Here is a 61,692-nt window from a genome sequence, read left to right as displayed (position 1 = left end):
ATTGGGTGACTGTAGCTATCACAAAACTATTTTAAGTAGCCAGAAGAAAGAATTTTGACTGTTTCCATCATACATATAAAACTGGTACATAAGGTGACTGATACACTAATCATCCTGATTTGATCATTTCATTTTGTGTACTGGTATCCATATGTCACACTGTGCCCTAGAAACGTGTACAATTATTGCATGTGAAGGAAATGTAGTAAAAGATAATGATAGTTATCTTCTTTGGGTGTTGGTAGAATTGACCCACGAAGTTATCTGATCCTGAGCTGTTTTTCATGGGAAGTTTTGTAGCACGAATTAAGTCCCTTTATTTGTGGTTGGTCCATTCAGGCTTTTTTTTTTTTTTTCTCTTTTCTAGATTCAGTGCTGGCAGCTTGTATGTCAGTAAAAGAAGTATTTTTTCTAAGTTACCAAATTTGTTGTCACATACTTGTTTAAAATTGTCTACTATGGTTATTTGATCATTTTGAAGTCATATTGTTATGTCTCTTTTCAGTTTCTCATTTTATTTTCTCTCTCTTTTGCATAAGATCCTAAACGGTTTGCTGATTTTGTCTTTACTGATTGTTTAATTTTGGGGAGGGAGACATTTTTGTTGTTTTCTACTCTTTATTAATTTCTGTTTTAATCCTATTATTTTCTATCTTCTGCTATTTTTGTGCTCTGTTTTTTCTTCTTCTGCTTCCTGGAAGTGTACAGTGACATTGCTTATTTGAGATCCTTTTAAATATATAATATGGTTGTTCATAAACTTTCCTCATAATACTGCTTTGTTTGCATCATAAAGGCTTTAATATCTTGTGTTTTTATTTTCGTTGATCTGAAATATTTTTTAAATTACTTTTTAATTTTCTTTTTGGCCCAATGGTCATTCAAGTGTGTCTTGTTTAGTTTTTCTGTACTAGTAAATTTACCTCTTTTCTTAAAGTTATAGATTTGTAGTTTCATTCAATTTTATTCGGGAAAGGTACTTGGGATTATTTTGAACTTCTCAAGTTTTTTGAGACTTATTTTGTAAGCTGATATATATACTATTCTGTAAATTGTTTCCTATGCTCTTAGTAAGAAGGGGGATTTTGCTGTTGGGTGGAAATTTGTGGATATTTTTGTTAGGATACTTTGTTCTAGAGTGTTATTCAAGTGAGCAGATTCTTTCATAATTTTCTCTGTGGGTGTTTCTTTCATTATTAAAAGTGAACTATTTAAGTCTCCTACTGTTAATCTACTGCTGTCATATTTTTTTGGTGATATGTCGATATTCATAAATTATAAATGTGTATAATTATTATATACTATGGAAAAATATATGTGTGGATTTATTTATGGGCTCTCTGGTCGGTTGGTTTATGTGCCTCTTTGTATGTCAGTACCATATTCTTTTGATTACTATAGGTTTGTAATATATTTTGAAGTCAGGAAGTTTGATGCTTCTAGCCTTTCCTTCTTTGTTTAATATCCCTTTGGCTATTGAGAGTCTTTTCTGGCTTGACATACATTTTAGGGTTGTTTTTTCTATATTGGAAAAGAATGATAGTGATTTCTATGAATTTGTAGATACCTAGAGACAACTTAAATATTTTAACACTATTAGTTCCCTCATTCATGAACACTGTATGTGTTTCTATGTATCTACTTCTTTTTCATTTTCTATCATCAATATTTTATAATCTTCTGTGTACCAGTCTTTAGTTAGTTTAAATTTATTCATAAGTATTTCATACTTTTAAAAAATATGAGATTGATTTCTTCACTTTTAAAAAGTATATTTTCTGAACATATGTATATGTTTAGAAATACCATTTGTTTTTGTATCCTGCAACATTAGTGAATTTGTTATTTAAAGCAGTGATTTTGTGGAGTCACTAGTGTGTTTTAGATTTATAATCATCTCATCAACAAACCAGGACAGTATTACTTCTTCCTTTTTGCTTTGGATTCTCTTTGTTTATTTCATGTAATTGCTCTGCTAGGACTTTCAGGGTTATGTTGAATCAATGTGGTAAGAATGGTATTCTTGCCTTGTACTGGATCTTACCAGCAAAAATTTTAGTTTCACCCAAATGATTTTGATCTTAGCTCTACAACTTTTATATATACCCTTTATTGTAATAATGTAAGATTTTCTGTAGAGATTTGGATGAAGATTTTTGTGTCATGAATAGATGCTGAATATTTGAATGCTTTTTTATTGTATTATTGAAGTAATTATGTGTTCTATATCTTTCATTCTGTTAGTGCAGTGTATCACATTAAGCAATTTTAGCATGTTGAATGATGTTTGCATTCCAAAAGTAAATTGCACCTGGTTGTGTTATATAACGCTTTTAATTTGCTGTTGGATTAGGTTTGCTCATATTTGGGGGGAATTTATGTATCAATGTTGTATGTCAGGAACATTTTTTTGTAGTATTATTCAAGTGTGTGGTTTTTTTTTTTTTTGGTTTTAATATCATGCTGATACTAACCTCCTAAAATGAGTTTTGAAGCATTCTCCACATTTTTTCTTCTTTTTTGTTTTTTTGGAAGTATTGAAGAAGAATTGGCAGAGTGACTGTAGTTACCACAGAGGTATTGTCTTGTTTTCAGTAGCCAAAATATAGAGTTTTGAATGCTCTCATCACACGTACAATAATCATACATAATGTGATGGATACACTTTTCATTCCGTTTCATATGCAGGTATCCAAATATCACACTGTGCCCTAGAAATGTGTACAGTTATTATATGTGAATGAAAAGTAAGAAAAGATAATGATAGTTACCAATATTTCTTCAGTGTTGGTAGAATTGGCCACAAATTTATCCAGTCCTGAGCATTTTTTGATGTTAAGCTTTGTAGAACTAATTCAATCACTTTATTTGTTGTTGGTACATTCAGTCTTTGTTCTTTTGTTTGTTTGTTTGTTTTTGTTTTTACCTCAATCAAGTTCTGGTACGTTTTATGTCAGTAAAAAAAGTATTTCTTGTAAGTTATCAAATTTGTTCTCACATACTTGTTTAAAATTGTCCACTATTATTTTTGGAGCATTTTGAAGTCTCTGTTTATATCTCTCTTTTTTAAATTTTGTTTTCTCTCTTTTTTTGCCTTATAAACTGAATGGTTTTTTGATTATGTTTTTTTCTGTTTGTGTGTTTTGTTTTTGGGGGTGCAAAACATTTTTTCTTGTTTTTCTACTCATTATTAATTTCTGTTCTAATCTAATTCTTTTCTGTCATCCACTAATTTGTTGCTCTGTTTGTTCTTCTTCTGCTTCCTTGAAGTGTAAAGTGACATTGCTTATTTGAGACTTTTTAAAATATATAATGTGGTTGTTCATAAACTTCCCTCATAATACTGCTTTGACTGCATCTTAAAGGTTTTAACATCTCATGTTTTTATTTTCCTTGATTTGAGATATTTTTCAAATTACCTTTGTATTTTCTCTTTGGCCCAATAGTTGTTCAAGAATGTCTTGTTTAGTTTTTCTGTAGTTGTAAATTTTCCTATTTTCTTAAAGTTATACATTTGTAGTTTCATTCAGTTATTTTTGGAAAAGATACCTGGGATTATTTTGAACTTCTCAAATTTTTTGAGAGTTATTTTGTAAGCTGATATATAATCTGTCCTGTAAAATGTTTTTTATGCTCTTAGGAAGAAAGTGGATTTTGTGGTTGGTTGGAAATTTCTGGATAATAAGTTAGGACTGTTTCTTATAGAGTGTTATTCAAGTGAGCAGATTCTGTAATAATTTTTTTCTCTGCGTGTTTCATTCTTGAAAGGGAAATATTTAAATCTATCATTGATATACTGCTGTCAGGTTTTATTGTGATACGTCAATATGCATAAATTATAAATGTGTACAATAATTATATATTATTAAAAATATATGTACGGATTTATTAATGGGCTCTCTGTTCTGTTGGGGTATATGCCTTTTTGTATGTCTATACTATATGGCATGGAATACTACAACTTGGTAATATATTTTGAAGTCAGGAAGTTTGATGCCTCCAGCATTTCCTTCTTTGTATAGCATCCCTTTGGCTATTTAGGAACTTTTGTGGTTAAATATACATTTTAGTGTTATTTGTTCAATATTGGAAATGAATAATATTCATTTCTTTGAATTTGTAGATATCAAAAGATAATCTGAATATTTTAACACTATTAGTTCCCTTATGCATGAACACTGTATGTACTTGTACCTAACCATTTCTTTTTAAATTTCTATCATCAACATTTTATAATCTTCTGTGCAGTCTTTTACTACTTACTTTATGTTTATGCATAAATATTTCATACTTTTTAAAAATATGAGATTGTTTTCTTCATTTGTAGAAGCATATTTTCTGAATATATATTTCTGTTTAGAAAACCACTAATTTTTGTATCCTGTAACATTAGAAAATTTGTTAATATAACAGTGTTTTTGTGGAGACACTAGTATTTTCTGCATTTATAATCATCTTGTCAACAAAGAGGGACAGTATTACTTCCTTTTTGCTTTGGATTCTTTTTATTATTTATTTCTTATATAATTGCTCTGGCTAGGACTTTCAGGGCTATGTCAAATGGATGTGGTAAGAATGGGTATACTTGCCTCATACTGATCTTACAGGCCAAAATTTTAGTTTCTCTCCACTGATTTTGATGTTAGCTCAACAGCTCTTATATATACCCTCTATTGTAATAAAGTAAGTTTTTCTATACAGATTTGGCTGAAATTTTTTCTTACATGAATAGATCCTGAATTTTTAAATGCTTTTTTACTGGATTATCAAGGTAATCGTGTGGTCAATATCTTTCATTTTGTTAATGTGGTGTATCCCATTAAGTAATTTTATCATGTTGAATGATCCTTGCATTCCAGCATTAAATCCCACCTGACTGTAGTATATAACCCTTTTAATGTGCTGTTGAATTTGGTTTGCTTATAATTTGGGGGAATTTTACTACCATAAATGGTTGGATTTTATTATTTTTCATAGTTCAATAGTATTATCATTGTGTACATGTACCATGTTTTCTTTTTCATTCACTTGTTGCACACTTAGGCTGGCTCATCTCTTTGCTCCATTTCTTTCTGAGGTACATCTACTAATCCTTCTAATTGCATGTCACCTCTTCACTATAATCCCTTCCCTCAAGTCTTCATTCTTCCAGATGCCATCAGAATCAAGCCCTTCCTCCTCCTCTATGTTCTGGTAATTTCAGTCATGCTGCTTTTAAACACTTATCACACTATACTATGGTGAATTACTTACCTGGCTTTACTAATCAGTTTAAAATTCTTTGAGATGTTTCACAAATGTAAACAAGCTCTGAGTTAGGTACTGGCCAGGTTTTGGGTAAAACAAACCTATTTCCAGCACTCAAAGTATTCCTAGTCTTGTGAGGAGGGCAGATAATGATTCTGTAACAATAAGGTATGTTACAATGTGCTGTAAAAAAAACAGATATACAGTCATTCCTCAGTACTTGTGGGGGATTGGTTCCAAGACTTTTAGCAGTTATCAAAATCAGTGGATACTCAAGCCCCTGATAAAATATGCCATTGTATTTGCATATAATCTACACACATTCTTCTGTACTTTAAATCATCTTTAGGTTACTTACAATACCTAATACAATGTAAATCCTATGTAAATAGTTGTTATAGGGCATTGTTTTTATTTGCGTATTTTTATTCTTGTATTGTTATTATTGTTTAATAACTGATTAATTTCATAGTAGTTTTGTTCTTCGATGTACTGGTTTATTTACATTTTCATAGAAAGAGGTGTTCTGTCTGCTATTCAAGATTTACTGAATGTTGGGAGAGATTTAGCATTGCTCTGGCTTACCCGATTGATTTCCAATTACCATATTGATTTCCAGTTCTATAAAGCTATTGATTTAGTTGTTTATACAGCTAATCATTCTGTATGCATGCTCGCTATGCCTGTCTTACTCACTCATTTCCCTAGTAGGGCCACAAGGTAGTTTGTGAAATTGCAATCGATTTTATATCAGATTTTCAGGAATGACTCTAATGGCTTTTTAGTAAATGCCACATATAGAATACCAATTATTTACATCTCATTCTCTGTCTACCTTTGCCTTTCAGGGTTTTTTCCCCCTTATCCATGATAATTGGGCTTATTGAATAGTTTGAATGCCAAGTATTTAAAAATTGTTACTTCTTTTATAATAGAGGCAGCACTGTATAATAGAGGTTGCTGCCCTGTTGGGTAAGTCTCACCACTTAGAAGTATGTTTCTCAACTCCAGGTTTTTAGACTAAGCTGAAAGGAGGTAGTTGGACTCTCAAGGTAGTTTAAGTGGAGAGAAGACTCAGAAGTTCCTCTGCTTTTGACTGTTAGATTGGAATTGTCTTTGCCTGTTGGCTTTAAATCCCTCTAAGACTTTCTTCTGTGCTATGTGACAGTGAACCCAACCAGGGAAGGCAGACAACAAGTAGGTGAAAATAAATAAATAAGCAATCTGAAGAAAATAAGGCAGAATACAGAAGAGCAGGAGAGAGCATGAAAGGGGTGGGAAAGAGACATCTTTAGGGGCCTGTTCCAGGCAGAAGGAACAGCAACAACAAAAGCCTTGAAGCAGGACCCAGTGTGGCATGTGTGAGATCCCTGAAGCACACTGAGTGTGGCTTGAGATGGTGAGAAAGGGACAGACAGGTGGAAGAAGTTTGCAAGTGATAGTCAGAGGAGGATGCAAGTGCTACATAAAACATAAATGTCGTGGGACATTTTAAAGAATTTTGGATTTTATGATAGGCATATCATAGGTGCTTGAATTTTATCATTGTTGTAATAGGTATTACAGGTATTAAGCCACTGGAGATTTGAGGTGGCAGAAGTGTGAGATGATCTGTCAGTATCTGAGGGGGCAAATGTAAGGTCTGGGGGCCAGTGAAATGCTGCTGCATAGTCTTGTGTGTGAACTCAGTTGGAAAGGGTGGAGGAAATGAAATGGAATTAGATTCAGAATAAATCTGAAGTCAGAGTCTACAGTACCTGCTGATAAGTTGAATGTGGTGACCAAGAAAAGACAGGAAATGAAGATGATGTCTAGGTTTTCATCTGAGAAATTAGAAATAATGATGCTATTTTCCAAGATGGAGACCCCATGAGGAGGAGCAGGTTCTAGAAGAGAGGGATGGTGAAATTGACAAGTGAGTTTTGTTTCTATTATGCTTAAGGGCCCTGTTAGACATCCAAGTGAAGTTACATGGATGGTTAGACTGAGGGATCTGGACGTCAGGGGAGGGTTTGGGACTACAGGGATATATTGCAAAGCCATTGATGGATAAGTGGTTTACCTAGGTAAGAACACAATGAAGTGACCCAGGGAGTGAGCATAGAGAGCTCATCAGAAGAGGAGGAGGAGACAGCAAAGACAGACAGAGGGTGGAGAGTCAGGTTGAAGAAAAGCCTGGTGTGTGGTTTCCCAGAAGCCAAGTGAGGACAATGCTTCAAGATGAAGAATGTGTCCACTGTGGTAAACACAACCAAAGGGCTGAGAAAAGTGAGAGGAAATTTAATTACTGTTTTTGGCAAGATGGAGTTTATAGGTGATCTTGACAACAGCAATTTCAATAGCATACTGGGGAAATAAAAGCCTGATTGGAGTGGTGGAAATCAGTGGGCAGAAAGTAAAAAGTGCAAAATAGAGAGAATACATATCTTTAAAAAGAGTTTTGTAGTGAAAGGAAGCAGGGAAACAGGGCAGTTGCAAGAGGGGAGGGCATAGAGCCAGGAGAGGGTTTGGAGTGTTATGATCATGATTATGATAATAATCATTATCATCAGAATCACAATGACTGCCATTTATTGGGCACTTACCATGTGCCGGGCACTGTGCAAAGCATTCTCCATCCAGGGTCTCACTGCATTTTGCAAACCTACAAAGAAGGCTCTGCTATTACTGTCAGTTTAGAGGTGAGAGAGAAGAGGAACCAGAATTCTAAATCTGGTAAGTGATGAACCGGGAGGCCAAGCTAGACCTGTCTTACTGTGAGTGAAAGCCTTGTAACCACAGCAGATGAGTAAGTAACTTTTCAATGTCCAGCTGAAAATGAAGGATTCTTAACTGTTCTTAGTCGAGATCTGTTGGAAGAGATAGAATCCCAACTCAAACTGATGTAAAGGAAAAAACGTGAGAGAGATTTATGTGTCTCCCAAGTCTCACAGTATATCTAGCCTCGGTAGAACTGGATTCAGGGGCTCGTGCAGTGCAGTTAGGGTTTTGTCTCGCTGTCTCTGCTGCTTTCAGTCTGTCCCCAGCAGCTCGTGGCTTACTTCCAACAGTTTGGAGAATCCAAGGATGAGAGTCTCAAGTGCGTGAGTGGATCTTGTTGCATGATTGCCATCCCCAGGGACACGTGATGCTCTCAGTAGGCCCAGGACACAGGCCTGTCTCCTGAGCCAGGACGACTGGCATTGTTGTAGAGGCAGCTCTCCGAAGGAAATATCCAGGTGTTATTAAGAAAAGAAGGGACACTTAGGCAGGCAAAAAAGGTGAAGTCACATATCACTTGGATGTCACCTCTCTTGGGAATAGTGTCAAGGTGTGCTTCCTAGCATTCTGCCAAAATGTGAGTTCTTGTGAGAACAGAAGCTTTTCAGTCTTGCTCATCAAATACGGTCCTAGCACAGTGACTGGAACAGCATTGCCTCAGGTTGAAAAAATATATTTATTGAATCACTGAGTGACATCAAGTCATTTTCTATAATGCTGGCCTGTTCCACTTGATTTATTTACTTGCTATTTTAATTTTAGCTGGAGAGCTTTACATGTATCTGAAACTCAGTATTATTTTTTCTACCTAATTCTCCAGAACCCTTTATTTACTTGGAAATAGTGTATTTGATTAATATCCTGCTCATCAGAACAGTGCATTTGATGTTACTTTATTCAAAGAGGAAGAAGCTGCCTTGGTATACAAACCCCAGCTTGCTTTGTCATGTTCCCTGAGAGTACGAACCTGGCAGCTTAGCCAGAAGTGACATCCCACAAGTTGTAAGGAAGCATTGTTTTCATTTGCCCTGGGGATTATCTCCTCCCTACTAACTCTCTAAGGTGAAGTGGCACTCTGGGGAAAGACAGGTAAATGACAAAAAGCTGTTAGGGTGTGTTTGCTTCTGACACTGCAGTGCCTCAGGCAGAGCTACCCAGCTGGAAAGTTCAGGCACAGGAGGGTGGAGAGATGAACACCAGAGCTCCTTGCAGACGATCTGAAGCATTGCCTTGTGAGCAGTGCCAGCATGAGGATGCTGAAGGGCTTGGATCGCATAAAAGGAAATTGGAGTTTTGTGTAAGATTGTGGGGGGATGCCCATAATGAAAAACCCAGTTGGCTGCTCTTATCCTGTGTAAACTTGACGCCTTCTTCCCAAAGAGTCACTGAGATAGCTGTGTGCTTCTGAGGAGATGGGGAATGGAGTCTGAAGGGCCAGCAGGTGAAGAAGGTAGAGCGATTTTTTAAAACGTAGCAAAACCTTATGGGGAGGTACACAGAAGAGAAGGGTAGTGGAGTAAGTACCCTGCGTAGGGAGTGGCACTTCTGAAAAATTAAATGGATGGGCTCCAGGACTGGCTCAATCTCTAACTCCTCACTCCTTCCTTTTCTAGTTAGCAGACCTCAGGCAAGATGCTGATCATCTGGGTCTCAGTTCTTTTATTGGTAAAATACTGATAATAAAGTAGTTCTACTTCACAGATGCTAGACATCAGTTGATATATTTAGAGCATTTAAAACAGTGCTTGGGCCCACAGAAATCACTACATGTGAGTTATTAGTCTGAATGGGGAAAAGATGGGACTGTAAGTCTGAGCATGCGTGGGGAAAGTTCCAAGCTTTGCTTCCAATATTCAGAGGTCATAAGCTGTGGCTGTGTGTGTAGGGGGCACAGGAGGAGGGAGGCTAGTTCTGAGATGTATCTCTTTGGGCCGTATGAAAACTATTTTCACCTTCTGGGAACTGAGAGTTCTCGTTGGGTGTCTCACAAGTTTGAGAAGAGCGATTGCTCTGTAGTCGAATATGGAATTAATGTCATGGAAAGAACCAAAGGCTGATGTGAATTATTAAGCTCCTAATGAGAGCATTCGTATTTGTCCAGTAGATTGATTTAGTGTTTCTTTCCCTGGGTTTGTTGCACAAACTTACCTGAGCTGGCCATCTGTCTTGATGGTTTAGGACAAACTGCACTGAGGAAACACACACACACAGGCCAGTAGACCACCTAGTTCAACTGAAAGCCCTAAGAAGGGGGCATTGCACGTAGGAAATTATGAGCCCATGAGTGGTCCTGAGTGGTAGGGGATGGAGAGTAACACTCCAGAGCAGGTTGTCAGTGGGCTCCACCTTGTTATGTTTTATTGATCCTTACATCGAATATCAGCCTAGTTCCTCAGCTCATTCCTGTAGCACATAATGTGCCAGAGGCTTGTGTCTCCCAAATGTACTTAGAGGCTGAGGCCAACTTTTCTTTAAGCATAAGGACAGCCATGGTGGGAGTAATGTTACCTTTACAGGCAAAACGCCAGCGAGCAGGCAAGGATGTGCCTCTGTTTCCAACAAGAGTAGACCAAGTGCGAGGAGATAGAAACATATATAGATGGATTTATTGCAAGAAATAGTTTACCCAGTTGTGCATGATGGTTAAACAAGTCCGAAGTTGTTAGGGTTGGCGGCTAGGAAGGGATGATCACGAGTAACCAGAATTCTGTGCATGTGAGCTATAGCTGTTGTGTAAAGGGGGCTGTCAGGAAGCAGGTCTGGAGGAAGGGAGCAGATGCTGACCCAGGGCTGTCTGCAATCTCTCCCCCAGGGAGGGAATACGGTTGCTTTTAAAACCTTCCAATTGGTCAAATGAGGCCCACCAGAATAATCTCCCCTTTGAGTGACTCACAGTCAGCTGATCAGAGTTTTCCATCACATCTGCGAAATCCCTTCCCAGCGCCACCTACACCGTAGTTTGGATGAATAATTGGGAGAGGACATGTGAATGGTGCAGAGTGGCAGCCACTGCTCCCTGTCCTCCAGTTCTCCTAGATGCATCTCCCTCACCACCCACCTCCCCAGAAACACCCTAGAAAGGGGATTCTAGGAACTGTCCTCTGGCCTAGGCAAGCTGACACTCAAAAAGTCCTCCAGATGGAGAGCAAAGGACAGAGTGCAACCAGCTTCTGCGGTATCTGACTTGCCCAGTGATGAGGTAGCAGATCAGATTATAAGGCTGCCTGTATTTATCACAGTTCACATTCATATTAGGTTAGGGATATTAACACCACGCATTTATGTGCAATTTCATACATCTCAAGCGTTTTCTCAACTGTAATTCATTTCTATTTTGTTTTCTTTTGCTTTGGGCTTTATAGAACACTTTCACATGGGTGGAATGGCTGTTATTCTCCCTCATTTTACAAACAGAGACACTGAAGGCCACAGAAGTTAAGTCTCTTGCTGAAGGTCACAAGAATAGTGCTTGGGAGGCCAGACATGTCTAGATTTTCTGACTCCAAGTTCAGTGCTCACTCCACTACCGCAGACTGCCCAAGATGAGATGCAGATAGCCCAGTGTCCAAAGCATTATCTCCACGGATAATATTTTTAGTTACCACTGAGTCTTCTAAAGCAATAGAAGACCTGAAAAGTTTATGTCCAAATTCTGGCTGTAGGCTATGCTTGCGTATGCATAAGTTCCCCTTTATGTAATTGATAGTCTTGCAAATTTGAAAATCACATAAAATCCAGTGTTATGCTCACAGGAAGTTCCATATTCAAAGAAAAACCACTAGGTTGTAAGCCCCTGTAAGGCAGGAATTTCTGTCTGCGCTGTTCACTGTTGTATCTATAGTGCTCAGAGTAAAGTCTGTCACACAGCAGGTTTTCAATATGTTTTTTGTGTGTAAACATTAATGCTTAATGAAGCTATGAATCCTGAATCAATGGGAAACATTTGTGTGTTACTGAGTTTTTGTAAAGTCAGATCATCAAACCTACCGGGTTTATTAATGGTATTAGTTTCCTTGTCACTTTGTGGTAAAAATGCACATTATATACAAGCCATATCCTGGGAAACATGTCCTTAACATCTTCAAAGAGCTATGGCCTGGAGTCATCCTGGAGCAGACAGAGTTCTGCACCTTAATCTTGAAAGAGAGTGTTTCTCTGGGGCATAAGAGCAAAGCCTCTTTTGGTCTCAGCTCTATCTCCTTATGATGCTGGAGATAGGGCCTGGTGGGGGGTGGCTGATAGCTGGCCTCAACGCACACAGTCCTCTTAATGGGATCTTGACTCTGCCACAGGAAAGAATTCAAGGGCAGAGTCACAGTAGACAGTGAGAACAAGTTTAATAGGACAGATAAGAAATGCAGGTCCCACAGAGAGTGAGGCATAGCTCCAGAGACTGAGCAGGGCCCACACCAAGTCTAACACTAAAGGAAGTTCAGCACAGACATCAAGTCTATCAAAAGCAAGAAAAACATACTTGAAGTTCAGTACAAAGCGCAGGTCGGCTCAGGAGAGTGAGCAGCTGCTGCTGACTTTCAGATGCAAAGTAGAGTGTTGGCCCCTCAGCCCACCATGTGCAGGCCGCCTCCAGCAAAGCGAGCGACAACCCGCCTTCGGCTGCCGTTTGGTTTTTATAGTTTCTCCGTAGTTTTTGTTGCTGGTACATAGAAATGCAATTGAGTTTTTGCACAACTGGTGTTCTATCCAGTGGTCCTAGTAAACTCACATTGTTAAATTTAATAGTTACTCTGTACATTCTTTCCGGTTTTCTGAACACATGCTTATGTCATCCATAAGGAATTGCACTTTTGTTTCTTTCCATCCACCGGTAATGTTCCAGTTATTACACTTCGGTGGGTACATTGATTTTATTATATTGTTTAAGTCATTTTGAATGTTGAGATATTTCTAATAAAGTGAATATTTAATTGTTCAAGAAAGTTTTTAGTGGTGATATATTTTTCTTTAAGTAAAATTTCTTATAAAAATGTCAAAATCACTCTATTCATTTGGAACTGTCTTGAAATTTGCTCATAAAAATGCCTCTGAATCATGTTGCTGTGGACAATAGTAACATTTCTGTACTTCTCCCCCAAAACCGTTACTAGAGGTTAGAACTGGCCCAACATTTCTCCACTCTCTTCCTTTCTAACTTCTAAATACCTTGTAAAACTGTCCACAGTTTGAGGAGTGTCTATGAAGGACGTTTAATATTCTCGTACGGAATCTGTGAGGCCTGTGAGAACGGGTGGCCACGGATGCACTGCTTCTAGGACTGTATTGAAGTGGAACCTCCACAGAAAACAGGGAACGGGAAGATGATGAGCTGTCATTAACCAGGCAGTTTTGAACGAGTCTGGCTGCCCCGGCAAACCTGCAATCCCCTGGATACAGCAGGGAGTCTGGGAACCACACGCGATCACATGGCGGTGGTGAAGACCACTCGCCCCTGACTGGGCCAGTAACACAGTTTTCGAACCAACACAGAATGAAGACTTATTTTATTACCTTTGTCCTCACACATGCAGTGAACTGAGATTTATCGTACTTATTCTAAGTACTCTACAAACAGTATGCTGCATACATTGTTAATGTTAAACTCTCAGTAAAATCACTTGTTTCTGCAAAGTTGTTCTTAAAAAATTCAAGGATCCTCAATGAATAACTATGAGATCTGCAAATCCCGACAGTGCGTCTGCCTCACAGGACCTGAGTGTTTGTGCTGTCTGTAGAGAGACTGACAGCCAGACAGTAACCACAAAGTGTTTCCTCTCCACCACACTAAAACGTCCCCCAGACTGACATGCCACCCTCTCCATAACCCATGGCTCCTGCCTGTCTATTCTATTCTATTCTAAAACCAAGCATTCATGAATTTAGAAAATTGGCATTGTATTTTCTTCATTACCATGAAGAAATGGAAACTTTAACTAGGTAAAGCAATGGATTATTTTGGCTAAATTTGACAAGTGATTCAATTCCCTCAGTGTAGTCTTACTACTCAGCCTTTAATATTTATTCCTTTATATCTCACTATATGCCATAAATACAGCCAAAAAATTGTTAACAGAGGAAGAAACATTTAAATAACAATTTATTTTAGTTTGATCTAAAATAAAATGCTTAATTTTGTAAACTATGATGACACTTTTTCCTGATAAATAAGAGAAATTTTAATTGAAAAAAAAAAAAAAACCAGGAATGAACACATATTCAGTGACTCACCTCCTTTTTTCAAATCTGTACAGAGGCAGAATTGGCAGACATATAAAGGGTAGACCTGCATGTTCCTTAGATTCAAGGTATTGCTAGTTCAAATCAGACTCTTCTCTGTGTACAAATCAGAAATAAACATGAAACTGAAGTACCTCATAGAAACATGAAAGTGCAGCACAAATGGAGATGACCCTTATTTCAGAGATGAGGAAACTGGCCCAAGAGGAATTGGTGGCCCGCAAGGTGAGGCCGCCTGCCCCTACCCCAACCCTCTCTGCATTTTCCTAGATGTTATTTGTTTTCCACAAATGCTCACTTTTATAAAGCCACTCATGACAATAATGCAGGGTGCCTCAGGCTGTGTGAGTACAGGGCAGGGAGAAGCCCCCCACATGTCCCCCACAGGGAGCAGGGAGCAGCAGGTCTGTGTTGGGAGGAACAGGCAGGGACAGGTGTTACCAAGTGCTCTCCTCCCACTACCTCATTGGTTAAAATTCATAGGCTATTGCATTGCAATTGATTCCCAACTTGGTTTCAAGTCAGTTTTTTTATTATTATGAAATCAATTTTAAAAAGGACAAAGCAAAAAAAAAAAAAAGGTAGTTTTAAAAATAATAAGTCTGAGAAAAAAACCATATTTATATATAATACAGATTATTATATCTTAAAAATATTTAGCTATACCATCTAGTGATTTACCCATGAGATGCTTCACACTGCATGATGTGTGAGAACAGCATTTAAGCCCATGCCATACTATGCATCTAGAAAGCATTCTGCAGCCTAATTAGGCTGCCCCTCTGATCTCAGGCTGGCCCAGATAACCACACTCTGGACGCTGCCACCTGCCTTCTTTGTGTAACCAGACACCTACATTTGAGAGAAAGCCCCCTGCTCAGCTCACTTGGCAAGAAACACTCAAGAGAGGAAGATATTCTGCTGTGTCCTGACTTTCTGAGGTGCTTGCCTCAGAAAAGCCTGGAGTGAGAAAATTTTTCAATAATGCAGACATTGGCTCAGTCCTCACCCCCAACACCTTTGGTCATTTGGTAGAAGGCAGTAACAAGTAACACAGGGCAGCCCAGGGAAGGTCTATTTAGGCCAGTCCTCACCTGTGATCTTATCTGGGCAGTTTTTCACTTGTTCCTCATAACTCTGTGTGTGTGTGTGTGTGTGTGTGTGTGTGTGTGTCTGTGTCTGTGTAGCAGAGATGAAAGGGGCCCTTCCTGAACAGAATCAGGTTGGTAGGGGGTTGGAACCCTCATAGTCCTGTCATGTTTACAACCTGAGCCATGGCTGGCAGGATAGAAATGTGAATGTTTGTGACCAAGTTTATCTACTCAGATGGACTCAGAAACTAAAAGGGGAAGCCCTTAACCTGCCAAAATGTTTTTTAAAGCCCATAACTTGTAAAGACCGTAAGAGGTGTGTATCCCTTCAAATGCACAGACATTAATGCAAATGTAGCAGATAAAGAAGGATCAGTGAATCATGATGACAGTAAAAGAAAATTATAAACTCCAGTAACTTACTGCAAAGAAATGAGATCTATGAATTGGTAGAAAAATAATTCCAAATAACAGTCTTAATGAAACTCAGTGAGCTGCAAACTAACAAAGCAACCAAAAAAAAAAAAAAAAGGCCACTGATACAGAACTAAATACAATTTTAAAAATACATAAACAAAATTGTGTTTATAAAAGAAATAGAAACCATAAAAAGGGAACCCAACAGAAATGATGCAGTTGAAGAAAACAATGAGAGAAGTGAAAAAAATGAATGGAGACCTTCAGCAGCAGTTGTGATCATGCAGAAGAAATACCCAACAAACTCAAAGGCAGATTATTTGAAATAAGCCACTGAGAGGAACAACAGGAGCAGCAAAAACAGCAAAATGGAAAAAGGTGAAAAATACAAAAGGGACCCATGGAACACCATCAACTGTGAACACATAGAAGTTATGGGCATCTCAGCAGGAAAAGCAAGATAAAAAGGGGAGGAAGGTTTATTTTAAAAAAATACTGTCAGAAAACCTCCATATCTTGGGAGGAATGTGGACATCAAGAAGCTCAAAGAACCTGAGGCAAGATCAACATACATACACAATATAATCTGAAGTGAATTATCAAGATGTTAAAATTCAAAACAATGAGAGAGTCTTGAAAGCAGCTTGCAGACAAAAGACTCATCACATATAATGAAACCCCCATTAAGCTATCACCTGATTTATCAACAAAAGCCTTGCAATCCAAGGGATAGTGAAATGCTGAAAGATGGGGGGAAAGTCAAACAAGAACAGTTCACATTGGGAAACTGTCCTTTAGAAATGGAAAAATGGAGACATTCCTAGACAAGCAAAAGTTGAAGGAATTTATTACCACCACCTCCCTTACATGAAATGCTAACATGAGTTCTTCAAATTAAAGTGAAGAGACATTAACCTAAAACATGAAAACCTATAAAAGTAAAAATCATAATGCTAAAGATAAATATATATTCAAATTCAAAACACTATGATAATGTAACAGAGATGTGTAAATCACTTATATCTATAGAATAAAAGAGAAAAGAAAACTATTAAAAACTTCAATATCAATAAAAAATTGTTAAGAAATATACTATATAAAAATGTAAATTGTGACATCAAAAGCATGAAATGTTGGCTTAGAGCAAATGAATATAGATTTTGTTTGCAATCAAGGTTAAAATGTTATCAGCTTAAATTAAGATTTTATTACTCTCAGATATTTTATGAAAGGCTTGGTGATCACAAAGAAAAAAAAACATGTAGGAGATAGACAAAATATTAATAACTGGGGTTTGTCCTTCCAAGATGGTGCCTTAAGCTTTTCATCCTCATAGCAATGGCAGAAGATAAAAAAAAAGATCCAAATACTGTATAAAGAGTTCCTTTTACAGAAGTCTTAATACCATTCATAAGAAAGGAGCCCTCATAATCTAATCACCTCTGAAGGGCCTACCTCTTAATGGAATTCAATTGGAGATTAAGTTTGAACATAAAATTTAGGCGGACAAATTCAAATCATAGTGAAGAAGAAATTTGAAAAATTCACAAACATGTGAATTAAACAACATGCTCCAGAACAACTCATAGGTCAAAGTAGAAATCAAAATAAAAATTTTAAAAAATATTATAAGATAAACAGAAATGGAGACAAGAAATATCAAAACTTACAGGATGAGAAAAGAAGGTGTAACAGGAAAGTTTATAGTAGTAAATATCCACATTAAAAAAATGTCAGAGGAACAACCTAATATTACAATTCAAGGATCAGAAAACCAAGAACAACCACATCCAATGTTAGTAGAAGGAATGAAGGAACAAAAATGAGCAGAGACATAAATAAAATAGAAACTAAAAAACTAGAGAAGATCAACAGAACTAAGATTTTTTGGTTTTGTTTTTGTTTTCTTAAAAGACAAAGTTGATAAATCTTTACCTAGGTTAATAAGAAAAGTGAGAGGACACAAGTAAGTAAAATAAAAAATGAAAGAGAAGACATTTCAACTGATGTCGGAGAAAAACAAACATGAAAAAATTTAAACGACTCTCAGTGAGTTACAGCAACAAAATGGATACCTAGAATAAATGAATACATTTTTATACACATACAACCTACTAGGATAAAATTACACAGAAAGACAAAATCTGAACAGACAGATAACAAGTAAGGTGATTGAATAAATGATAATAATCTCCCTCCAAATTCTCATCAAATAAAAGGCAAGAACCCAAGGGCTTCATGTTTAAATTCTACCAGCCACTTAAAGAACTAATACCAGTGCTTCTCAAATCTTCTGAAATGTTCAGGATGGAAGACTTACAACTCATTTTAGAAGGCCAGCATTACCTTATATAAAAGTTAGACAAGAACACTGCAAGAGAAAAATTATAGGCCAGTCTCACTCATAAATTCAGATGCAGAAAATTGAATTCAATAGCATATTAAAAGGTTTATTCACCATGAACAAGTGAGATTTATTTCTGTGAGGTAAGGGAGTTTTAACATATGCAAACCAATAAAGGTGACATACCATATTAACAGGCTAAAACACAGAAACCATGTGATCATATCAATAGATACGAAAAAGAAAAACGCAACTGAGAATATTGAACATATTTTTAACAAATGACTAAAATTTCAGTAAATTAGGTATAGAAAAATGTGCTTCTACACAATAAAGTTAATGTATGACAAGTTCAATCGAATACAATACTCGACAGTGAAAGGTTGAAAGCTTTTTATCAAGTTCAGAAATAGAAAAGAATAGCCACCCTTTTCAATTTTATTTAACATAGTACTGGAAGTCTTTGCCAAAATGTTAAGCAAGAAAAATAAATAAAAAGCATCCAAATCAGAAAGAAAGAAAAAAATAAAATATTTAGAAATAAATTTAACGAAGGTGGTGAAATGTCTGTGCAGTGAAAGGATAAAGCATTGAAGGAAGAAATTGAAAAATACAAAAATAAATGGAAATATTTGGTGCTTATTATTTTGAAGAATTGATATGGTGAAAATACACATAATACCCAAAGTGATCTACAGATTCATTGCAATGTCTATCAAAATCCTATACCATTTTTTCACATAAATAGAAACAAATTCTAAAATTTGAATGGAACCACAAAAGACCCCAAACAGGCAAAATAAAATTGAGTGAAAAGAGCAAAGATGATAGCATCACACTACCTGATTTAAAAATATAATATAAAGCTCTAGTAATCAATAGAGCATGCCACTGGCGTAAAAACAGATACAAAGACCAATGGAATAGAATAGAGTGTCCTAAAGGAAACCCACACGTTTATGGTCAATTGATTTTTGACCAAAATATCATTAACAGACAATGGGAAATCAATAGGTTCTTTAAGAGAGTCAGAAACATTGAATATCTACATCCAGAAAAACAAAAATGGACCATATTTACCCATGTAAAAAAAACAACCTAAAATAATTAAAGAATTAAACCTCAGACCACAAACTGTAAAACTGCTAGAGGTAAAACCTTCATGACTTTGGCCTGAGTAAAGACGTTTCGGACATGAACTCTAGAGCACAGCTCACCGAGGTAGAAATGGACACATGGCAGCTCATAAAACTAAAAGCTCACGTGAAGCAAAGGAGACAGTCAACAGAGTAAAGGGACAACGTACAGGATAAGAAAACCATTTGGGAACCATATATCTTATAAGTGGTTAAGACCCAAAATAGATAAGGAACTTACCTCAATAGCAAGAAAACATATAACCCAATTAAAAGTGGTGAAAAACCGAACAAAAAACTAAATATGAAAAACTCTGGAAATGTATTTATCATAAGAAGATATACAAATACCACTAAGTATGTGGAAAAAGTAACGTTTAACATTACCAGTCATCAGGGAAAGGCAATTTAAAGAAACAACTAATAGACATTACATCACAGCTGTTAGCATGGTTATTACTAAAAAAGAAAGAAAACTCTTCGAATGGTGCAGAGATAAGCGGGCACTTGTGCACTGTTGGTGGGAATGTAAGTTAGTAAAGGTATTATGTAAACCAGTATGATATTCTCAAAATATCAAAAATGGAACTACCATAAGATCCAGCAATTTTACATCTGGGTATATATCTAAAATAAATGAAATCAGTATGTCAAAGAAATATTTTTACTCTTGTGTTTATTGCAATATTATTCACAATAGCCAAGATATGAAGTTAATCAACATGTCCATCAGGACTAAATAAAGAAATGTGGTATATATATTATTAAAAAGACAGAGAATAACAAATGATGGTAAAGATGTGGAGAGAGAGGAACCCTCCTGCACTGTCGATGTGTCTGTAAATTAGTACTGCCATTGTGGAGAACAGTACAAAGATTCCTTAAACAAATACAGATAGAACTTTCACATGATCCAGCAATCCCAGTCCTGGGGATATATCCAGAGGATTGTAAAACATCAGGTCAAAGAGATACCTGCACTCCCATGTTTATTGTAGCTCTATTTACAATAGCTAGATGTTGGAACCAACCTAAATGTCCACTGATGGATGACTGGATAAGGAAATTGTGGTATATAAACATAATGGAATACTACACAGCCATAAAAAAGAATAAAATTCTGCCATTTGCAACAACATGGATGAGCCTGGGGAAAATTCTCCTAAGTGAAACAACCCAGGTACAGAAAGAGAAATACCACACATGCACAATCATAACTGGGAGCTGAATCTATAAATAAACAAATGAACAATAAAGAAAGACAGAGAGAAAGAAAGAAAGAAACAACAATCACAGTAATAGACTGAACTTTTAAAAAACTAGATGTGGCCACAACCAGCCCGGTGTCAGCCACCTAGTCACCACAGGAAGCACCCCAGGCTTTCCTGAGCTGGGTTCGTGGGTGATCTCAGGCTTTGGCCTCACACCCCCAACACCCACAGCCAGCTCAGCAGGGATCACTGAGTCACTGCAGGAAGCACCCTGGGCTCTCTAGAGCTAGGGTGGTGTAGGGCCTTGGGCCACAGCCACCACACCCTGACACCTGCAGCCAATCCAGTGGTGAGGACTGAGCCACTGCAGGGAGTGCCCCGAGCTGTCCCACCCAGGATGGCGGGGGCTCTTGGGCATCAGCCACATACCCCAACACATGCAACCAGCCCAGTGACAACCACCAAGCTGTAGCAAGAAGGGACCTGGGTTCCCAAGCTGGGACAGTGGGTGGTGGGGGCTTTTATCACACCTGCCTCACATCTGCACCCAGCCCAGCCATGAGCAAGCCACTGTTGGAATTCCCCCAGTCTCTCCTGTGGGAATGAGGGGATGCCACAGGCCTCAATACCACCTCTCCTCCTTCCTCCTTCTTCCACTCCATTTCCTTCCCCTTTCTCCTCTCCCCCTCCCTCCCAACTGCACGGCAACAACATGCTAGAATGTAAAAAATAATATTAATAAAATTACATTTTTTTTTACCAAAAACTAGAGGTGGAAAATGGAGGGGTAGGAGAGGGGAGAGGGAAGGGGGCTAATGAGGATTTGGTCAACAGACACAAAAAATGATTGTATATTGTAATGATGAATAACCTAACTATACTTATCTAACCACCACACGTTGAAAACAAGTATTGAAAATCAACATTGTACCCACATTCATGTACAGTAATTAAAAGAAAAAAAAAACAACAGCAGGATACTTTTTATCCTTAAAAGAAAAATGCATGAACCTGGACGACATTATGCTGAATGAAATAGGGCAGGCACAGAAAGACAAAAACTGCATAAACTCATTTATATGTGAATCCAAAATTGTCTCACTCATAGAAACAGAGTACCATGGTGGTTATCTGGGGTTCTGGGATGATAAAAGGAGATATGTTGATCAAAGGATAAAATATTTCAGATGGACAGAACAAGTAATTTCAGGATATATATTGTTGTACAACAGAGTGAGCATACTTAAAACTAATGTATTCTATACTTTCAATACTACTGAAAGAAATTAAAGAGGACACAAAAAGTTGGGAAGGCATACTATGCTCTTGGAATGGAAGAATTAACAACCTGAAAATGCCTATCTCACCCAAAGCAATCTACAGATTCAATGCAATCCTCAGCAAAATACCAATGACATTCTTCACAATAAAAGAAAAAGCAATCCTAACATTCACATATAAAAACAAAAGACCTCAAATACCCAAAGCAATCCTGAGCAAAAACTAGAAATAAACCCGGTGGCATAACACTACCTGACTTCAAATTTATTACAAAGCTATTGTAACCAAAACAGCATGGTACTGGCATAAAAACGAACACTTGGATCAATGGAACAGAATAGAAAACCTGGGAATCAATCCACATACTTACAGCAAACTGATCTTTGACAAAATCGACAAGAACATACACTGGGGGAAAGACTGCCTATTCAATAAATGGTGCTGGGAAAATTGGGCATCCCTATGCAGAAGAATGAAACTGGACTTGTACCTCTAACCGCATAGCAAAATCAACTCAAAATGGACTAAAGACTTAAATATAAGACCAAAACCATAAAATTACTAATGGAAAACATAGGGGAAACACTTCAGCAAGTAGGATTGGACAAAGACATTATGTAGAAGACCCCCAAAGCACAAGCAAGTAAAGAAAATATAAACAAATGAGATTACATCAAAATAAATTGTTTCTGCATGGCAAAGGAAACAATCAACCGAGTGGAAAGACAATGTATGGAAGGGGAGAAAATATTTGCAAACTATACATCTGAAAAGAGATTAATATCCAGAATATATAAAGAACTCAAACAACTATACAGTAAAAATAAATATATAGATAAATAATAATCCAATTAAGAAATGGGCAAAGAAGATGAATAGACGTTTTTCAAAGGAAGACATACAAATGTCCAGCAGACACATGAAAAAATGCTCCGCATCACTAATCATTAGAGAAATGAAAATCAAAACCATATTGAGATATCATCTCACGCCAGTTAGACTGGCCATTACTAAAAACACTGAGAATAACAAATGCTGGCAAGGATGTGGGGAAAGGGGAACTCTTCTACACTGCTGGTTGAACTGTAAACTGGTGCAGTCGCTATGGGAAATGGTATGGAGGTTCCTGAAACAACTACAGATAGAACTACCATATGATCCAGCAATCCCAGTACTAGTCATATATCCAAAGGAATGGAAATAATCATGCCAAAGGGTACGTGCACTCCCATGTTCATAGTAGATCTATTTTCAATAGCCAAAATATGGAACCAACCTAAATGTCCTTTGATGGATGACTGGATAAGGAAAATGTGTATATATTCTAAGCCATAAAAAGGAGTGAAATTCTGCCATTTGCAGAAACATGGACGTGTCTGGAGAAAATCATGTTAAGTGAAATAAACCAAACAAGGAAGGGGAAATAACACATGTTCTCACTCTTAACTGGGATGGAGGGAGGGAGGGTGGAAGGGAGGAAGGAAGGAAGGAAGGAAGGAAGAAGCCAAAACAATATGTTGAACATTCAGAAGGAGAGAACAAACCTAAAGATACTATATATGGGTGAAAAGCAAATTTTGGCCCTCACACTTTCTGATTTCCAAACATATTACAATGTTACAGTAATCCAGATAGTACGAAACTTGCATAAAGACAGACATTTAGACCAGTGGAATAGAACAGGAATCCCAGAAATAAAATCTCACACAAGAGTGTACTTTAAAATATTTGTGAAAAAATAGAATAAAAGATAGCTTTTTGAAGTACCCTCATATGTGGTCAAATAATCCTCATCCAAAATGGCAAAACTACACAATCAGGAAAGGGTAGTCTCTTCAACAAATAATGCTGGGAACACAGGACACACATGTGCAAAAAAATAAAGTCGGACCCTTACCTTACACCATTTAGGAAATTCTATCTATTGAATTAAAAACTGACATGCTGTGCACCTTGGTTGTCTGTGATTGTAGTCAATTGCCTCAATGAATATCTCCTAGTCACTTGTAGGCTATTGTGGGAAGGAGCAGACAACATTTGGCTGGGGTGGGGAGTCTCACTGGATGTCTGTAACCTGCTGCTCCCCTGCCCAGCCAAATGTCTGCTCCTTCCCACAATAGCCTACAAGTGACTGGGAGATTTTCACTGAGGCATTTGACTACAATAACAAACAAACAGTGTGCACAGCATTTAGGTTACAGATATCCCATGAGACTAGGGGAGAAGGAAACAGAGCGAGAACTCAAGAACAGCCTGTCACATGCTTTCCAGCTGAAGACCCACAGGTGACTCCCAGAGCCCTCTTACCTGTAACAGGAGAGAATGTGGAACAGACACTTTCCACACATGATGGAGGCAGACACAGTGGTTACCATCCAGACTTCTGAAATAGATAGGATGGTATCAGACCCCTCATAAAATAAACCAGAAACAGTATTTTCAAAATGCACAAACACACTGCTGAAATCTATGGCCAAAAGCTATTCTTCTTCCTTCAACATAATCCTTGTGTAAATAAATGTTTACTTATTTTTCTCTTTTATTTTTAGCTACACACACCTTTGATATGCTGTATTTTCTGCACATTCTTCTCCTTTGGTGCTAATATTTCCACTTCACAGTGAATAAAGAGAAGTTTTATTCTCTCAAATTTCTAAAGTGTGCACTTTACAGGTATCCTCATTCATGCCCTCTAACATTATTAGTATTCGAATTTCTAATTGATATTTCACAGGAGTGAAAACGAACCCTCCTCAATAGGACAGCAGTCAGCTGCAAGGATAACTGAGATCAAGGGTTCTCAACTATTCATTCATCCACTCACCCTGTTTTTAATGTTCAGAATCTGATTTGCCATCAGAAAGATTGCGTTTGTGAGAGAAAGATGCAGACACAGAAAGGAAGATGAGCCGTTGGTTTTAAAGTGTCTGTAGAAGCTGATTCCCAATATGTGCATTAAAAGCATTAAAAAAAGGTAACACATCTTCATGATTAAACACACTCAACAAACTAAAAATAGAAGGAACCTTTTTCAAACTGATAAAGAATATCTGTTAAAATCTTACACCTACTTCGGAATAAATTTTTGAAAGTTCAAGATGTTTACAGCAAAAACAGAACTGCTTTTTTGAGTGAAATTATAAAAGATCTAAATAAATAAAAATACATGTCTGGTTTATGTATCTAACATTCCTTGTTAACATGATGATACTTGCCAAACTGAAATGTAGATTCAATACAATCCGTATTAAAACTTAAGCTACATTTTTTTCCCCAGAAATGCTCATCTTAAGATTTATGTGAAAGTGCAAGCGACCCAGTATAATCAACATAATACTGAAAAATTCGCTATAAACCATCAGTAATGAAGACAATGTGATAGTGACAGAGCACAGAAAAAAATATATGTATCAGTAGAATAGAATTGAAAGTTAACAAACAAATCCTCATATTTATAGTAAATTGATTATCAACAAATATGACAAGACAATGTAAAGGTAAAATTTAGGGTTTTCAACAAATAATGCTAAGAAAATTGGATATTTACAATGAAAATAATGAGGTGAAACTCTTGATTCAGTGCATACACAAAAATTAACTCAAAACAGATCATAAACCTAAATGTAAAAAATAAACTATAAAACTCTTATGAGAGAATATAGAAGCAGAGTTTTGTGACCTTGCTTTGGGAAGTGGTTTCTTAAACATGACACCAGAGGACCTGTGACCAACAGCTTAGTCAATGTGACTACCACTATGTACCAATGTGAATCTCATGGTAGAAGCATTTTGGTGGATTTCAAGCACTCTTTTTCTTCATCTCATTAACCACTGGTGTTAGAGAATAAGTCAAACATTCACATTGACTTCAAGATCCACGTGGCTGGATGTTGAGATGACTGCTTGGGCAGCATTTTTATGAGACCCTCTCATGGAGAGTAATGTCCCTCAGCTGTGGCCACACAGAATGTCTGGGACTGTGGATTTCACACTAGGACCTCAGGAAATTCTAGCCTGGTGGTCTTCATCAGTTCTGGTATATTACATTTCTATATGTTGCAGGAAGAACAATGCAATGTAGATGTACAGCTTTATGAGGTTTCTTTCTAAATCAATTAAGAGAAGAAAGTAGAAACAATGTGCATTTATATTGCCTTTTATAGTTTCTCATTTACCTTTACGGTGGCTCCATGCTTTTTTGTGTGTGAATTTGTATTACTATCTGGGGTCACTTGCTTCCAGGCTTAAGAACACTTTTTCTATTTCTTGTATTCCCATCTACCAGCAGCAAATTCTCTCGGGTTTGTTAATCTGGGTATAGTATATATTGCACCTTCATTGTTGACACATAGCTTTTTCTCTTCTTTCCTCTTTATGATAAATTGTTCTGTCAGAACATATTTATTAAAATGCCATTCTTAGATTATCCTAAACAGTAGCCACTGTTCTCAGTCTTACCGACTATCACCAGATCCCCATGATAATAATCTCTGAGCAATTTTGGTCTCATTCTACCACTCAAGCTCACATCAACCTTGATAACTCAAGCCAGGCATTTCTGTGTTTGAAAGGAAGATTCAGTGGTAGCAGGGGCTTTGAGAAACCCATGCACAGAATTCCTTGCCAACTCTGTGGCAGAAACCAGGGAAGAAAAGGGAAAGTTCAGGCCCATCACATACACTCACAAACACAGAAAAACAAATAATGGAATATTTGACTGATGCATATATGGATGAATGAATAGGACCTGGGGGTTTGGGGGCAAATAATTATCAGACACTGCAAGTGTAAATTGACACAGGATTATGGAGTGCACCTACCCTATGACCTGCTATTTTATTTCACTATATACACAATAGCATTTTCCCAATTGTACAATAAAATCCATAGTTTATTGGATGAAAACAAACATCTTTTGATGAACTGGAAGAAAGTTACCATAATAATTTCTGGCTTGTTAAACCTTTTCAAAGAATGATTACATATTGTAATGATGAATAAGCTAACTATCCTGAGTCTACCGTCGCACTTAGTACACGACTACTAATAGTTAACTTTGTACCACACAAATATGTATAATAAGTTACTTCAAAAAAATTAAAAACATTAAAAAATAAAATAAAGTCAAATAGGGAAACAGGTTTTTTTTCATACTTTAAAATGCACCTGTAGAAAATAGACTTGGGTTCTATAACAGCGATATATATATCTATATAACAGATATACTAATATCAGAAATAAAATTTTTTAAAAAGGAACTTATTAATATCATCTACTCATTTGCTCACATTGAATTTTCCCTTTATGACCACAATGTCTCTCATCAAATAAGGATTTAATCAAGAATCAGAATTCCTCATCACCAACATCTGGATAGAGACCACAGCTGTTCCATCACGGCCCGGTGTCCCAGTAGCAGATTTCCTGCTGGAGAAATAAAAATTTCCTCCATTGTGCCCAAGGGGGGACCACGGAGGCTTGTGGGAAATAAAGTCTCATCCTCCGTTGACATCACCTGCAGAGAGCTATGTGACCCGCCTTGTGTTTCTTCTGCGCATGTGCCGCTCAGTTCGCTCTGCAACCTGGGAAAGGTAGTTTCGTTTTGAAATGACGTCACCCGCAGGGGATCCGGGCAGGGCTGTTCTGGGTTTCTGGTGCGCATGTGCGGCCTTGCGCAGTTGCCGTCATCTTCCAGAGGCTGCTGCCACCTCCAGAGTGCTGACGAGGTTCTGTGGTTGGATTCTGTGTCCTTGAAGGTGGGTGCGAGGCTGAAGGAGGGGACCCTGTGGAGCAGACGGGTGTCTCAGCGTTTGGTGGAACAGGTCCGCTGGTCGGTCTGAGGCGGGCGGAGCCTGATGGGCTGGTCTGAACCATGGACCTGGGCTGGGGAAGGGGGGCCTCCCCCTGTTCTGTCGACTGCTTCGTCAGAGGAATGTGGGCTTCCAGAAGGCGGGGCTTGTCCTTCCTGGAGAACAAAAGCCGGTTGCAGAAGCTCCGCCATTGGGGGTCAAGACCAAGATGGCGGCGGGTCTGGAGTGGGGGCGCCTGAAGACAGCGTGAGCCTGGGAGGTGTGCGGTGAGTTCCCGTTGCGGCCCTGCCATGAGGGCACCTGGTACTAACCTAGTGACATTCAGTTTACTGATGTGTAAGATGAGCGCGTTCACAATAGTAGCGAAATTCCCTCAAGTTCCCAGAGAAAGAATTGTGAAGCGTGTGCACACTCAGTGTTACTCTCTGCAAGTTGTATCTGTGGGGCGTCTTGGTGTCTCTTTTAGCAAGTGTAGTTTCTGTTCCCTCCAGCACTGTGTAGCCTGCCTAGCACTTCTGGTCCAAGTCTACAGATGTTTGTACATGACCGAGTCTCCAGGGACAGTGACTTCTAGGAGAAAGATTGGGCCACTGGCTGATGGTCCAGTTTTCTTAGGAGTAAAGGAGGTGTTAAAAAGTTTGAAGGATGGTGCGCAGTGAAAAGGAATCTCCCCTGCAAGAATTCCCCTCTGGCCTGAGACCTCCCAATAGTGCTTAGGAGCACAGGCAAAAATGTCCCAGAAGGTCAAGATCCTAGCGTTGCACATCCCAACCCATTACTGATCCCAGTGAATGGAGTGCACACGAGTTGGTTGATTGAGTGAGGTGTTCTCGTTCAATAGCTATTGGGGACTGGGTGCTATTGAAAGATTTGCACCATCTTTCAAAAGCGACATGAGTTTGAGTATAGGCGAGGGCCTAGGAAATGTTACTTATAGTAGGGGGCTTGAATATATGGTCTGGAATGAAGGAATAACCTGTCATATCTGAGAGGATCTGCCTACAGTGCCCTCTAAACACGCTCTCGTTTCTTCTATCTTCCCTGATTGCTTCTAGTGTCTGAGCTCTCTCAAACATAGCCTATCACCATTTGTGGCATCTAGAGATAATCCTGAGGCTCTCACTATCCTGATAGTTGTTCTCAATAGTTCAGGAAGTGTTTGCCAAGTTATTCCTACCTTATTAGAAAGATCGTTTTAAAATGGATTTTAGGAGATGTGATTTGCCCGTGGTCACATAATCTGTTGATGTTACACAGACTGACTTTTTGTTGTTATCCTTTTGCCACACTTAAGTCAAAATAAGTGTCTGCATGCCTTCACTCATAAGTGGGCACTAAAAAATAAATGTATAAATTAAAAGAAAGAAAGAAAAACAATCAATAAGACATTGAAATTTTCAAAAGGAGAGCTGAGGTTACCAGAGGTGGGAAAGGGGAAGGGGGAGGGAGGAATTGATAAAGGGCTGTGAAAAATGATGACGTTGCATATTGTTGAACATGCCAGTTATCCTTATTTGAGCATCACATGTTGCACACAGATATCGATATTCAACTCTGAACCCCACAGATATGTACAATCAACTATGTTACAGTAAAACTAAGACTAAAAAAATATAAAAAAGCGTTTGTTTACTTTTGAGATTATCTTTGTGAGAATGAAATTAACTTAGATCAAACATTGCTTTAATTTATTTTGCCTTAAATATCACTATCCTTTTTTATTTCCAAAACTTTCTATGAATTATGTGATTTCAAAGGGTCAACAACACAAGTGTTTTCCACTTAATGTCAATAATCTGTTCTTTAAAATTGTGAAATCTGCAAGGATATTATGGGAGCCTATTTAACATTATTTAAAATGGGCAGATTAGACTGCATCACGCTTCTCCACACCTATGTCTTTTTTTTTTTTTTTTAGTGACCGGTAAGGGGATTGTAACCCTTGGCTTGGTGTCACTCGCACTGCACTCATCCAGTGAGTGCACTGGCCATCCCTATATAGGATCCAAACCCACGGCCTTGGGCTCCCAGCGCCGCACTCTCCCGAGTGAGCCACAGGGTCAGCCCCACACCTATGTCTTAAAATGTAATTAAGTTACAGTGTAATACTTGCTTATAAGTAACAGACACTTTTTATGTTTTATGTTTTTAGGTAAATAGACTTAGGTAAATAGACTTGTTTATGACTTGAGAAATAAATTTTAAAAACTTACAAAACAGTTTACTGATGCAACCAATTGCTTTATATAATTCATGTGGCGTCCGTGAGCTCTAGCAACCTCACTGAAGTCCATCCAGTTGTCATTCTGTGTGATTTTCAAAACTTGTGTGTGTGATTTTGAATTTCTATTGACTATTTTTGACATGTAATTTAAAATGTCTTCTTCCAAATAATTTTGTTACTGTTGAGTTCTGGCGTCTTCTTTGTAACAGTATTTGCTAGGTAAGAAACTAACCAAAATTCAATGGCTTACAAAAACAGAAATAAACACAAAACATATTTCATTTGCTACATGTGTATTTGCTATGGAAATGCTTTTTCGAGTGTGCTCAGGTGGGCAGTTTCTATATTAGTGTTGCCTGGACTGCAAATGAGGTTTCAGTCAGCTTGTGCCTCAACTGAGGCTGGTTGGTTTAAGATGTCATCACTCTCTTGTCCTGTGGCTTTTGCTGGCTCTTGGGTAGGTCCTGTGTCTCCAACAGCATAGCCCCAGGCTTCTTTACAACATAACTGTGTCTAAGAAGGCAAGCACCAATGGCAATCACTTTCCAAAGCCATGTTTGCATCACATTTTCTAATGTCTTAGTTGCCAAAGAAAATCAATTGCAAAGCCCAGTTTATTGCAAGAACATACTATATGAGAAGATGGATACAGGGATACCTGACACTGGAAATTATTACTGGAAGAGTGTACCACAAGAAATATGTACTATGTACTTTTTTTTATACTTATGGGCAAAAAATGTTGGGGTGAAAGATGTACACTTTTCTGATGTTTAGGTATATAAAAGCAAGATATGTTATAGTGGAAACACTCATGTGGACTGCTATGTGAAATCCCTGTATTAATAGGCAAATGGTTAATACAGCCTAGGTATATTTTATCACATTGATTTTAGTGAAGACATGATATTTTGTTCTTTGGTTTAAATGATTAAATTATATCTTAAGGTAAAATTAGATGTTGCTAAAGCAGTAGGTAATCTATGAGGGGACTTCAAAAAGTGTATTGAAGTATTCACATTATCTTTTAATTTAATTTTTATGCAAACTTTTAAAGTACCCTCATCTGTTTTCATTAACCCCAAGTTAAATTGTCTGCTTTTTGTCAATTAATGTATTTATAGATGCATCTTCAGTTAGTTATGTGCTGCTTCTTTGTGAGGCATAAAGGACTATTGTCCAATAAGGAGAAAGGTCTGTTGTGTTGCTGGTGGTGGTGGTTCTTGTTCCCAGCTAATTGGCAGTGTATTGGTCAGGAGAATCCAAGATCAAGTCACACCAGTTCTCTTCTTAATTCACTCCATTTTCTTTCTCCTTCAGCTGTGCTGCCAGAGTGCTATTTGTATTTCCAAGAGCAACAAAAAATGAAGAAGTCTTTGGTGAGTTGTTTGTTTATGCTCTTTACTTTGTCTTACATTGTATTTATGACCTTTATGGGGTCCATGAATTAACATAGAAAAGTATAAATAAGTAAAATTTAGCTTGTGGGAAATGTAGGAATAAAAGATGGCATGTAGACACAGCAGCTTGGCAGAACTTAGTATACTCCATGCTGAGTGAAAATTTGTCTCCGGTCCTTTTGATGTCATGGCAAAAAAAATCCTTTTTTTTCTTGATTGGAATGAAATTTGAGAGGACAGTATGCTACATTTTTTATGGAACATCCAGATTTGCTGCCACCAAAGTCTGACAGACTATTTTCATTGAGTATGTTGTGGAAGGTTTTTTTTTTTTACCACCAATTTGAAAACAAATACTTTCAGTTTTCTGCAGTAAACACAATAACCTAGTGCTAAAGAACAATTCCCTTAAAAGGTTTTTCTGCAATTTCTAAAACAGTGTGAACCCAAACAGCTTTTGGAAGGCCTTATTTGATTCACAGCTAAAACCTTGATCATTGTGAGGATTGAGTCAACCACAGATTCTTGAGTCACTCTCTGCAGGTTTCTCTCGGTTCCTGTGTTCATGCAGGTGTGCAGCACACTGTACAAAGTTATATTTTCTGGAAAATGTTCCCACCGTTCATTTGCTCGTGAACCCACTCAGTGTAGTTATAGTTCAGTTCTTCAAAAGTTTGCCAATCACCTAAATTATAATCAGTTTCAATGACTATTCTCTAGCCTTTGCCTTACTTGAATCTTCCGCCCTATTTGAAACTGCTGTTCATGACCTGTTCCCAGAAATTCTTCTGTGTTACTTGCTATGATGACCTCACTGATGGTTTCTTCTTTTTTCTCTGGATTCTTCTACTTTCTATTTGTAACAGAGTCCATCCAAGACTCCATCCTGGGCCCTATTGTCACTCTGCAGTTGTTCTGGAGCGATTCAATCCTCTGTAGTTTTCAGACCTATTCCTCTCCAGTTTGTACCTCTTTGCCAGCCTTTCAACCATAGATTAAACTCCCTATTGAATACTTCCTTGTAGCTATTAGAAATGTACCTTAAGGTAAAAAAAATTCAAGACCACAGTTACCCACAAAATTCTGTCATGTGCAGAATATAATTTGCCACTCTCAAGAGCCTCAGAAATTTTTTGCTGTTACAGAACGGGCTGAAAGCCCAACATAAACAGGTCCTGTGGCCTGTCATCTGCTCCTCCAGACACACCCACCTCACAGTGAAGACACTGGCAGGAACATGTGGGCACTTCCTTTCAGAGAGGGCTGGTGGGAAGGGGAGCCACATGCAGACACTGGTCTGATCAGTTAGTTCTTCCCACTGGCCACGTACTGTAGTTCTTTGAACAGGGCCTGGTCCTCATCCCTGGAAAGTTTCCTTGTGACTCTTTACACTTCCCCTTTGGCTGTCACAATTTTCTGTCAGCATCCTTAATCCTCACATGCTTGGGTTTGTACTTGACCAACTTTTTTTTTTTTTCTATTTCTTGCTTATAGTAATTTGGGGATCCAATGGCCTCCTTTTCATCTTTTATCTATCTCTGGCCTTTTGATACAAGAAATGATGTAATCATTAGTTTAGAAAGCACAGGCTTCTGTGCATTAAAATCCATTAGACCAAAGCTACCCCCACAGAGCAGACACAGGCTCTTTGATTTTTAGCCTCCATTCAAAGTGTGTCATGTAATTTTCAAATATTTGAGACTTTGTGAATATACTTTTGTTGTTGGTTTCTAATTTAATTTCATTGTGGTTAGAGAACATATTTTATAGTATTTCAGTCTTGAGACTTGTTTTATAGGTCAGTGTGTACTGTGTCTTGATGAGTGTTTCTGTATTAGTCTGGTTTTTTTCTTTTTCTTTTGTTTTGTTTTGTTTCTTACAACAGAATATGTGAAACTGGATAATGCATTAAGAGAAGAGGTTATTTTTTACAATTTTGGAGGCTAAGCTCAAGTCCAGGATCTTCTTCATGGTGTGGACTCTGTAGGGAGTCCTGTGGCAATGCAGATTAACACATGGTGAGAATGGCAAGAGCACTTTCATGTGCCCAGTGTACAAAGCCACCAGTCTATGCCCACAATACCTCATTAACACATTAATCCATTACTTTGTGAGTGGATTAATCTATTCCCCAGGGCATTGTCATCACAATCCAGTCACCTCTTAAAGGTCCCACCTTTCAAGTATTATAATTGGATTTCCTACCCTCTTAACACTGTTATAATAGGGATCAAGTTTCCAACACATTAACATTGGTGGACACATTTACTCGTAGCAGCTTCAGATTGTACTCTACCAATATCAATTAGGTTGGACGGGAAAAAACATACTCAGTTTCCCCTCCTATACTCCCAACACACTGCTGGCAGCTGACATCAGATACATGAGGATTTCTCTTCATACACTAAGCCTAGAAGCAATTTTGCAGGAGACATCAAGCAGGGTGCATTTCTAATTCAAATTTATTTTGGCACTATCTACTTGTAGGTAGGATCATATCTCGTAAGTTAAGAGCTCCATCCCCAAGACTGTCCCCACTTCAGATGCCAGTTGCAAGTCAATGTTACTGAATCTTCTGACTGGAAGTCAGTGTTCCTGAATCTTCTGACTGGCTCCCACAATGCCCTTCTTTCTCTTTAGTCTATATAAATTTACTAAAGGGACTCCCAGATCTCAGTGAAACATTTACTTACACTTTCTCATTCATTCCAAAGCACATTTTGAAAAATACAATTATGTGAAGAGATACAAAGGGTGAGCCCTGGAAGGGTGCTGGCACAGGAGGTTCCTTTCCCTTGGATATGAGGTACACCACCCTCCTGGCACACGGATGAGTTCAACTGTCCTGATGCTCCCTCAACCCTGTGTTCTTGGGTTTTTATGGAGGTCGCATTAGGCACAATTGATTACAGCATAGGCCACTGTTGATCAACTTAACCTTCATTTCCTCTCCCCTCCCTGGAAGTTGGGGGTGTGGGCTGTAATTCCCAACCCTCTAATTACAAAGTTGGCTCCGCTGACAATCAGCTCCCATCCTGAATTTACCCAGGTGCAGCCAGCCACCAGCCAACTGATTAGCAAGCACAGTGACACTCATCACTTTGAAGAGTCTAAGGATTTTAGGAGTTGTATGCTAGGAGGCAGAGACAGAGAACAAATATACATATCCATAATATAATATAGTTAAAATTTTGTCAATTATATCTGTATTCTTCCTGATAATTTTATCTGGTTATTTCATTAGTTATTGAGAGAAAAGAATTCTGCAACTATGAATGTGGATTTGTCAATTTCTCACTTTAGCTCAGTTTTTTTTTTCAGATACACTCATGTGCCACATAACATTTTAGTCAACAGACCCCATTTATATCTGTGCAGTAATCTACATTATATAGTCCAGGTATGTAGTAGGCTGTACCATGTAGGTTCTGTAAGTGCACTCTATGAGGTTCATAGAGTGACAAAGTTGCCTAATGACACATTTTTCAGAACTTACCCAGTCTTTAAGCACCATGTGAGTGTGCTTTGTGGCTCTGTGTTTAGGCACAGACATAGTTATAATTGTTACATCTTCCTCGCATATAATACTTATGTTATTATGAAAGGGCTTTCTTTTTCTCCCTGTTGATATGTTTTTGTCTTGAAGTTTCTTTTTGCTAATATTAATATCTTGACTTAGGCTTTTTATACTTACTGTCAGTGTAGTACATCTTTTACCATTTTTAAAAATTTTACTCTGTTTGTGTCTTTGTATTTAAATCATGTCTCTGTGGATAGCATATAGTTGGGTCTTACTTTCCTATCAAGGCTGACAGTCTCTGCATAAAGTAGAATATTTAGTCCAATTCAATTGAAACTAATTATTAATAAGCTTAGAATTGGGTCTGCTATTTTACTTCCCAGTTTCTCTTTGTCTCAATTGCCATTATGTCCTGTTTTTCCATTCCTAAATTGTTTTTGGGTACTCAATTTATTTTTATTTATTTATTCACTTATTTTTCAGTATGATCAACTACTGGCCTCTTAAAATTATTTTCAAAATAATCTATTTTTAATTTCAGTAAAAAAACACATATACACATATAAATTTAACCATTTCTTAACCTTTAAGTGGTGTTAGGTATATTCACACTGTTGTGCAGCAGATATCCAGAACTTTCTATCTTGGAAAACTGCAAGTCTGTACTCATTAAATGACAGCTCTCAATTTCCCTCTCCTCCCAGACCTTGACAACCATCATTCTACTTTGTGTTTCTAAAAATTTGATTACATCAGTGGAGCCATACAATATCTGTCATTTTGTGAGTGGCTTATTTTCCTTTGCATAATATTATCAAAGTTCCATGTTACAGCTTAAGACTGTGAGGACTTTCTTTGTTTTTAAGGCTATCTAATATTCCTTTATGAACATAAAATGTTTTGTTTCTGTATTCACATTTGTCTGTTGACATGTGGAGTGCTTCCAACTCCTAAGTGAATAATGTTGCCATGAACACAGTTGTGCAAATATTTTGCACTACTGCTATTAATTATTTTAAATTTATACACAAAATTGGATTGTTGGATTATATGGTAATTCTAATTTTAATTTTTTAAAAAGCCACTGTATTATTTTTATAGTGGCTGCACCCTTTTACATTCCCACCACCAAAACAGTTGACAAGGGTTCCAATTTTGCCTGTGCTTGTGATTTTCTATTGAGTGTGAAGTAATATCTCATTGTGGCTTTAGTTTGCATTTCTTTAATGGTTAGTGATGTCAAGCATGTTTTCATATGCTTGTTAGCCATTTGTATATCATCTTTGAAGCAATGTCTGTTCAAGACCTTTGCCCATTTTTAAACAGGTTATTTGTTTTTTGACTTGTGAGTGGAAGGAGTCTATGTATTCTGGATATTAATTTCTTGTGAGATATATGATTCACAACTGTTTCATTTTTGGGGTGCTAATGTAAATAGTGTGGTTTTTGTTTTTTCACTTTTTGTTTTTTTACTTCAAATTCCACGTGTTTGTTGCTAGTATATAGGAAAGTGATCAAATTTGCATATTAACTTTGGATCCTGCAATCTCATTATAATCACTTATTAGTTCCCGAATTTTTTTTGTCCGTTTTGGATTTTTTACACACTATCATATGATCTGTAAACAAAGACAATTTTATTTTATTTTCCTTTATGTATGCCTTTTATTTTAAGTAGTTATCTTATTGCATGAGCTAGGACTTTAAGTACGATGTTGAAAAGAGTGTTGAGATGGTGCATTCTTACTTTGTTTCTGATTTTGTTGGAAGGCTTTGAATTTCTCACCATTAAGTATCATATTAGCTGGGGTTTCTGTGGATAGACTTTATCAAGTTGATGAAGTTTCCCTCTAATTCTGGTTTACTGAGAGTATTTATCAGGAATGGTGCTGTATTTTGTCTCATGCTTTTTCTGGTTCTATGCTATGATCATAAGTTTTTCTATTTAAGTCTGCTGATGTGATGGATTATATTAATTGATGTTCAAATGTGTACCAGTTTGCATGACTGGAATAAATCTGACTTGATCATAATGCACAGCTTTTTAAAAATACATTTTTGGATTACGTTTACCAATATTTTGTTGAGGACTTTTGCGTGTATATTCATGAGTGGTAATGATTTGTACTTTTCTCTTCTTGTAATGTCTTTTCCTGGTTTTCATATTGAGGTAATGCTGTCCTCATAGAATGAGTTGGGAAGTACCAATACACAGTAAGGAATTTCTATAATTTCTTCCTTAAATGTTTGGTTGAATTTACCATTGAACACATCTGGGATGGATGTTTTCTGTTTTGAAGATTATTAATGATTTACTCATTTTCTATAACAGATATATGCTTATTCATATTGTGTGAATTTTGTTAATTGTATCTTGTGAGGATTTGATCTATTTTATCTAAATTTTCAAATGTGTGCAAGAGAATTAGTCACAGTATATCGTTATTATCCTTTTATGTCCACAGGATCTGTAGGGATGCCCCTCCTCTCATTCCTAATATTGGTTGTTTTGGTCCTGTGTTTCCACAGCCTTTTTATAGGATTCCTAACTCTATTTATCTTTCCGAAGAATCAGATATTTTGTTCTTTGTTTTTGTCGCTATTGACTTTCTATTTTAAAATTATTAATTTGTGTGTGTGTGTGTGTGTGTGTGTGTGTGTAAAAGCATATAGAATTTATACGTTGTTTCCACTATTATTGGGTACAACCTCTTATTTGTTAGATTAATTCAGAATAAGAAAAATAAAATCTTTTATTTTATTTCCACTTATTTCTTTTTTAATTCTCTTCCTTTTTTTATGGAGATCAAGATTTCTGACTATACGCATCTTATTCTTCTGTCAACAGAAATTCTTTTAATATTTCTTGCAAGACATTTACACTGCAGCAGATTTCCTTAATTTTTGTTCATATGAGAAAGTCTTTATTTTTCCTTCCCTTTTGAGGGATGATTTTACAGGGTAGAGAACTCTAAGTCGGTGGGTTTCTTCTCTTGACGCTTTGATTGTTTCATTTCACTGACTTCTTACTTGCATGTATTCTGAGCAGATTTTATATGTAATTCTTATCTTTTCTTCTCTATAAGTATAGTAAGATTTTGTTCCCTTTTCCTTTTTGTGTTTTTTTTTAAATTGATTTTCTGTGTTTTAATAATGATATGCTTAGGTGAAGTTTTTGGCATTTATCATGGTTGATATTCTCTGAGATTCCTGGGTCTATGGTTTGGTGTCTGACAATCTGTGGAAGCTCTCAGGCATTATTGTTCCAAATATACATTCTGCTTCTTTCTGTCTCTCTTTCTATATTTTTTGGGAGGGTGGTTGTCTCATTATTCTATGGGACAATTTTGTAGTTTCCCACAGTCCTTGGATATTATGTTCTTTTCTGTCTTAGTTCTCTTTGTTTTTCAGATTTTGAAGTTTCTATTGATGTATTTTCAAGCTCAGAGATTCTTTTCTCAGTCTGTTAATAAGCTAATTAAAAACATTCCTTATTTCAGTTACAGTGTTTTTGATCTGTGCTACTGTTTTTATGTTTGTTTGCTTGTTTTGGTACTTTCTTAGAACTCTTATGTGTACTTTCATTGTCCATCTGCTGTTAAGTACTCTCTACTTTATCCATTTCATCCCTAAGCTTATTCATCAGTTTTTTTTAAAATAACTTGTTTGAAAGTTTTAACATTATGATCATGGCTTTTTCTGATGCTTCCTCTATCACTTCCAGCTGTGTTTCTTTGCTTGTTTATTATGGGGTGGTGGGGTTTGTCTTTAAAAGTGCGTTGTAATTGTTTTCTTTATAGCCAGATATGATGTAACAGGGAAAAGAAACTACTGTAAATATGCATTCAGTAATTGGGTCATAAGCTGTGGAGAGGTGGGAGCTGTCTTAGTCCATTTGGACTTCTATAACAAAATATCTTAGAGTAGGTAATGAATAAACAGCAGAATATTCTGGCATATTTAAAGGTTTGCCTTTTTTCTCTCAGAGGTGAAAGCAGGGGGGAGATCTTTTTTATTATTAACTGTAGGATCCTGTTCATGCTTGTGACAGTGAATTACACAGTACTTTGGTTTCCTGCTATGACTGGGTCTCCTGGAGTTTTAACCCTCAGAGTTGTCTACAACTCTATTCATGAGCCTCCATCAATTTGTCAGTCACAATTTAAGTTTTCCCGCTCTTACACTGTTTCCCATGGTAGTTTCCAATAGTAAATATCCACTCCTATAAGCCATGACTCCATATATTTGCCTGTCTGCCTCACTAATCTTTGGGGCAGCAGTGTGCTCTGTGTCCTTTTCTTTCTTACTGTTCAAAAAGAGTTATTGATTTTTCAGTCTTCAGCTTTTTATTTGTTCTTACAATGTAGTGATGATTTTCAAGTGTTTGTGTGTGTGTGTGCAGGAATAGAAAAGTGGAATGTATTTCTAGAAGTACCTTTTGAATGTTTACGTAGATAATCAAAGGATTTTGCTTCATAACTATGAAAGTGATCAATTGTATTGGTAGACTTCTTAATACTGAGTTTTCCTTTATTCATGAAATAAATTCAGAAAAATTTTCCTGATCCTCACAGTCTATTTCTCTTCTGCTATCTTTATATATTAATGTTTCTGCAGATTCCCTAAGTTTTTAGTTTAATGTTATAGATTCATTAACTCTGATTACTAAAGACATCGATGAAATTCTAATATTTTCTAAGTCTTTATTATCAGCTTAGATATCTGTCCTAAACACTGAAATTATATATCTAATTGCCATTTGGACATTTCCAAAGATATTTTAAGGATAATGTGTTCAAGTCTGTGTCACTTCTGCATTATAGATGTTTTTTAACCCAATTTTACAAATTTTACTTTACAATGCCAATACCTAAGTAGCTGAAATCCTGTAAATAGCCTGGGAATAAGATTCATTTTTATTCTCTGCGCAGCAAAGTAGAACCATGTTCTGCTGCTGCTTTTTCTTTCCTTTTTTTTCCTCTTTGCTATGCTTACTGCTGTGTGTCCTGATGACAGGTGATCATCTAGTACTCTGTTTTCTTCCCCTCTAATTCTCGCACAAGCACCTTAACCATTCCCTTCTAGTGGATGAATGTCAAATGCAAATCTGATTATGTCATTTACCTGTCCTTACAGGACCTTATTATTTACACCTCGTGGTTTGAAAAGTGGCAGTATTCACCCCGGGGTGGACACAAGCAATTTTTTTGCACACAGAGAGGAAATTTGGAAATGTTTGGTACATGCTTTTAATTTGAAAGTAATTTAAAGTCAACAATGAGGGCATAAGATTTTTGATATTTGATTTTTGTCAAATTGTTTTTATCCCATCCCCTAGACATAGTACTGTATGTAGTTCCCTTAATTTAGAGTGAGTTGTTTGTGTCCTTCTGACTTGAATTTTGCTCTTTACTCATATACTTTACATGGAAAAGCTAAGCATCTTTGGCATTTCAGTGGAACACAAATGAACACAAAATAGAACTATATTTTCTCATTCTTTCTTACACCACACTGTATTGCACTTGGCTCTAAATTAGTTCAACTCACACTTTTTTTTCAGGTAAGTATTTATACTTATGTCTTCATACTATGATATAGATCCCTTGGAGGAGTAGAATTTTATTCATCCTTTTATCTGTAGCAATAATGATGGTCTAGATCTGTAAAGTGGCTTTGTAGTAGTATTTTTTTGCAATTAATAATTTATTACAGTTGCAGAATCTTCCTGTTGTGATTTTTCTTTCTTCTACCATACGGAATACGTTACCTGTTGTAAGATACATGTGTACATGCACCCACAGAATTATGAACTTCCAGATTTCCATTTTGTGAACCAGGTCTGGTGACTTGAGTTGAGGAGAAATGTGCTGTTACAGGGATTAGTGTCTTTTGAGGATGTTGCTGTGGACTTCACATGGGAGGAGTGGCAGGACCTTGATGATGGTCAGAGGACTTTGTACAGGAATGTGATGCTGGAGACCTACAGCAACCTGGTGTCATTGGGTGAGTGAAACTCCTCAGTGTCGGGGCAGTACTTTCTTCTTGTATGGTACATAATCACTTATAAGATTTAATGCTATGTAGGTACAATTTTATTCCATAAAGAATGCATCATCCCTCTCCAAAGAAACATTCAAATTGGCCCTGTCATTTCATAGCATCTTAAGATGAACTCTTGTCATTCTTTCAAGAACCTGACAACAATTTTGCAAAGTCCCTGTTATTATCCATTAAAGGGTACTGTATTACCAAACCTGAAGTGATCTTCAAGTTGGAGCAAGAAGCAGAACAATGGACAATAGACTCCCAAAACCAGAGTCTACAAGGTCAGTATGTCCTGGGCACTGAAGCTGGAAAGAGTAAGGTCCAGCAGATTTTGGTCATGTTCAGCTGTTTTTACCAATATATTTGCTAGATTTCAGACCAGAGAACTGCTGGCCTACTTAGAAACTCATGCATTATATAATCTTGAAAGAGGGCTCTAACACTTATACACCCACATTTTATTTTAATGAGTAGTTCATATACTTCCCCAAATCTAATCTCTGCCTTTCTTCTTTTAGACCCTTTTATTTACTGTGAACTTTATCTGTATTCTTGGTAGCTCTCTTTTGGTCCCTTATCATGTACATCTTCTTCCAGAATGTTTTAGTCCATGTTTTTCTGCTTGTAACTTTATAAATGAAAATTGGTAATTTTTAAGGAAACAAAATTTATTTTTTATAGTTATGTAGGCAGACAAGTCCAAGGCTGAGGCATCACATCTGGTGGGGTTCTTCTCATTTGTGGAGACTCTCAGTAGAGTCCACAGTTGGTGCAGTGTGTCACAAGGTGAGAGTGGCAAAAGTGTGTCCACATGCTATTTAAAGCCACCAATCTACCCCCAATAACCCATTAACTCACTATTTCATGAACAGATCAATCCATTCATAAAGTCATGGCCTTCACTATCTAATAACTTCCTCAAAGCCTTACACTTCAAATACCATAGTTAGATTTTCTACACTATTCACACTGTTAATATGATGATCAAGCTTCAATATGTGTTTGGGGGAACATTTAAATTATAGCACAAACATTTATTTATTCACATATTTTTAACTACATCATAATTAAGTGGGTTTTATGCACTGTTTATTTTATATATAGTACTTAAAACAGCAATAATCTAAATGATGTCTCTTTCATAGGGTTCACATTCTGATGAGAATCAAGATAATAATATACATTAAATATTTGTATTAGAATCATGAGGAATATGTAACCACAATGAGAGAGAGAGAAAAGTGGGTAGTGAGAATTTAAGAAGGATATCCACATTGGGCAGTTCTAGGAAGATTATTGTTTACTTTGGCATAACATAAGTTCAACTTAACTCTTCTCCAGATTTGACATATTGTACTTGCATAAGTATAAAATTGAGAGTTTAGAGAGGACATCACTATTGGAGCTACAAATTTGGAAATTGGTTGCTTACAGCTGATTTTTAAAGTCATAATTATAGAGGAGGTTACCTAGGGTGTTAATAAGAAGATGAGCAAAGAGGTTGAGAAGTAAGCATTGTGTACCATGAATCAGAAAGTGTGAAGCTGTTAAGGATACAGCATAGGCACCTGGAAAGGAGCTACTTGACTTGGAAGGGGATTCAGGAGATTGTGGGTCCCAATATCAAGTGAACCAAGAGTTTTATTTGGAAGGGCTCAGATTTTTTTGTGGAGTACTGGAACTTGAAGTTAGCACGTTCTGCTTCTCTTTGTGAATATTATTCTAAACGAAACCAAGAGAACAAGGAATGTACACAAGACTTTATTTTTTTATGAAAATAGGACACAACTGAATCTTCATTGCAAAAAATTAAAGCCTCAGAAAGAGCAAATTATAAAGCAGAGGTGTGTGCACCAGAAAACGGAGGTAGAATGCCAGTTAAACTCAGAAGGAGTTAAATAGGAATGGAAATATTGTGGGTACATCCTTGGTTGACAACCAAATGTCTTAAACCTGCAGAAAAGGGGTGCACAGTGTGGTAAAATGGAGATTTTGAGAAGCAGAGGCAGTGATGTTAAATGAGAAAGCTGTAGTAAGATGTTTTTATCTACTGTGTGGGAAAGGAGATATTTTATCTGAAAAATTTCCAGATGTCTATAGCCTTTTTGTAGGGAAGAATAAAAACTAAACGAACAATAGGAGCAAAATTCTGAACCTAAGGCAAATTTCTGTTTAAAAGAAAGAAAATTGGTTTCCTGCTGATCCTGAAAGTACCTGATCTGATAAAGTATTACCATACTCAAATCAGAATAAGAAGGGGGAAAAGCACTATGTGATACCCACTGTTGTTATAAGAATAAAATTGAGAAATAAAATAGGGTAAACAAATGTCACATGATAAGCACTTGGTTGAAAATTATGACTAAGTGTAGGTGAAAGTTTTATCAAATATTTTCTTATGCATGAAAAATAAAGAAAATTGTACATCAGAAAATATGTTGATACAATTTTTTACATTATGGTAGTATGTAGGAAACATGTATACTTATAAATCCAATTTCCATTATTCATTTTTGTACAATCCTATTTCATGAGAATATGAAAAAACTTCTTTACCTTTACATGCTCATTTAAGCAGTACTTATGTGTGGCTTATGGATATGGTATTTTTTTCTTCTTTTAGATGTACAGATAGTCAAAGCTCTAATTACAAAAAGCCAAGAACATCATGATACACATTTGCAGGATTCTGTAATTACCAACAGCAATACATCAAGTGAGGAGAGAGTTGAAATAGAACAAGCATTTCATTTGAGCTCAAACCATATTTCAAATTCAATTATAAATAGTGAAAAGTATTTAGGAATGAGGTGCAAAGAGTTCAATGTATGTCAGAATGCACTTCCTCCTAGAGAGGCTGATTGGATGCATGCTGGAGAGAAATCTGATGAGGGTAATATAACTGGGAAATTGTGGAGACATTGTGAGCATCTTAATCAGCATTCCAAGATTCATGCTCAGCAGCAGGCTTTTGAATATAGTGGACAATGGAAATCCTTCAACACAGAGCCAATATTATTGGAACAGAAGAAAGTATATATGGGAGAGACATCCTGTAAATTTGATTATGGGAAAGTCTTTTATAAGTCAGCTGTTCTTGCCCAAGAGACAATTCCAGTATCAGAGAAAGCATTTCAGTTTGATGTATGTTTGAGAAAGTTTTGTGAAAATTATGCACTCACTGAACAGCAGAAAATACACACAGAAAAGAAACCCTATAAATATAGTGAATGTGATAAATCATTCATGAAGAAATTACCCCTTATAATCCATAAGAGCACACATACAGGGGAGAAGCTATATGTGTGTAATGAATGTGGGAAAACCTTTCACAAGTCCTCAAACCTCAGCAAGCATCAGAGAATTCACACAGGTGAAAGATCATATGAATGTAGTGAATGTCAAAAAACCTTTCATGAGAAGTCAAACCTCAACAAGCATAAGAGAATTCACACAGGTGAGAAACCATATGAATGTAAAAAATGTAGAAAAACTTTCTACTATAAATCACAACTCAATGTACATCAGAGAACTCACACAGGTGAGAAACCATATGAATGCAAAGAATGTGGAAAAACTTACTCATCTAAATCACACCACAATGAACATCAGAGAACTCACACAGGTGAGAAACCATATGAATGTAAAGAATGTGGAAAAGCTTTCTACTCTAAATCAAACCTCAGTGTACATCAGAGATTTCACACAGGTGAGAAACCATATGAATGTAGTCAATGTGGAAAAACCTTTCACAGGAAGTCACACTTCAGCACGCATCAGAGAATTCACACAGGTGAGAAACCATATGAATGTAGTCAATGTGGAAAAACCTTTCACAGCAAGTCACTCCTCAGCACACATCAGAGAATTCACACAGGTGAGAAACCATATGAATGTAAAGAATGTAGAAAAACTTTCCACCGTAAATCACGCCTCAATGAACATCAGAGAACTCACACAGGTGAGAAACCATATGAATGTAAAGAATGTGGAAAAACTTTCTACTCTAAATCAAACCTCAGTGTACATCAGAGACTTCACACAGGTGAGAAACCATATGAATGTAGTGAATGTGGAAAAACCTTTCACAGGAAGTCACACCTCAGCACGCATCAGAGAATTCACACAGGTGAGAAACCATATGAATGTAGTGAATGTGGAAAAACCTTTCATGAGAAGTCACTCCTCAGCATGCATCAGAGAATTCACACAGGTGAGAAACCATATGAATGTAGTGAATGTAGAAAAACTTTCCACCGTAAATCACGCCTCAATGAACATCAGAGAACTCACACAGGTGAGAAACCATATGAATGTAAAGAATGTGGAAAAACTTTCTACTCTAAATCAAACCTCAGTGTACATCAGAGAATTCACACAGGTGAGAAACCATATGAATGTAGTGAATGTGGAAAAACCTTTCACAGGAAGTCACACCTCAGCACGCATCAGAGAATTCACACAGGTGAGAAACCATATGAATGTAAAGAATGTAGAAAAACTTTCCACCGTAAATCACGCCTCAATGAACATCAGAGAACTCACACAGGTGAGAAACCATATGAATGTAAAGAATGTGGAAAAACTTTCTACTCTAAATCAAACCTCAGTGTACATCAGAGACTTCACACAGGTGAGAAACCATATGAATGTAAAGAATGTGGAAAAACTTTCTACTCTAAATCAAACCTCAGTGTACATCAGAGACTTCACACAGGTGAGAAACCATATGAATGTAGTGAATGTGGAAAAACCTATCACAGTAAATCGCACCTCAGCAGGCATCAGAGAATTCACACAGGTGAGAAACCATATGAATGTAGTGAATGTGGAAAAACCTTTCACAGGAAGTCACACCTCAGCAGCCATCAGAAAATTCACACAAGTGAGAAACCATATGAATGTAGTGAATGTGGAGAAACCTTTCACAGGAAGTTACACCTCAGCAGGCATCAGAGAACTCACACAGGTGAGAAACCATATGAATGTAAAGAATGTGGAAAAACTTTGTCCTCTAAATCACACCTCAATGAACATCAGAGAACTCACACAGGTGAGAAACCATATGAATGTAAAGAATGTGGAAAAACTTTCTACTCTAAATCAAACCTCAGTGTACATCAGAGACTTCACACAGGTGAGAAACCATATGAATGTAGTCAATATGGGAAAACCTTTCATGGGAAGTCAAACCTCACCAGACATCAGAGAATTCACACAGGTAAGAAACTATATGAATGTAATGAATGTTCAAAAATTTTCTGAAGTAAATCAGACTTCAATGTACATCACAGTACTCACACAGGTGAGACACCATATGAGTATAAAGAATGTACAAAATCTTTCTACCATAACTTGGATCTCAATAAACATAAGAAAAGTCACACATAGAAAAGGCCCTATGAATACAATGAGTGTGAAAAAACCTTCAAACGTAAGTCAATCTTCAACATGCATCAGAGATTCACACAGATGAGAAGACCTATGTATGAAATGAATGTGGAAAAACTTTTCACCAGAAGTTAAACCTCAGCAAGCATTGGAGAATTTACACATGTGAGAATCCAGATGAATGTAAAGAATATAGGAAACGTTTCCGCAGTAAAGCAGACCTCAGTGTACATCAAAGAACTCACACAGTTGTGAAACCATATGAATGTAGGAAATCTTCCTACCAGAAATCAAACCTTGCTAGTCATGAGCACACTTCAGGATGCATCAGAGAACTCATGTGAAAGAGAAAACCTATGAATGTACAGCTGTCCATTCATATCCACAGTGGATTGGTTTCAAAACTTTCCATAGATACCAAAATCTGTGGATGCTCAAGTCTTATATGAAGTGGTGAGCTATTGTGTAACATTCTGCTGCACAATTTCACATCATGTCTAGATTACTTATATTACTGAATATGTTAAAAACAATATAAGTAGTTGTAGTTTTTTTGGTATATTTTGCATTGCCATACTTTCTTTTTTTCAAATATTTTTGACCTATATTTGGTTCAATCCATGAATGTGGATCTTGTGGATATGGAACACTCATTGTAATGAATGTAGAACATCTTTTGTCAGAAGTCACACCTAAGCAGACATCAGAGAACTCAAATAAGGGAGAAATACTGCATGGCAAAGACTAGCTATTTTTTCCAGAAAAATACACACACACACACACACAAAACACTGTCTTTTGTACAGACAGCTTTTTCAGCAAATGGTGCTGGGAAAATTGTATACACTTGCAGAAAGATAAAGTTGAACCCCTCACACAAATCAGACCCATTCACAAAACTATTCAAAACAGATCTCTTATTGTTTGTAGGAGATAAAATTATAAAACTTATAGAGCAATAATGGAGTAAATATTTGTAATTATAAGGTAGGTAACAATTTCTTAGAAATTACACCAAAATCACGTTCTAGAAAAGGAAATAAAAAGATAAACTGCATTTGATAACATTTTGACACTTATGTTTTTCAAATGAGGCCATAAAGAAAATAAAAAGACAAGTCAATTAATGTAAAAAAGTTTTAAATTATTTATCTGTGTGAGGGGGGTGTATTTTGAAATAAAGGTGAAACTCTTAAAAGTCAATAATAGACAATCAAGTCTTTAAAATGGACAAAGGCGGCGTGGCACGGGGGGGTCATCCGTCAGCTGTCCCAGTCACGCAGGCAGTGCGCTCCTTCACGCACTAAAATGGACAAAGGATTTAAATACACGTGTCTACAAGGAAGATATGCAAATTATCAATAAGTATGTGGAATTATGAACATTATTGTAATTAGAGAAATGCAAATGAAAACCATAAGGAGGATAATTAATACCCAATAAAATGGCTATAATATAGACAATAATAAGTGTCAACAAAGATTTACAGAATATGGAACTGTCATATTGTAAATGAGAATGTAAAATAGTGCAGGCACTTTGAAAAACATTTTGGCAGTTTCTCAAAATATTATCTAGAATCACCGTAGTGCTCAAACATTTCTTTTTCAAGTGCATGAAAAAAAATAAAAAAATAGATAAGTTTATGGCCAAAGACTCATGTGTGAATGCTCATAGCAGCACTATTTATAATTGCCAAAAGTAAATGAAACAAATATTCATCCACTAGCAGAATTTAACATGTATGTGGTGTATCTGTGGCATAGAATACTATTCCCCAATCAAAGCAGATATAGTAATGATATCTGCTCTAACAGGAAAGATCATCAACAGTGTCCAGCTATGTGAAAGAAACTAGACCTAAAGAAACTACATAATTTATTTTTGCACTTAAGATATTTTTATAAAGGCTCATCCATAGGCACAGGAAAGGCATTAAAATTTTTCTAGAGCTGGAGTGGTGAAAGAGTAAATGCAAATGAGATGAGTCATGGACATATTCTAAAGTTTGTGATTATGGTTATATAATTGTATTTTCTAGTATTCCACATGTGTGTAATTTTATGTGTTGGACTTAGTGATAATTAAAAAAGAAAAGTTGAAAAACATGAAAATGAACTCTGAAGATGAATATGCTGTAGGTGGAGGTCTTTGACATTTACTCTTGGAAGAGTCTCAATATATTATTTTCTCATTGGCTGATGGCCACTAACAGGATTATCCAATCAGAGCTGGCCTACTGGTCTTTCAGAAGCCCTTTTTTGAAAACGGAGTATGAATAGGCTTCCAAGGTCCCTACGTGCCATTTTTCTCTTTTCTCAGGCTTGGCATCTCTGCTCTTCACAGCTGGGCTGTGCTATTTTTCAAACAGTGTAAAAACACCATCCCTGAGTCTCAGAGCAAAGACATGAGCTGCAGAGAGTGACAACAGCAGAATGAATGACTCTGCTAGTATGTCAGAGATGGTGGGAGCAGATTCTCCCAGAGGTTAGTGTTCCTGGGTCCATGCACTTCTCAATCCTACCCCAACAAGTCAGGCTTTCTGGGAACAGATTTCATAATCTGTGAGCTTTTTACATAGGGACAATGTCCACAGTCCCCAAGCATATTTCTCCTAAAGCGCTGGAGGAAGGAATAGTAACTTATGACATACATGTGAATGTACATCTTCCTGGAATAATTCACTGGTTGTGGTGGGTCATTGCAGGAGCTGCCTGGTTGCCTTAGCATCTATAGGTGAAAAAAGAGAACAGACTCACTGTCTGCTAATTGCCCCCAGGGCTCTGAGTATCTTGCTCAGGTCATGCTGGGCTTGGGGAACAGGAATGTAGTCAGTATTTGTTGTCACAGAAGTCAGGTTGAGTCTAGGGATAAATGACCCTACCTGACTACCTTCTGTTGCCACATTCTGGAAAACATCAGGAGGGTCTCCTTCTCCTGATTGGTGAGAGTATAATGACATCCTGGCACTCTGTTGTTTATTTATTTCTACAGCCTTCCAGAGTACTCCTGTGGGTGTTTCTTAGGTAAATTCCATAGTTTATAGTTGAATGTAGTAGATAAGAGGAGGAAAAATGGTTCTTGTCATTTTGTTCAGACAGGAAGTTACAGTTTACAAATATTTTCTTTGACTCAGGGCTTTTCTGTCATTTTTAACTAATTTATCTAAATTGACATCAAAGGTCCTCCAACACAACAATGATAAAGTTTAAAATTGAAGAGACTCCATTTCCCCACTGAACACCAATACTTTTCCTCCTATAGACTACACTCCCATAACTGCATGGGTTAAGTTTCTGAAGAAGAGATAGTGTTTTACCCATCTGGTTTCTCTTCAGGTTCATGAGTGTGCCTTTTGTAACAAGGTAGCTGTCATCTAAAAACACATTAATTTGTTTGTGATTTTATATTAACTTGGAATTCCAGGACTGTGTTGATTGATTAGTTATTGTACTTAACCTGTATTGTTCCTGATTGTATTAGGGCTGCTGCAGTCCTTTTAAGAAATAATGATGTTTGCTGAAGATTTTTTTCCTACAGATAGTTATAAAATCGTATGACTTTGAGTACCTCCATACCAGTCTAGTTTCCTTGAGAAAATATTTTAAAACCTTAAAATAGTCTTAGTTACTGTATTTTTTATGCCCTTGTAAGTAAGGTGGAGAGCAGAAACAACATTGTGGCAGTTGTATCCACAATGGCTGGAGCAAAGTTTGCGCTCAAATGCTAGAGATGGAAATGGAACCCTTATTCATAATTTTGGTTAAAAAAAAAAAAGCCAATGTCAAGAAGTGGCGTTCTTCATGGTATGCTCCTCATGGGAGTATGGAGGACTTAATTGAAGCTCATTCAGGTCAGCAATGGCTTCCTGTCTCCAACCAGAAGACACTCCTTAGTCCTCGACTTATTATATACTTCTCAGTAGCCATTGAAATTTCTCCTTGGTTTCGGTAACACTGGTGTCCCTGTTTTCTCTTCACACTCTCTTGCCCTTCTTTTTAGTCCACATAGGGAGTTCAAAATTAAAAGTTTAAATGACCCCATGTCCAAGACTTGGTATTTGTTCTTATTGGTGTTCTCTTGCTAGACAGCATCACCTGTGCTCAAAGATGCATGCTGGTTCTGAATTTTATCCTCGCTTCATCCAGATCTTATCTATATTTCATGAGTTCTATTCTTGGTCATCTGATGTTTCTCAAACTTGACTCCTGAAACACAAAATGCTTTCCTGCTCTTGCAACAAAAACAAAGTCAATAAACAACACACAAAAAAAATGAAAAACTGGGGGAAATCCCGTGTGTGTGTGTGTGTGTGTGTGTGTGTGTGTTTCTTTCTTCTCATAACTATCAACAAAGGTTTTCCAAGTATTGCAATCTAGATATTTGGAAAACAGGTTGGTCCAGGATCCTCTCATAGTCACACAAATATGTGATTTTTGTTCATTTGTTTTTGGCTCTCACATGTTTCTCAGTTCTATCACCTCTTCTCCACCTCAACTCTGATGACCAAGTACAAGGTACCATCACTCCTAACAACACTGGGCTCTAAAAAATTACAGTGAACTGCTGGTAGGGGAATATCCAAGTCATTATTCCATTTTAAAATTTGTGTTTTTGTTCTTTCATTACATTCGGTTGTTTTCAGTATAAAATTAGAACACTTGCATTCCTAAATTTTTTTCCAGAGTTTTTCATTTTTTTGATGCTATTTTCAATGGTATCACTTTTTTAGTTATGTTTCCAGAATGTTTATTGCTAGTATATAGAAATACAATTGATTTTTTTACATTGACGTCATAACCTGCTACACTGCTGAACTCATTTATTTTTGAGGATTTTAAGTTGAATTCCACAGGATCTTTTATACCCAGAATTATATTTTGAGCACTAAAGTAAAGCTTTACTCTTTTTAAATAAAGTTTTGCAATTCAGAATCCTTTTTTCTCATTTTTATTGCATGATTTCCTTAGAAAAAGCGTCCTGTATTTATTACAAGCAGTAAAAGTAAAAGATTGAAGAAGAACAGATAAATATGTCTCCAGCAAAGGAATCCAACAAAGCATAGAGTTTGCTATGTTTTTGTTGTTACTACTCTAATAAAATTCTGTAACATGATTTTTGTAAGCCTCATGGTAACCACAACACAAAAGCTTAAGAGACATACTAAAAATAGCGAGAAATCAAAATGTAATGCTAGAGAAAACCACTTTGCCACAAAGGAAGACAGTAAGTATGGGAAAAAGGACAAAATAACCTACAAAATCACCAGAAAAAAATAATAAAATGGCAGTAACAACTCCATGTATATCAATAATACCCCTAAATATAAATGGATTGAATGCCTTAATTACAATATAATAAGAGGAATAGAAATAATTATGTCAAAGGGATACCTGTACTCCAATGTTTATTGCAGCATTACTTATAATAGACAAGAGTTGCACGAGCCCAAATGTCCATCATCAGATGAGTGGATAAGGAAAATGTGGTATGTCTACACAATGAAATGCTACTGTACTATAAAAAGAATGAAATGCTACCATTCGCAGCAACATGGATGGACTTAGAAAAAATTATATTAAGTGAAATAAATTAGGCACAGAAATTGAAATACCACATGTTCTCACTAATTTGTGGAAGCTAAAAATCAATCAATCAATTAATAAACAAACAGTGGGCAGGGGTTGGCGGGGAAGAAGACACAACAATCACAACAATTCCTTGAACCTGTTAAGTGAACAGATAACGTTGATGGGGGAGGGGGAGAGGGAAAAGAGAGGAATTGGTAAAGGAACACAAATAGCACTACATTGTATATCGATAAATTAATAAAATAAAATACACAAAGTGGCTGAATGGATTATAAAGCAAGAATCCACAATATAAAGTGCAAAAAAACTTACCTCACCTATAAAGATACACACTGTCAGAATGTGGAGGGATGGAAACATATTTTATCGAAATGTAAACCAAAAAAGAGCAGGAGCAGCTATGCTTATCTCAGATAATATATACTTCAAGCCTAGGAAACTTCAAAATAGAAAAGATCAGGAAGGTTATTATATAATGCTAAAAAGATCAATTCAACAAGAAAGTATATACAGACCCATTTTAGTCCATTTTGTGTTGCTATAACACAAATATCAGCGTCTGGGTAATTTATAAAGGAAAGAGGTTTATTTGGCTTATGATTCTGAGACAGCTGCTTCTAGCACAGGCCTCAGGCTGCTTCTACTCATGGTGGAAAGTGGCAGGTAGCCAGTGGGTAAAAACAGATCACATGGCGACAGGAAACAAGAGAGAGAGATAAGGCGCCAAGGTCTTTTTAAGCAATGAGCTCTCGTGGGAACTAATAGAGCGAGAACTCACTCATTAATGCCCCCTCCCCCAGGGGGAGCATTAATACATTCATGAGAGTTCTGCTCCCATGACTCAATCAGTTTCCAACACTGCCAAATTGGGGATCAAATTTCCACATGAGTTTTGGAGGGGATCCAAACTCATCAACACATTCAAACTCCATCATTTTGCCCCTGGCCCCCCAAAACTAATGTCACTCTCACATACAACATACAATCACTCTATCCCAATAGTCCCAAAAGTCTTAGCTTGTTCCAAAACCAACTTAAATTTCCTAAGTCTCCTCTGAGAACAAAAGCAAAAGTCCTTCCAGCTGTGGCCCTGAAAATCAAAACCAAATTTATCTACTGCCAAGATACAATTGTGGAACAGGCAATGGGTACACTTTCCCATTCCAATAGGGAGGAACAGGCTAAAAGAAAGGAAAAACAGGTCCCAGAGAAGTCCGAATCCCAGCAGGGCAGGCATTAAATCTTAAAGCTACAAAATAATGTTCTTTGATTCCAAGCCCTGCATCCTGGGCACAAAAGGGCATCAGGCAGCCTTGTTCCCACAGCTCTGCCAGGCACAGCCCAGTGAAACACACTGGTGCCTATAGCCTTTCCAGGATTGCGTTGCATGTTGCCAGTGGCCCTGAAGTTCTGGGGTCAAGGCAGCAGCCCTGCTGCACTGGTTCTACTAGACATTTCCCTGGTGGGGGTTCTCTGTGGGGGCTCCAACCCCACTTTTCTGCTTGGCATTGCTCTAGTAGATGGCCTCTGGTCTCTCTGCTCCTGTGGTAGGTCTCTGCCTGGACTTCCAGGCTTTTCTATACATCCTCTGGAATCTGGGTGGAGGCTGCCATGACTCCACGGCGCTCACATCCCGCCGGCTGCACACTTAACACAGCATGGACACCACAAAGGTTTCCTCTACTCTCCAGGGCTGCTGCACAGACCACACTTGGGGCTGTTCCAGCTAGAGCAGGTGGGATACAGGGAGCAGGATCCCAAGGGCAGCTGCGCCCCAGGTCTATCCTCCAGGATAACTCAGTCCTTCTAGGCCTCAGGGTCTGTGATGTGTGGGGCATGCTTCCAGACTTCTGAAATGCCTGCAGGGCTTTCCTCTCATTTTCTCCACTATTAGCATCTGGATGCCTCACTGCCAAGATAATGTCTTTAGCAACCAGTTTATCTGCTTCACCCTTGCATTGTTCTCTGGCTCTCTACTTCTTTCAATTAGCAATAATCGTGCCTCGGATAAACCTCATTGGCTACGATACTGCCACTGTGCAAAGCTGGCTCTCTACTTCTTTACTGCATGGACAGGCTGCAAATTTTCCAAAACTTTATGCTCTGCTTCCCTTTAAAATTCTGGCTTTACATCATGACTTTGCCACCATAAGTAAGAATAGGCTCTTCAAAGCAACCATGCATCTTCCTTCATGCTTTGCTGCTTGGAAATTTCTTTGGCCAAATGCTCTGGTTCACAACTCTTAAGTTGCAACTTCCACTAAGTCCAAGGGCATGGACACAATGCAGCCAGGTTCCTTGGTATGATGTAGCAAGGGTTATCTTTTGTCCAATTCTCAATACATTCCTCATTTCTACCTGCGACCTCACCATCCACATGACCTTTACTGTCCATATTTCTATCAGCATTTTGCTCACCATCACATAAGTCTCTAAGACATTCCAAACTTTCCCTCGTCTTTTTCTCTTCTTCTAAGTCTTCCAACCTCCTCCAACCTTTGCCCATTACCCGGATCCAAGGCTGCATCCACATTTTCAGATATCTGTTTAGCAACACCCCACTCCTCAGTACCAATTTTCTGTTTTAGTCTGTTTTGTGTTGCTATAACAGAAATAACTGAGGCTGGGTAATTTATAAAGGAAAGAGGTTTATTTGGCTTATGATTCTGGGACAGCTGCATCTGGCAAAGGCCTCAGGTTGCTTCTCCTAATGGTGGAAAGTGGCAGGCAGCTGGGGGTACAAGCAGATCACATGGGGAAAGGAAGCAAGAGAGAGAGATAAGGGGCCAGGGTCTTTTTAAGCAATGAGCTCTGATGGGAACTAATAGAGTGAAAACTCACTCATTAATCCACCTTCCCCCAGGGAGAGCATTAATCCATTCATGAGGGACCTGTCCCCATGACTCAATCAGTTTCCAACACTGCCACATTGAGGATCAAATTTCCACATGAGTTTTGGAGGGGACAACACATCCAAACTCCATCAACACCTAACTTTGGAGCACCCAGTTATATGACAAATTACTATTAGACCTAACAGGTGACATAGATTTAAACTCATTAATATTTGCAGACTTTAATACCCCACTTTTAGCCAAACACAGATCATCCAGACAGAAACTTAACCAGGAAACCTTAGAATTGACCTGTAGTATGGACTGACTGACTTTAATAGACATTTACAAAATATATCATCCAACAGGTGCAGAATACATATTCTCAATGGCACATGAAACAATCTCTAGAACAGACCACATGATAGGACACAAAACAAGTACTAACAAATTTTTGTAAAATTGAAATTATACCTACTATCTTGTCTAACCACATTAGAATAAAGCTAGAAATCAATAACAAAAGGGTTACTAGAAACCATAAGAAATACATGGAAATTAAACAATATGCTCCAAATCAATGAATGATCAAGAAAGAAAATAAAAAGGAAATAAGAAAATTCCTGGAGACAATAGAAAATGAAAACAATATCCCTGTCCCTATAGGATACACTGAAAGCAGTTTTAAGAGGGAAGTTGTAACACCTACATCAGGAAAGAAGAAAAACTCAAAATAAACAGCCCAACATTACACCTTACGAAGCTAAAAAAGTAAGAACAAGGTGGAGGCCCCAGGTAGAGCAACTTGTTCATGAATTATTAAGCATTTAATAGTGGGAACACAAAAATGTAGATTCTGACTTAGGTGAGAAGCCATCATGGCCCTCCACATGATGCCATGAAAGATGTGCACAAATGACCCCAACAGTCAGTGTGCCCGCACCCAGACATTGCCTGGAGCTGAGGGCAGCATCAGTCATGAACAAAGGGGGGAAAGGAAAGGCTTATTATCACCAGGTTACAGAAGAGCAGGGGGCCAAGACCCATGCCAGTGAGGCAGTGGGAGATCAAACTGTGCATGAACCCAGGTTCTAAGCCCCCTGGCATATGCTACATTTTCTCATCAGACAACTTTCAAAACACAAATCCAAGTTAAATTTAATAAACATTTAAAGAAAGCAATCATAGATCATTAAACTCCATATGTGGGACCATTTTGTGAGCAGCAGAGCAACTGAACTCGTCACACCACCATGGAACTGGCCATACATCTCCATTTCAATAGAATGGTCCAGGCTTATTTACAACCCATCCACAACATGTGAAGCTCCACATGTGAACATATTGTATATTTGATAGAATGTAGTTTAACTTCCTGATGGGAGAAATGGTCTCTCTTTCAATTTAAGTTGTTATTTTTTTTGTCTTTGTCAAATGCACATCATTTTATAATTTCATGGGATATTTTCTCTTTTCTAGATGTAATTTTTTGCAGGGAATTGTAATTTGCTTTTTGGATATTATCTTCTTAGCTCTTCTCCATTCTCCTGCGAAGCTTCCATCTATCTTTTCAACCTTTAAAATACTAGACATTTGGGGGCCGGCCCGTGGCTCACTCGGGAGAATGCAGTGCTGATAACACCAAGGCCACGGGTTCGGATCCCATATAGGGATGGCCAGTTAGCTCACTGAGTGAGCGTGGTGCTGACAACACCAAGTCAAGGGTTAAGATCCCCTTACCGGTCATCTTTTAAAAGAAAAAAAAATACTAGACATTTAAAATCTTAGCTACTAAAAGTTATGAATATTTTTAAAATTATGTTTTTCGCATGAATCCTTCCCAGTCCCCAAGATACAAGTCTAGTTGCCTACATATATTTGTAATATATAAATTTTAACATAAGAACCTGTTGGGTTGTTTATGCTTATTTTAATTTTTTCAGGTTTAGTGTGGTATAATTGACAAAAAAAATATGTACATTCAAGGAGGACAATATGTTGTTTTGATGTATGTATACATTTTGAAATGATCACCATGATCAGGCTATGTAATGTATCATCTCCTCATGTAGTTAGCCTGTGTGTGTGTTGGGTTGGAGAAAAGGTGATAGAATTGAGAGTTCCATGGAACAAGAACAGATCCCGAATACCCAAAGCAATCCTGAGAACATAAATAAATAAATAAATAAATAAATAAATAAATAAATAAATAAATAAATAAATAAATAAATAAATAAAGTCAGAGGTATTGCACTACCTGACTTCAAATTGTACTATAAAGCTATAATTACCAAAACAGCATGCCACTGGTATAAAAATGGACAGAGGGACCAATGAAGCAGAATAGAGAACTGAGAAATTAACTCATGTTTATAGTCAACTGATCTTTGAGGAAGGCACCAAGTAAACACATTAAGGAAAGGACTGCCTCTTCAATAAATGATGCTGGCATAACTGGATATCCATGTTAGAAGAATAAAACTAGACCTGTACCTCCTGCCATATACCAAAGTCAACAAAAATTTTACATCTAACAAGGTATTAATATCCAGAATATAAAATGAACTGAAATAACAGTAAAATAACAAGCAAACCATCTTTTAAAAAATGGGCAAAGGAGCTGAATAGACATGTCTCAAAGGAAGACATACAGATAACCAACAGGTACGTGAAAAAATGCACAACAGCACTAATCATCATGGAAATGCAAAGCAAAACCAGTTAGTCTGACAATCATCAAAAAGACAGAGAATAAGAAATGTTGGCAAGGCAGCAGAGAAAGAGTAACCCTTCTACACTGTTGGTGGAACTATAAATTGGTGCAGCCACCATGGAAAATAGTATGGAGGTTCTTGAAACAACTACAGATAGAACTGCCTGATGATCTAGCAGGGTATATACCCCCCAAAATGGAAATCATCATGTTGAAAAGATACCTGCACTCCCATGTTTATCACAGCTCTATTTACAATAGCCAAGAGTTGGAATCAACTTAAATTTCCATCAACGGACAACTGGATAAGAAAAATATGGCATATATGCTCAATGGAATACTACTCAGCCATAGAAAAGAATGAACTTCTGTCATTCGCTGCAGCCTGGATGAGCCTGGAGAAAATTTTGTTCAATGAAATAAGCCAGGCACAGAAAAAGAAATAATGCCTATGCTCACTTATAAGTGGGAGCTAATAAAAAAATTAATAAATATAAAAGAAAAAGAAGAAAACAATTACAATAATGTGCTCATCTTTCAGGAGAACAGGATTGTGGTTACTAGAGGCTTGAAAGGGGGAGGAGGGAGGAGCTTTAGCATGAAACTGGTTAACAGACAAAGAATATATTTTATAATATAAATGTGCTAATTATGTTGATTTTGTCATCACATATTGTACACAGTTATTGATATTCAATTCTGTAACTCACAAATATGTACAATCATGTTTCAATTTTTTAAAATGTATGTAAAATTGTAGGGGTGGAGATTGGGTTGAAGTATAGGTGAAAGCAAAGTGCCACATGCTTAGCTGTTGAGGCTGGGTGACAGGTCTATTATACTATTTTGTTTATTTTGTATGTTTAAAATGCTCATTAAGAAAACACTTGTATAAAAGACAGAGTTGATCTCTACTGTTAGCTGTTAAGATTTTGGTTACTTTGGGGAGGAGGGTGGGAGAAAGTGATTGTTGAGATGCATGAGTCAGGCTGGTTCTATTTGGTGGTTACACAAGTGGGTTCCCTTTGAAGTAATGCATAGAGCTTTACGTGAATGCTTTGTGCATATATTTTAATATGAATGTTATACATTGTTAAAGTTTCTAAATATTACATATTTGCACAAAACTTCTAAACTCAGCAGTGTTTTCTTTTGTTTTAAGGTACTACAAGTTCATTCTTGGCATCATCAGATAGGTTTTAACATTCTAAGATGTTTATTCATATCCTGACCCTTGGGTAATCCCCTATGGCCAAGAACAAATAGTAAATTAAGAAGTTTGCCTTTAATCTTTCCCCTCCAAATCCAAACTCAGAGGGACAAAGGCGTGGATAGATCTTAGAACACGGTGTTTCTTCGTTCTGGGACCCATTTTTATTGCATTGCTGTCTGATCATTAGGAAGGTAAATGGGCCCACACCAAGCAGCAGATGGCAAGCAGTGGTTTCTCCTTAGACCCTTCCTGCTTGCAGCCCTCTGCTGTCTGTCTGGGCACCACCTCTCCCACCCTTGGGCCTGAGGAGAGATGTTGGTGGGAAGCAGGTGTTCCCTCACCTCTTACCTAGAAGGGGGTTTCAGTTCCTTCACCCCCTGATATCAGGAACATCAGAGCTCTCAGAGCTGCACTTGCAACGTGGCAGCTGCTGGCCACGTGTGGCTACTGAGCACCTGGCATGTGGATGGTCTGAATTGACATGTGCTGAAAGCATAACATACTCAGCGAGTTTTGAAGATTTAGTACCAGAAAAAGGAAATACTTCATTAATATTTTCGTATTGCTCACATATTAAGATGATAATATTTGGAGTTAAACAAATTATTACAATCAATTTTATATCTGTCTCTTTTGATTTTCTTTTATGCGGCTACAAGAAAATTTAAAATTACACACGTGGATCACGTTTTATTTCTACTGGACATTGCTGCCTCAGATGACCGCCTCCCTTTGCAAAGCTCAGGCTGCCTCCTCAAAATTCCAGAGGCCAGGAAGGTTATAAAATCTTAAATGGTAAAATAATTGTTATCACATTGTTTCCACTTGTGAATAACGTGTGTGTGTGTGTACACGTAGATATACTCATATATGAACAAGTCATAAATGAACATAACCTTATATACAAGGTCACATGCCAATATCTCCTCTGGCAGGGTCAGATCCCACAGCAGGGAGGAAGCCCTGCCTGAAAAGGGCTGCAGCCCAAAACCTGTCACTCTGCCTCATTCAGCAACGTGTCTGCGCTTACCTCCTGCCACTCAGGGCCTGAGAGGGGCGGGGCCTGAAGCTTTGTCCAATCAGGGAACAGCCAGGGAGGAGGGGGCGGCCTTCCACAGTCTGGTGGGATTTCTGTCTCTGGCGCTGGCGGAGCTCCGCGGGTCTCCACAGCTCCCTGTCCGGGAGGCCCAGGTGACTACCCATGGCCTCTGTCGCCCTGTGACCTGCAGGGACTGGGAGATCCTCGGGAAGGAAGCAAGGACAGTCTGGATGCTGGGAAATGATGGGTGTATGGGGAGGGTCCTCCGTCACGGAAGGGGGCTGGTCGGAACTGGTCCTCTATGGCCACGGTGTGTGCACTGGGTGGCAGCCGAGATCCCCTGGGTGTTCTGTCTCATCCCTTCATTGTGACTTCAGGAGTCCGGAGCCCTCTGTGGGCAGCTCCGTGCATCTCCTCAGATTGCGGTGACAGCGGGAGGGTCATGGGGAAAATCCCCACGCGGTGTATGGTCCAGGAGAGAAGGAGATGCAGTCCCTGGGGTCTCCAGTCCCTCCTTTCTACTGTTAAAAATTAAACTGAGACTTCGTCAAAATGTTGGAGAGTTTATTTAAGCAAACAGTGATTTATGACTGGGAAGCTCCAGTCCTGGTATGTGGTTTGGGGTCCATGGGAGGGTCTTAAGGAAAAGCGTTTGTAAGGTGTAGGTGGAAGCAAAACAGCAGATAATTGATTGGCTGCAGTGGTGTAGTCTCCTTATTTGCACCATTTGGGTGGAAATTTCCTGATTGTGTAATTAGAGGTTCATTTGTGGTTCCTGGTTGCTTAAGCCTAAATTTTGTTTTTCTCTAAGTTAGTAATTTACAAGAAAGGCGTGTGAGTTAGATTTCAGTTTCCTTAGGGGCCTACAGCCCCTTCACTCTTATTGCCTAGTTTTAATTAACACTCCAAAGAGGGCTGGCCTCCCCCTGCCTTTTTCAATTGTATGGAAAGCAGAGTCTCAAATCCAGTCCCCTGTCCCCTCAGCCTGCCATCTTCTAGGGCTTGCAGTAAAACCCTAAATTTCCAGTTCCTTCTCCACATTCCCAAAGCCAACTTCTTGTCTCCAATTCACAATGTTGTCGACTATTTGTTTATTATTGTACATTGCAAACAGAAACAGTATTTTAATTGTTCATCATACTTTCACAGAGCAATTGATGGCTCTTTTAAAAGTATTTCTTTTTTTGTTTTTGAACATTTCATATGACAGATAAGCAGAGAACAATTACCTCCCACTCTGCTATAAAAAATCTTTGTGCCTCACCTCCTATTATCGTCCCTAGGCAGAGACACCTTATCAAAAAAATTTTTCTCTTCTCTTTTGAAGCGGCTGGCTGGTATGGGGATCTGAACCCATGACCTTTGTGCTACAAGGCTGTGCTCTTACCCTCTGAGCTAACTGGCCAGTCCAAGAATATCTTTTTTATAGAGATTCCTCTTTGGAAACTTCACAGACAGCTTCGATACCCAGGGCAGGAAGATAGGAGGATGGTGTGTCCTCAGCCACCCTCCTATCCTCCTGTCTTGGGTATCGAAGCTGTCTGGGGCTGACACAAGGTGCCCACAGCAGCCATATCTCTTGGACGGTCTAGTGGACATCAGCCCCTGGGTCATCTCCTCTCAGAGGACAGCCTGAAGTGTGGCTGTGGACGGAGCTTCTAAGGGGAGCAACTGGTTGTCCTGGCACTGGTGGGAATCTCCTGGCCTGCCCTTCACCTAAAAACATAACCTCTTGGACATGAACCCTTTCTTTCGCTAACCCCAGTTTTATTCCTTATAGACAAATTAGTGGTCAGCCAATCAGATGCTGGTATTGAGAGGAAATGACAGAAATTATTTCTGCCTTCTGGAGTCTCTCAGATTTGTGAAGAAAGAAAACCTATCCCAAAAAACAAGGAAAACCCACACCAGTAAGATGGTGCAAAATCCTGCAAAGCAAAGTTCACTTTGGACACAAGGTGGGGGTGGGGGCAGAGTGCAGGGTCTCCATGGAGGGTGGTCATTGACTGTTTCAGTGAGCCAGATGGGGGTGAGAGGATGTCCCAAGTGATAGGATGGCCTTACTTGACTCTTGTGTTTGCTACTGTTGTTTATTGAAAGCTGTAGTTGTCCATTTGTTTAGTGACTTTTCAAAAGTATTTCTGTAGAGACTGTATTACATGTTGTGTGTAGTCACTGTAAGTCTTTGATT

General features: G+C 37.6%; 1 protein-coding gene and 1 pseudogene across 1 annotated transcript; one reads left to right on the top strand and one right to left on the bottom strand.

The window, feature by feature from the left end:
• Positions 1-28,070: 28,070 nt before the first annotated feature.
• On the top strand, positions 28,071-60,073 carry LOC134376095 (zinc finger protein 420-like). The gene is given in 7 exon segments (XM_063094770.1): positions 28,071-28,176; positions 31,073-31,131; positions 40,552-40,678; positions 40,912-41,001; positions 43,344-46,025; positions 59,475-59,653; positions 59,879-60,073. Coding segments are annotated over 7 exon segments (3,438 nt in total).
• On the bottom strand, positions 53,681-53,749 carry LOC134377393 (U4 spliceosomal RNA; annotated as a pseudogene).
• Positions 60,074-61,692: the final 1,619 nt, after the last annotated feature.

Source organism: Cynocephalus volans, chromosome 4 (assembly GCF_027409185.1).
Source record: "Cynocephalus volans isolate mCynVol1 chromosome 4, mCynVol1.pri, whole genome shotgun sequence".
Lineage (NCBI taxonomy): Eukaryota > Metazoa > Chordata > Mammalia > Dermoptera > Cynocephalidae > Cynocephalus > Cynocephalus volans.
This window is presented reverse-complemented; position numbering and strand designations above follow the sequence as displayed.